Genomic DNA, 72,089 nt, shown 5'->3' on the forward strand with positions numbered 1-72,089 from the left:
TGAGAGTAAAACAGAATTTGAGGAAAATAGCTCTGTAAAATTTTGAGCTATTTGTGAAAATAGCTCAATATACAGTATGGACATTTCAGTTAATATACCTATGGATACCAAATAAAATTCTGGTTTTCACTCTGAAATTTATTTAAGTGCTGTTGATATAACATTTGGGAATATAGTCAACAAATTTCTATAGAAACATTTTGTTGGTATAGTTACAACAGTTATAGGCTGCAAAACTGTTTTCACTGAAATGGGAGACCATAAACTACTCTTTTGACAGTGATGTGCCACTGCAAATGTGTTATATCCTGGTCAATGGGAATGGAAGGGATTGCCTTACAAATAATTGGCAGGGACCTCTTAAAATAAAGCAATGCTTTTTTTGAGCTTTTTTGCCATTTTATTTCATTCCATCGTATGTGATAGAATAAAATTATAGCTTTCGCATTGATTTATTCCCAACAGACAGCTTATCTAAATTCAGCATGTTTAAAAACATTAAACAATGCAAATAAGCAAAGCTTTTCCCTCAAACTTCCCAGAATTAGCAAAAAAAGTGTTCATGATATCATAGAGTTTCTTCCCAACTCTGAATGAACTGAAATATGGGTGATATCACATATCCAGAATAGCATTAATTCCACTGCAGTTTAGAAATTTGCTGTGTATACTTTGACTTTCTGACACCCAACTTCATCTCCCTTCATACTCAAAGAAAACACTTTAGAACTTTATCCATTTAGCACATGAGTAAGTCCATTTCCAGACAAGATGCACAACACACAGAAATTATTTCTTGGTATGAGAAGCTCAGGGAATCTGTGCAGAAAAATGTGCTTTTCCTGAAAATGTTCAAATTGCTGTTAAATCTATAGCTACTGTATTAGTAAATTAAACTAGAAATTGCATGAGCAGTGAAATATCCACATCTAGACAGATAAATAATTTGAATAGTCTTTAACATGGATAGGATTGGGGCCAGTTGGCATTACCCAGTTTGTCCTTTTGCACAAAGTGGGAGCCAGCATGTGGCTTGATGGCAGAGGAAGACAACAAATCCAATATTTAATTTACAAGCATGCATGAGATTTACATCTACACTGCATCCCAGTATATGTATGCCAGTGAGTGAAAGGCATCCATTCTGCTCTCCAAAGGGATTTATTAGCTGGAGACAAGTGCAGATGTGGCAATGACAAGTGCACAGTACTGTCTCTAGAGTTAGAAATAAATTTTAGTATTTCTCTTTTAACACTCATGCTATCTTCCTCTTCTTAGGTAGGATTTCAATCTTTAAACGTATTTTTAATGAGCCCTGCTCTTGCAAGTAAATGTTTATTAGGCATACTAAGTGAAATGTCTTTGAGGCCAGTATGTCACCTATTGTATTGATAAGACTGTTATACGGCTTCCTGTGACAGATATTACTCAGATAGGTAGAAGTCCTAATGTTGCTTTCTTTTATTTCTCTGTGTGTGATAATCTGAGATTAGCAGTAATGGAACCAGGAATGTAAAACTCCTTCTAATGTGATTATGTTTCAAGTAAGTGGAGCCATAAGCGGGGAGTGCGTTTGATACATTTCATCTATCAAAACAAAAAGAGAACAAGGTAAAGAAAAGGAGTGAGGTGCATGCTAGAATTTTTAATATTTCAGCTATTTGAACAGTAACTTCCTAAATCTCATCTTGTATATTCTGTGAATACCATTAAGGATCCAGACAATACTGACAGTGGTGTTTCAGATATTTCAGACTGAAATATGCACACTAAATTTAGAACAGGCATCTAGGTAAAACCCAGTAACTACATATAGTTCCCCCTGTATGGCCATATATGCTGACATATCTGATCCATGGGAAAAGATGGAAAGAAGGTAGAGAATCAAGTGAGACAAAGACAAATCAGCCAGTGCTGGGCCAAGTTTTTGACTGAAAGGTAAGAACCAAGCAAAAAGTGGATTAGAAGAGTGATGATAGTAGAGACAGGGAAATGTGCTGTAATTATGAGTTCTGCAGCCACTAAGGTTATATTGCAAAGGTGATAACAGTAAGCAGTTTCCATTCAATTCTTCATATTCTTCCTTTCTAGCTGGATCACTATTATTTATCATCTATTGCAGTTTCATGTTCCTTACCCTTTCTGCCTCATATCCCCAACCCTTCCTTTTTTTATCTCTTCAATTTGCATCTTCATATTCTATCATATGTTCCTCTTCCTTCTGGATAATTCTTTTTTAATTTCTTGTAAACTGCCCTCTCAGTTCTCTTGTTGGTGCTTGTCAGTGTGGTCTACATTATGGATATGACCCTAATTCTAAGGGGAATTATGCAGAAAATAGGAAGAAGAATTAATCAGGGAGTTTTGGCTATTCATTTCCAAAGAAACTTTTGGAACTACTCTTCCTGTGCCGTTAACTTAAACATTAACTCTGCTGATATGGGTTTCTCTGGAGGAATCAGAATGGAATTGTTTTTGGAAGCCTAAAGTGCGATGAGGACTGATCCAATACATGGCTTTTGGCCTTGTTTTAATATCTCCAAGGGTGGATGTTCTTTTATTCTGGGCAGACTATAACAATATTTGATGACTTTAACCCGGCAAGCCTGAGAGCAGATTTTGACAATTAACACCAAGTAATTAAATTTAGTGTGTTTTAAGTAGGGGTGCAAAGCATTTTGCCAACACGCTGACAATACTTAGAACAAATTAGGTCTTTCACTAAGAGAATCTTGCAAAAATAGGGAGACATGGAAACATTTATGTTAATAAGTATTGTTCCATTAGAAGCAGAATTTGCTTGCCACTTATAACTTATGATTGTGAGTTAATTGATCCATAAGTTTTATTGTTATACGAAAGTTAAGCCTACAAGAAATGATATCGTTTGGTCCTCTATCTTAGATTAAAAACCTCCACAAAACAAAACCAAAAGAACCTCCAGCAAAATAAATTAAACAGAAATAAACAGAAAAAAAATGGTCAAAATGCCAATTGATTGATTGAACTATGAAGAGTAAACCAGTGAAATTTAATTCTACCTATTAAATACCTTCTGTTCCTTATAAAAAGCACTCAAAAGTTAAGGTCTGTGAAAGCAAAGGTCATTTCTATAATTTTAACAGCAAAAAGCTTTCAGTTAATGCATGTCATGGAAGTACTGACTACATAAATCTTTTAAAGTTAGAACATTTGTGAAATATATTAAATCAATACAATTTATTCAGAAAAAAATCTTAACTGTACAATCTTACAAAGGTGAAACATGTTCATGTCACCATTATTCTGTGATAACTCAGTTCTTAATGCATTCAACTGTGAACTGCCTACTGAATAGAAACAATGGCTCATAATAGCAAAATCCATTTTTCAGATAGAGTGAAGAAAAGACAATTTACATGTCACCTTTACTCCACTGCTTGGCATTGTCATTAAAGAAACACTCTCAATCAATACTGCGCATTTGCAAATTAAGTACATGAATATATAAAAAGCATTAACATTTGTCAAACTCTGGCCCTTTCAGTACATTTGGGGGTCTCACTTTGTTCTCAAGTATTCAAAACTTTTGTGAAAGCTTTCTGATTAAAAGCCTTTCTCTGCTTTCTCAAACTTACAGCTCCAAGACATAGTAGTAGAAAGGTCTTGGATACTACAGAAGACCTTGCTTCATCAACTGAAGCTAGTAAAAAATTAATTGCAGATCTACCATATTTGTGGAGTGACTCATATCCAAAATTCTCAGCAGCTAGATTGTGCTGTACAGGTATGGCAAGGCTGATCTTAGTTGAATTTTGGTGAAGCCCAGAATACGACTTAGAGCCTACTGGACTCCCAGACACAGTACCCAAAAGCCAGAGGGAGAATTTATTGAAAATATGTGCTATTTGAAAGGCAGATAATTCAGCAGCTTGAAATATCATAAAAATTATGTATGAGAGACTGCTGTAAATCCAGGGCTTTCATGGGAATGAAAAAAATCAGTCCTTCTAATTGTGTGAGTGAAAAGAGTGGTATTGTGATTTTATGCTGTTCTCCCTCTGCAAAACCCCTTCCAGCATGCATTAATGTGAGGGTAGGTCTGCAGTATTGCTTGTGTATTTAACTACCCCTATCCATTATCATTATTTAGACAGATAAGAGAAGCACTGCACCCCAGCTATAACCACCTTGGAAAGGAGGTTTTTGGTTTACTTGTTTGTTTGTTTTGTGGTGTGGTTTTAGTTTGCTTTCATTTTCTTCCCCCATCCAACTGACTACATACAGGACTAAATTTTCAGGGATTAATTTTCTGACTACAGGACTAATACTTACTGAATAAATGCTACTAAACTCTAAGATCAAAAATATAGGATGGTTGCATTCAATCTATGTGTTTACTAGTAAGTAAATCAACTGAAATAGGTCCCTCACCCCAGCTAAATTTTGAATGCCTCTGTATACTTGTTTGGAAGAGTGGTCTAGGCAAAAATATTGTCAAGAAACATGCAAATATTTTAACAGTAGATAACTAAGTTGCAGTAAGTGATCTGGAGTTCACTAACATAAACCCAAGGTTGGAGAGTGGGAAAGGATGCAAAGGTACAACCATTCCCAACACAACTCTTTGACTTCAATGAGTTAAAATACATAGGTTAAAAGATGAAGCACCCTAGCAATATTTTTAGTAATGAAGAATAATCTTAAACTCCCTTCCTCAGTCAGCAAACCCTAAAAAAGCTCAAGTATGTCTAATGCGTGGAAACACAATTTAGAAAAATCAAATCTGCTTGTCACAATAGGAATATTTTATAATGCTGGGATGTACTGAGAAAGTTTGAATTTTGCTTTTTTTTTCTTTTTGTTTGAAGAAATTTTATCCTTCAGGCAGTAGCTAAAATCTTATCCCTCTGTTTCAAAGAAGAGTACAATAGTCCCAGTGATTCCTTTTTCTATGGCCAAAAAAATTTTCCCAAAGAAATCTACTATAAATAGGGCATAATATAAAGTTTATTTATAACTTTATTTAACTTAATTTTAAATTATTCTAGAATTTATTTAAAAGAAAAATAAAAAGCAATCCTGAAGACTTCTGCTTGAGTATCTGCAAAATCCACTATTTTGTTCTAATACTACTGGGGTAGTATTACATAAATAATACTGATATAATAATCCAAGATGTCTTATTCTCAAGAAGAGGAGTCTATTCCTCTGCAACACTTGAATATTTAATAACAAGAGGCAGTCACCCTTAGAAATTCTGTGTTTCAAAAACAGTGCGTCATGACATGAGGTATCTTCTGCCAGAAAGGAAGCCCAGCTGTGGTTCTCCTGTATTTATTTGCCATAAACACTTCACTCAGGGATTCTGTGTGCCATTGGAATGTTTTGTGCTGTTTGCAGAATGTCTCTTTCATCATACGCCTTTTGGAGAGCCTGGATGTCTGACTGTATCCATTGATCCACCCTAGGGGCTAGTTTTAGATATCATGAAATCAAAAATGGAAGCCTGTTTGGATCTTGTTTCTATTCCCTGAAATAAATATTTAAATCTTTCCAACATCTCAATAAAAATAAAAATAATTAAAACACAGTTTAATTCCAATACATAAATGGTATCATAATTCTAACTCAGACATTATTTTCTCTCCTCTACAAGCCTCTATAGTCTGACTTTGAATCATTACTTTAATAGGGGTGTTTTTCAAAGCAGTTTAACATATTTCTTCTGTAAGAAAATGCAAGCTAAATTACTGATTGCAAAAAGTTCTAGTTTCCTTCTCATGTCATCTTCACTAATGACTGCAATGGCCTATCATTTCCTACATTTTTCATTTGCCTGCTCAGTTATGGTTGTGTGAATTCTCTTACTTTTTTGCCTCATCAGTCCCACAGACTGTGGTGTCTTTCTGGTAATCCCACAAAGCCTCGACTCCTTTGTTGCTGGAAGATGTAATTGTCCAGCACTATTTGGCATCTTTGTTGGTGACACAGACAAAGAGATCGAGGCCACCCTCAGCAAGTTTGCTGATGGCACCAAGCTGTGCAGTCAACATACTGGAGGGAAGAGATGTCATCCAGCAGGACCTGGACAGATGGGAAGTGGGACTGTGAGTGGCTTAGGAAGTAAAAATAGGCCAAGTGCAAGGTTCTGAACCTGCCTGGCTGCAGTCTGGGATGAGAATGGATTGAGAGCAGTCCTCAGGAAAAGGCCTTGAGTCTGTTGGTGGTTGAAGAGTTCGTAACCAAGCAATGTGTACTTGCAGACCAGAAAGCCAAACTTACCCTGGGCTGCATCCAAAGCTATGTGGTCAGCAGGGCAAGGAGGTGATTGTCACCTTCTTTTCTGCTCTTGTGAGACTCCACCTGGAGTGCTGCATCCAGCTCTGGGGCCTCCAAATTAGGAAGGACCTGTTGGAACAGGGGAAGGAGAAGGTTAGAGCACCTCTCCTATGAAGACAGGCTGAGAGAGTTGGGCTGTTCAGTTTAAAGAAGATTCAGGGATGACTTTAGAGCAGACTTCAGTAATTGAGAACACTACAGGAGAACTGGAGAGGGACTTGTTACAAGAGATTGTAGCGGCAGAAAAAGAGGGAATGGCTTTAATCTAAAAGGCTTGATTAGATATTGGGAAGACATTATTGACTGTAAGGGTGATGAGTCACTGGAATATGTTGCCCAGAGAGGTGGTGGATGTCCCATCCCTGGAAGCGTTCAAGGCCAGGTTGGATGAGGCTTTGAGCAACCTGGTGTCTTAGAAGGTGTCCCTGCCCATGGCAGAGGGATTGCAACTAAATTATCTTTAAGGTCTCTTCCAACCCAAGTCATTCTGTGATTGTGCCCTTATGTTATGTGCTCAAGTCCCCTGACAATCTTAAAGAACCTCGACAGGACTCACATCTATATTTTTTGTTTATTGTATTGGGGCATATCTGGGCACATTTGGATCTGACAGTATCCAAATGTCAACCCAAATTGTGAATAGAAAGGAAGAAAGAACCTCAACCTGCTGGCTTCACCTCTGCTAACACAGTCCTCTGTGCAGTTTGTCTTTGCTGAAAGGGAGCCCTTCATTCTAGTTCACCCTCTTTGGCAATACTCCCAGTTCCTTTACTGCAAAACTGAACAACCTTTCTGACCAGTTCTCTTCCATGGATTTACTTCATCACAGGTATAGTACTCTGCATTTGCCTTTGCTGAGACCATGAGGTTACTGAGAGTCAGTATTTGCCAGTTCAGTCAGTGTTTGTCTGAACAGCATTTGCCTGCCAGTGTATTGATCGCTTTCCACATCAGTTTTGTGTCCTCTGCAAACTGGGTCATGCATGAAGTTATTAAACTAGACCCTGCCCTTAGGGAGTCCTGTTAGTAATCAGCTGCAAGTTAGACTTCTTCCTGATGATCATGACACTTTGAACCCTGTGTTCAGTGAGTGTTCAATCCAAATCACTGGTTATCCATCCAGTCCAGCTCTCTCTAGTTTGTATACAAGGACACCCTGGTCAAAAGTATGTTCATGGATGCTGTGACTGTATCCAATATATTGCTGCAGTCAAAGCTAACAATGCAGGCAGAAGTCTGCTTTGCACCACATATCGTATCTCTTGGTGTGTGAGAAATAATGATTAGCTTATGTATTTTATCTATTCCAAAATGTCTGAAATCCTCTGAGAGCCTTGTTTATATATATACTTTGAAACTAGTATATAACCAACGAGTTGGTTCACTCCATAAGAGACTCACAGACAATTAAATGAATGGGTTTCTGTGACAGAGCAAGGGGACTAACTTCTTTGACAGTGTAAATGTACTTTTAGCTTAAAACCTGGACTACTTATTGTTTAGGATTTCTAGCACAGGAGGGCAGAGTGGAAAGCACAGGGATGCCTTGTGCAGCTCTTTATGTGTTTCAACATAAAAAGAGCTTCTAGGGCATGTATTTTCAGGAATGCTGCATGTCCACTGCTACAGAATGTTGTCTGAACCAAAGTTCTTTACAGCTAATCAAGAAAGATTTCAAACTTCTTTATAACATGGAGATATCTGGAAACCACTGACCCAAAGAAAAACAAACTCAGAAACATCAGAATCTGACCTAGGATTATAACATTTACATCATGCAACTTTTTAAACACTTCGATTTTTAATGGTTTGATCAAAAAGAATTCTTAAAAATTATAAACATGAACAAGATGCATAAAAACTGCAGAGTAGAGGAGGTGGAAAATCAAGTGTGAAATTGGCAAATTTTTAAGTTATGTGGGAAGTCACTGTGTGACTAGAACTGAATTGCTGAGGTTATACTATCTAAACAATAGCAATTTATTATGTTGAAGTAACAGTATCTTTAAGCCAGATTTTAAAAATGTGCAAAATTATGATTTAATTGAAATAAGCTAGACAAGGCATGACCAGCGAATGACTTAGACCTGTGTAATGGGAATTTTACTGGGAGGGAAGATGAAATGGAATGTATAATTTCCCAAGTAACCTATGGATTTCTTTCCTGCCATTTCTGCACACATCAAAGGAGACAGGGCTACAGAATATTGCAATGACAGTCAGGAAGATTAATTTATTCCTTTCACTTATGTTTACTCTGTTCTGTTGTGACAGTATTAACTAATAAGCAGCAAGACTAGATGATATCACATGTGGATGTAAAGTTTTGAATTAAAAAGTGGTTGTTGTTAACATATATCATCACTGAACAAAGAGATCTCTATAATGTGTGGTAAATTTATTAGAGGTACATTGTATTTTGTGCAGACACATTTCCAGCTGAGGAAAGACTTGTGGTAAATCGGTATGATTAGTTCTGACAAAATTGAAACAGTAATCAATATTGATAAAGTAGTTAATATTTGGAAATAATAAAACAGCTAAAAGTTGTAATGCCAAGAAAGAAAAAGAGAGGAGGAGATCCACCCCCCCTTGCTGCAGATGTTCAAGGACAGGAAAAAGCAAGAGATAACAGTTACTAAAAATTAACAGAAAGGAGGTGAAATCTGATTTGTTCCCAGGAAAATGCCAGCTATAAGTGATTTATTGCTTTGATGCTTAATGTAGTAATATGTTAGTTTCGGCTTACATTATACTGGCTTGATGCGCATGTATAACCCAAAGGTGAATTAAAGGACATCAAGGAAGAGGAGAGGCCTTCATCAAAAACGACCCCCAAAGACTTGTGCGACCACCAAACCAAGTGGTGGCGCATGTGCGGTGAATGTGGTGATGAGGGCGGAGGTAGAAGTGTGATAAATTGAAAATGGGAGGAGATGGCATTGACACATGGCATTTAAGGGGGGAATCTTCACTTGGCAAGCTCCTACTTGAGGTGTCAAGGGTGCAGAGCCCTGCACTCTGTACCCCATGGTTATCTTGGTTATCTTTTGCTTATGTGCTATTATTGGAACCAAATTATCCCTTATTTTTAATCAAATTGTATTGTCAATATAAATTTTCTAAACTATTCAATTAAAATTGCTGCTATCTCAAATATTGTTTGGTTTTTTATGATGGGATAATTGGACAAACATAACAGACTCATACCTGAATTATTGGAAAACCACAAAAAATAATGGAATAAAAAAATTCATTTTAGTTGACCATAGAGTCATAGAATGGTTTGAATTGAAAGGGACCCTAATGATTATCTTATTCCAATCTCCCTGCCATAGGCAGACACACATTCCACTAGACCAGGATACTCAGGGCTCCATCCAACCTGGCCTTGAACACTGCCAGGGATGGAGCATTTACAGGTGCCCTGGGCAGCCTGTTCCAGTGCCTCATCACTCTCGTTAATTACTATTAAATAACATCATCTGCCTTTTTAGATTTTTTTTGTCTGTTGTTGCTATTGCCATGTTTTACATCAGGAAGACCCTATTCAGAGCAATCATGACTTTGGTTTGCACATTTCAGAGGCAGTCATTGAGCAACCTTAACTCTTCTATAGTTTTGCTTATAAATCCAGAAACTATCATATCAGAACAACTTACATGACACCTTTGTAATGTTATGAACCTGATTATGCTTGAAAGCACAAAATTAGTGATAAGAATCAACTACAGATCCTAGAGTCTACATTTCTGACTCCAGCTGTGTCACAGTTGTAACCACAGAGTTGGTAAATTAATCATCAAATAAAGAAAACTAATAGCCAAAACATAAAAAATAGTGTTTTGTGTGACACTGCAATTTATTTTTAATTATTCTTTGCTTGAATGTCAAAAATGCTTGTTTACCTGGGGCAGGTTTGCCCCTTTTTACAGAAAGAAAGAACAAATAATAACTAAACAATGACACCACATAACAATAGCACACAAAAATATGGTTGGACACTTTTTCAGCAGAAGGATCAATGCAGGCTTCTGAAAGCATATCAGGCCAATGTGCCACACCCATCACTCTCTCCCTTAAGATTACAAGGTTATCAGTGAAGCTGTCAGTCACAGCAGCACAATTAATCTTCAGGAGCCAAAGCTGCATTCCAAAACTGTCCACAAACCAAAGAAACTGCCAGCAAAGAAAGGAAAATGACTGTGAGTCTAAATGCCATCAGGCTAAAGTGGCAGACCTTGATCCATGCTCACAGATATCTCTGGCAGACTTCCTACCTTCCCCAGAGAAAGCAGATTTTGTTCAAATTCCCGTCAATAAAAATTGTGGATAACGTTGTTGAAGTTATGAGTTTTTAGAAAATGAAATGCATAGATGATTTTTTTATAGCCTCAGTTATCTCTGTGATGAAAACCATTACAAATTGCACTTGGAATGGGAAATGTAAGATCGTACATCTTGCGCAATAGGGCCTTTAAAAGTGATTTCTACCTGTACTGCACTTTTCAGGTTGTTTTCAAGAAACAGGCTTTGTTTGAGAGGCTGGTTATTCATAAAAAAGACTTGTTAATTTATTGCTGATAAATGATTAGTTTCTGCAGTTTAGTTCCCTATCTATATCTAAAGAACTGGAAAGGCTTGATGAGGACTTAGATGTTACTTGAAGGAATTCAGTTATAGCACTAACTAAAATGTAAATGATAGTAAACTGTGAGTAAAAGGTGCTAAAGCCATGCTTGAAAAAGCTAGTTTTTCCTTTCCCTTTAGCTGTGACTGTTTTGGTTTTCACAATCTGTGACTGGTAACAACGTAGGAATACATTGTGCATCTACTTTGACTGTGGAGCTTTATTTTTTTAGTGGAAATCAATGGTTTTTGCCTTATAACACAGAAGGGAATCTCAACAACATTTATGGTAGCTTAAGCACGTAATTTCTGTTAATGTTAAGGGGAACTTCATAGCTAAGCTACCCTGCACAGCTCTAAAAAGTTTCTTCAGTACATACTCTCTTTTTTCTGGAGGTGCCATTTGTGATATTGCTTGTCACAGGGACTTGATACGCAATTTTACTTTTTTTGTCACAAGCAACAGCCATTGACATTTCTCTACCTAATTCATGTCACCATTATAAATAGTTACATTTGGAACTATTACGTGAATGTACTATTTATACAAGAGAAGATGGAGAATCAAAGCCAATATTTTCCTGTGAAGGATGCAAAACTAGAAGAAAATTTTCTCCTAAACAGATGGGATCAATCAGTATAGGTTAATGTGTATTTTCAGTAATGTCTGTCCTTATTTTACCCTGTGGAACCCTCATTTAGCTGATTTTAGCAACACAAGCTGCATTTTGAGGACACCTGAAAAGTAGACAGACACCCTTATAGAAGCCAGATATTCCTTGTTTCAGGTTATTAGGCATCCACAGATTTACAACTTCTCCTCACACAGGTCTTAATTTTCAAAGCCTGTAGTTAAAAATTTCTGCTCTTTCATTTCCATAATGACTTTTCACTGCAGTTTTACTGGTAGATCACCAATATAAAAATATCTTTGGCCATTCCTAACAGATTGTTCTTTCAATCTGATGAAGCAGTAAAATGATTTTCCAGCCTGACTTCGGTTTTGAGGAAATGAGCTGCAGTTCCCAAAGAATATGTTCAGTAAAAATCACCTGAATTGACACCATGGTATGTTGGCAGCCTTCCTTAGAGAGGCCAAGCACTATCTGACCTGAGTCAGATTCCTACCCTGAAAAGAATGTACTATGGGATGCTTCTAAAGCTCTCCTTTTTTTTCCTATAAATTCATTCACCTCCATTAAAAATTCATTACAATGCATACTAAGTGATTATTCCTTCAGAAAGAAAAAGCACTGGCTTTTCAGATGCAAGTATAGCTATTATAAGGGCAATAAACTGTTTTGTATTCAAAAGGTATTTGCAGTTACATACTGAGTTTAATCTAACTTGGCTACTTAGGTAGCTAAGCATTAGCTGTTACAGTTCAAACTAATTACCTTAGGCTCCTAAATATGTGTGTTGAATCATCCTTGGGAATTACTACTGACCAAAACAAATTTTTAGGTGCCCAAATTAGATAAGAAAAATCCCATGCAGTTTGTTTAGACTGTTAAGTGCTGATAGGTCAGTTCCCCAGTGTCCCAGCACTGGGACATAGGACAAACCAAGCACTGATACCATTTAGATAAATTTGCATGCACTGACATGACATGACTGGGCAGAGTGCTAATGCATTCTGTCTCTCAGGTGCCTTGCCAGCCTGTAGGCATATTCCTGCATTTCTAGCACATTTATTTTGGGACCAGAACTGGATTGCACTATCCTGGTTTGGGTTGGAGGTAGAGTTAGTTCTACTGAAAAAGTTGGATAATTTGATCCCCTCTGGGCAGGGAACTAGGTGTAAAGGCAGCTTCATTTGAGCATACAGCCAGTGATAAACACATCCAGCTTTTATGTGAACACACATGAGGACTTGTGGGAGCCCATCTAAGACTGCATTGAATGTTCTCATTACAATTTTCCTTTACTGCTTGGATCCAGATCTTTCTTTCAACTATTTCAGTGAAATCTTTCTATATTGTTGAAAGCATATTCTTGCCCATGTCAGAAGAGAGTTTGTCAGGAGATTAGGGATTGAGTTCTTGTATATCCAGCTTGAAAATAACTCTTGCAGCCAAGCATTTCAAATTGATTTGGCTGTTTCACTATTTCCATGTTTTTATATACTAATATTTGCATGCAATGAAAATAATACTTTTTATTTTTTTACTGTGCTTCTTTTTCTTCAGGACATGAAATATAATGTGTTTGTTTTGTTTTAAAAATCTCCCCCAAATCCCCCCAAGCCAGCAGAGAAGAACCAGAGCGTCAGTGTAATGAAAACACAGTTTTGCCCTTGTCCTGAAAATATCATCCAGGTCCCTGGCTGAACTTTATGTCATCTGTGTTGATGCATGGAGGTTATCAGACTGGCCATTCTGTCTGTGTAGAATATTAGTGGCAGGAAAGATGTTGGGGATACTCTTTTATTTTCTCCAAACATCTAGGTCCTCATAGGAAGGAATTCCAAACTGTGAGAGAGTTCTTTTAGATAATGCATAATTTTAAGGACCTTTAGGCACAGCTAGTATCTTTCCATTGTCATTATAGTGCAAGAGTTCTATTGTCATTACACTGCAAGGGTTCCATATTGCCAGAGTTTTGTGCCTCCTTGATGTTTCTTGCAGGCAGCTCCTCCAGGCACTGACTCTTCCTTGCCCTCACAGCAGCCACTGACTCCAGTTCCCCTCAGCCACCCAATCCACTCTTTTATAACACTCTGCTGACTGGCTGCAGCTGTGGCCTGTTAACATCAGGCCTGATCCTAACCCTTAGTAATTGGCTCACCTGCAACTCTTTAGGGGGTAAGATTACCTTCTATACTACCTTTATTTACTTATGTTCTATCCTCCTACATCTTTCCTCACTCCCCTGAATTTTTTGTTTTCCTCTTTTTTTTCCTGAACAAGACTTCTGACTGTTTCAATGCCCTTTTAGCTGTCCAAATCCCAAATAACTACTGCTCAAATCTAAAGTTTAGCTCCTCAGTCCTAAAATCTGTCCCATCTTCATTGCTTTCTTGCATTTTCAGGATCTATCTCATCAACTCCTGTTTTTCTTCTGTTCCCAAAGGTGCTCCTCAGCTTCAGGTCCCCCAAAGAACTGCTGGCCTCTCACTACAACCTCTTAACCTTGACTTCAGCTATTAGTGAAAATTGTTCACGTGCAGACTGAGTTTTTCTGTTCTTCCCTGACAGCCAGATGGGAGAGCAGAAGCAAATAATGCCTCAGCAGAATCAACATTTTGCCTTTCCATAAGAGGCTGTTCTCATCCTTTCTCCCTTCTTCACCATCTCTTCATCGTAGTTTGGTTTCTTCTCTTTGCTTTGCTGCACAGATGATTGGAGCATCATTTGCCATATGAGCTACAATAGCATCATCTGCAGATCTTAGCCAGGGTAGAACTGCAGTAATAGTCATCTTATGCAGGCACTAGAACTCAGTTGCTTACACTCCTTATTTGACTGTTGCAATAATCCCAACCCTGCTTTTCACTTTGGTGGACTAGCACTCTTGAAATTATTTCCCAGGTGTAGTACAGGGGCTTGCAGGGTAAGTTCACAGCTGAAATGCATCCAGATTGATGGGGAGGGGGCTAAGAGGCTTTCACAGAGTGGACATAACCAAGTTCTGATGGCTGGGGACAAAAGAAGAGGGCCTGATGTTATTTTCTTTACTGGTACAGAAATAGTAAACATTTTTACCTTTCCTGTTCCAGCTCTCTTATTAAATAATTCCAGCGATATCTTTGCACTTATATGTGCAGTGTCAAACTGTTCTGTGGATATACACCAATATAGTTCTGCTGATGTCCAGGGGGGCTTTGCCAGTGCCAAAGCTGTAAGCTACAGGACTGTGTGGAGCTATTCACTATTCACTGTTTTTCTGAAGCCTAGATTCATGTGACTGTGTCAGAATCTCAGGTTTTTTTAATAAGTTAATAGGTGGTCATAAAAAACTTGAAAATACAACTCTTGAGCTCTTAGAACACAATGACAATAGAAATAAAATAAAAAAAACCCGCATTTCCAATAATATTAAGAAGTGTTTCATAGGTAATTTTACTTTTTTTCATGATTGAAAATATTACTAAAGATTTGTAGCATCAAAATTGACTAGATTTCTGCCATGTGTTTTACCTTGCCATTCAAGCTCAAGTCCAAAGTACTGCTGACTCAACCAACATATTGGCATGTTTGTTCTTCTGGACTTAAGATTAGATTGTTTTCTGCACTTCAGCTGCCCAATATAGTAATTGGACCGATCTGCTCAATTGTGTTTATACTAAAACAATTTGTTCTGCTAAGAAATCTCACATTATCCACTGTTTCAGGTAACAGAGCTTTGGAATAGAACAATTTTTTCTGTGGGATGTGTTTTGATATTTACTCTGTTGCACTTTTTCACTTCTGTCCCTTTCAGAAGGTAAGCTGACATTTTGTTTTACATTTTAGTTTTTCTTCTCAAGTGTTTTTTGTTTGTTTGTTTGGGGGTTTTGTGTGGGTTTGTTTGTTTTTGTGACAATGACTGGCATTTCTGAGCTGAGATTTTTGACTATTTAGAATGATTTCAGGCATAGGAGGTCTCGACCTTGTCACCTTAGTCCTTCCTCTTTTTCCCTCCTTTTCCTCAATAAACAGCAGATTCTCAGGGGTGCATCTGGGTACGAAAACCAGGGTTTGCCAACAACAAGCTGTTGTGAAGTCAAAGGAAGCTTAATTCAGACAGGATCCAATCTACATCTGCTAGCATAGATGGCTTACAGCTTTGCCACTCATTCTGTTAGGAGAGTACCCCACTGTCTCATGTGTTTACATTTACAGAAAAAAATGTTTGCATTGCCTAAATTAATTTTAATATCACATGTTAGTAAGGACCATTTAATAAATAGCTGTAGAAATAAACCAAAAATGCTATAAGGGACTTCCCATTTGAGTGAAAATTGTTTCTCTTTAAGGAAGATACATAAGACTCAGGTTTTGCTTGCCTCACTTGTAAATACAAATGTAAATTACATCAGATAAATCAGATAATTTTCAGATAAATATGTAGGACAATACTGAATCTTTGCACACCTCTGAGGGATGTGCATGAGGGATAGAGAGCCCTATGGCCTTCATGTTTCTAAGAGGTGGGAATTGTTATGCTTTGGCTCTTTTTCCATCTATGGGAAACAGAATTTTCAGCCTAGTTATCTCTGAAAAAATTTTAAGACAATTTTTAAAACAGACATGAGGAGAGCTAAAATGTTGTCTAAGATGAGTAGGGGGAAGTGAACTTTGGACCTGCCTCAATCGAACAAGGTCTCAGTAATCTTCTAAATTCTTGCTATGCAAAGATTAGAAAAAGAGTTTACATGACTATTTAGACTTCATTTTTAGATGTCTTGTTTGGTGTCTCAACACATTCATCCTACGTCTCTCAGTTTCTTTGCAGAATATCCTGAGATTATGCGTGCTGTATCTGTCCGGGACTGACTCAAGCATCTACACAACTATTTTCAAAGCAATCTTATACTCCTTTTCCACAGATAGCAATGTAAAGAAATTGTGACAAGATTAAGAAAATAGTGTTGATTCTTCTTAGTTTGCACTTATTTCCCTTATGCAATATACTCCAGTTTTCTGGGATATTGCATCTTCGAAATGGGTCTCATGCTACTGACTGAGATCTCTCAGCCAAGCAAGACAGAAGGATGATTTCCCATGCTTTCCTGGGTGTTTCTAGAAAATGTGCATTCTACTCTTTGTTTAGCAGAACCAAAGCGTATTCACAATGATAACAGTCACAGTGAAATATGGGTCAGGACATCCCAAGTGCAGCACCATTGATTCACTGTCTCTCATTTGTTTACAAAGGAATAATGCCCTTCAGATATGATCAGCTTGGAAAGAGGTCAAAACAGTGTGGATGGTAGCAAAGGCAATAAACACTTTATGGTAATTGTACAATAATTTGTGTGTGCCTAAGAGAAGAATTTAAACCATCATTATCAGATTTTCTCACCAGATGGTTTAGAAAACCTACTTTCCCTGAAATGGAAAGAGTTAGGCCCAGAGAAATATATCAGAATGAACTTAGAATAGCTAGTGCTGGCATCTAGCACAGCTGGAAATAACTTATGCTTCCCAGGCAGCAGTGCAGAGCTAAGTTGAAACGAGCTAACTTTGCTCTTTGCAGCAGAGAAGCTCGTTTTCTGCGTTAAGAGGTGCTCCACATTGCCAAGGCCAGACAGCTTCCAGTATGTGACCTGGTTCTTTTGAAGCAAGCTCTCTGTTCTCACGAGGGGCATTCCTGGGAGAGCTGATCTGTGTCCAAGCAAGAGAATCCAGTGACATATTTGTTAACTACAAACATATGGATCAGAAGTACTTCCTTCTGTTGCCAAACAGTGCCTCAGTCAGAAGTGCTCAGATCTATTGGGAGAATATAAAACCCTTTGGCTGTGCAGCAGCTTGGCTTGTGCTCTCAGACTCCAGAAAATGTGATTCATGCTTCCCTGTGTCCATACATAAAAGACTATTCAGGCCTGTGTTTGGTACTTGATATCTGGTCTTCAGGGAAAACTCGGGTAGTACCCAGATTAGCCTTCTGGCATTCCACCTAGCATGGAATTTAGCATGGAATCTAAACCTGAATAGAAGCATTTCCAAATCTTGCTCTGTTCACATGAAAGACAGCCATATAATCAATATCTTTGTTTTTGCAAAGACAGCATGTCAAACTGCTTGAAAATAACCTCCTTGTCACCCATCCTTCCCTCCTGATTCCTGAAATAACAGTGAATAAATGTTCTTGAAAGCAGTACAATTTCACACCAACTGCATCCCTATTTTCTGAAAATGTTGTATGATAATTTTTGAATAACTTGTTACTTTAAAATGCTTTGTATACTTTTGTGTGAGTTTGATCCCTTCTACTTCTAAAAGGCTGTCAAGGAGACCTGACAGTGATCTAATGTAGGGTGAGAAAGGGGAGAAGGAATTGTTAGCGGTACAATATCCTTTGCTGTCTGTCTGGGATGAACACTCTCTAAGAGGTAAGATTGAACAAGAGCCCTACAAGGAGCTCAGTGTGGAATTTTACTCTTTGAAGGTAAGACAATCAGCAACTGCCACTTCCTTGAAATCCTGAAACACAGAGAGAAGCTACTAAAACTGTACATTTCTTGTAAAAGAACTAAACTTCAGCTTTTAAAATTACTGGGGGAATCGGTCCCATATAGATTATTTGCAATACTTTTAACTTCAAGCTGTAACCATGAAGCAAATGACAGAGTTTTCCTCACCAATGGCTTTCTAGAAAAGAAAAGCAATTACAAAAACAGAGAAAAGAAAGGGGGAAAGGTAAGTTTCTGTTTCTTCTAGGAAACAGAGATAGAAGTGTTTCCTGTTGTCCTTTACAGTCCCTACTAGCTTGATTTTACCTCTGACAGGTATACCAGAAGTCTATTAAATGATCTTGTTGTGATGATCATGCAACTTGTTTGAAAACAAAAGAGATTATGATTTTCTTGTGATTATGCTAACATATCAGATAGGCAAAATAGTTCTGAATAATTGCTACACAGTCTTTGAATATTAATTTTTTGTTTATTTATGTGCTCATACATTTACTACAATTCTTGCTAAGGTTTTTTTGTTTGTTTCCCTATAAGAAAATTATTTTACTTAGACTCAGGCCTTTGTTAGCAACACAGGATTCTTGTCTTCTTGCAATTTTTTGTCAATAAGTTCAGAAGAGAGCAATGAAAGGAATGATTGCTTGGCTGATTGTTGCGCTGCAGCTCACGTACATTGAAGCGTGAATAATTTAAACTGTGCTGGCTTGTCAGTATTGGATTTGTATGTGGTGTGAGGAGAGCACAGAGGGAGGTGTCAGATAAATCACACAGTAGAAAAGAAGCAAAAAAAAAAAAAAAAAGAAAAAAATTTCCCAAAAGATTGGATCAAAGGTGAAGAGAAAAGGGTTCTATTGTGCATACAGCGCAAAGAAAGACAGGAGGGTAAATCCCTTCCTTCTTGTCAAGGAACTGTTTTGGATACTCAGTAACTTTAAAACAAATTGAATCAGCCTACAGCACTGTTCAGATCTTCTGGGACAAAAATGCTTTCTGAATTCAGTGGGAGTGAAACAATTTTGAAGGGTGCCTTTCAAAGTCATTACTTTCTTTTCCTCTGAAATCATTGCTTTATATAGTAACTGTTTAATAGAACATGGGAAAAGAAAAAAAAAAAAACCCAAACAGCTGAGCATTAGGAAAATAACACATTCAAGGCTGAAGGTCAGTAATCTGTCCCTTGTTATGATTAAAGATTTAAAAGATAAAATAACTTTATGTGCCCATTTCTCACCTTCTCCATTTCAAAATAGCTGCAAAAAAAGCTGCAAAATCTTCTGTGCAGTAAAAGGATTTCTGTGTAAGTTCTTTATTGAGATTTTTATTTGTAGTCCAGTGAACCCATAACTAATGTTATTCTTGGAGTCAGCCAGCCAGCCATCCTCTGCCCCCCATGATGGGCAGCTTGCCTGTCTGAAAGCGCAGTGACTGAAACCAATGTGCACATCTTACTACTGGGCTCAGCGATCAGCAGTGTCCCACAGAGTCATTCTGAGGGTTTCTCTGTGTACTGCAGGTAGCACAACTGAAAATAATCCCCACCCCCCCAACAGCAGTCTTAAGTAGCCCAAGACGTTGATTTGCTCATCAAGAGTTTTAGCTGTTACACTTTACCTTGCTTACCCGTTTATTTATCTCTGTTTTGACAGAGCCTGACATGGCCTTTGCTCCATGCCTCAGACTCAAAATAGAGACCGCAACCCTGTCTTTGCCATTTTCTATCACAGGGTTTCAATGATTTCCAGTTCTCTTTATCTCACAGCATCTGATTAACCTCAATGAGGGGTCACAGATTTGCGGGTTTGGCTATGCACTGGACATGACATCTTTACCAAAAGAAAATACTGTGAGGTACGAAACGAAGGTCTGTCTAGCAATCACTGTAAATGCTCGCTTTTTCCTAGTGGAATAAACATTATCGTGCTGCTGTAAAACTGATAAAAAGATATTTGGGGATTAGGAAAAAAAAACCCCAACAAACAAAAACTCAAACATGTTCCCTCATGGCTGATACTGAGTTCTGCTTACTTAAAATAAAAATTTGTTGCTTAAATAAACATGAATGAGGAGGTTGGGTTCAGAATTTCAGAAATCTCAAGGTGTTATGAAAGATGGAAAAGACGCCATTACATTTTCAATGCAGCACCACAAAATAATGGTCCCAAGACCCCCTATTAAAAAGGTACAAAAAAAGCTTGTGATGAGGTAATTTTGAAATGAAAGTCTTTTCAGATAAATTTTCCCTCTTATCATCTGTGAGAGGCTGGAAGAAATTTTTACTGGCTCAAAACAACCAAAGTGTGTGTGTGTGTGTGTGTGTGTGTGGGAGTGAGCAGGGCAAGTTCCATGCTGGGGAGATGTGCACTGCCCCACATCCCACAGGAGGCCAGAGCAGATGAAAACCACTGCACAGACACTCAAGTGGTCACATCCCTGTTGTCCTTGGGTTTTGTGGTGGTGGACACCACCCTGGATCCGAAGCCAAGCTATATCTTGCTTTTCTCTCTCTTTTCCTCTCTTTCTCTCTTTTTCTACTTAGAATCACCTCTTGAAATCTGGGTAGTTTAAGGTTGGATGGGTTAGAGTTTGCTAAGTCAATACTTTGCAAAATTCTTTATCTTAATTGATGTTTGCTTGTCAGTAAAGTCTGGGCTCTTTTAACCTCATGAGAACTTTTGTTGAGTTTTCCTTTTCACTGACTCAAGGAAAGGTAGTACCTTAAGCACTTTTAAATAAACTCACCAAGCAAGGACTTGCATCATCTTATATCATATCAGGTATATTTGGGAAGAAGGGTAATTTCTGATTGCCTACAAATCATACCAATGCAGTTCTCAGCATTTTCAGAAATGGCTAAGACTTGCCTTTAGAATCAAGGTGCCACTGTACCAAGAATACACATTAATGATACTCTTTCCTTTTTCAGTTTTGAGAAGTACAGGAAAAAGGAGATATTAATACTTATTCATAGATATATTTACATGAATCAGAGCAGTGCCAGAGTTTTTCTCCAGTTCTGAGTCCAGCTGGCAGAATTTGACTACATCCACTCTTATGAAATTATCTTAGTCTGTAACCAGCATATTTCTGCTAACCTCTGAACCATGCCTAGAATCTTTTTTTTAGGAAGTAACTAGCCCAGGCCAAAAATCATACTAAGCAATTCTCTGAAAATTTATCATTAAAGGTATTTAAGTTTCATTCCACTAATCTTTTTCCAGTCTGACATTGATGAACATACTGATAACTGGTATGTCCAGTGCATAAAATTGTGCATAAGATTTATATTTCAGGTACTGTAGAGAGAGAGAGATCCCCCTTCTTCAGACTGTAGCAGTCAATAAAACTACACCACAGGACCTGTGCTACCTGTCACATATATCTAATTTATGATACGTTTTTGATTTGAAAACAAAAGGAAACATGTTAAAATTGTACAGTTTTAATTATGTTACTGTTAGGATAACACAGAGCTGTAGAACTAAGTACTGGTTAAATAGTTCTGGGCTAAATTTGATTTATATATATATATATATCTATATATATATATCTATATATATATCTCAAAGAACAATGTTATGACATAAAATTGAATTTAAAAATATTAATTTATTAATTGTTCCACTTCTCTAAACTATTACGAAAGAAAAGCCCAAAGTGACCATTTTGGTGACTGTCCTGGTTTAGGACAAATTAGGGGAAATCTCCAAAAGGGAGCCCCCCAAAACAAAACAAACCTCCAACCACCCCTCCCCCAACACCGGGTTCGGGAAGGAATTTCTCGGAGGAGCAAAGTGGAAAACAAAACCTATTTATTTACAAGTAACAAAAGAACACTCCCCAACAAAAGAAAAGAAAAGAAAACAAAAAAACAGACTGTGTGTTGAGAGGGCGCGGCGCTTCTTTGCAAGCTTCGGGTGTCCTGGACGTCTCAGGTCAGGTCCGGAGCCGGTCCAGTATCTTCAGGGGAGGGTAAGAAAGAGGGAACAAAAGAAAAGGAAAAAAAACAACACAAAAAAGCAGAAAGCAAGCAAGCAAAGCGGCTAGCCAAGCCAAGCAGCAAAAGCCAAAAGCAAAAAGGCCTGGTCAAACACTCCCCCCTCTCTTCCCCGCCCCGCCGCAGCAAGACAACCGGGGGGGGGGGGGGGGGGAAGAGAGAAAAGGCACAGCTGCCAGACACAACACACGATATTGGGATAAAGGCTGTCAACCCACGACAGTGACCATTTTGGAGAAAGATAATATCCTCTCAATTTTAGTAGGACTAAATACTTCCCATTTCTTCCCAATGTTGATGGTAACTATCTTTCCTGAAAGCTGCTAAAGTGGACTAATTTTGGTAAATGGGATATGAGAGATATTTGAAAGAAGCAATTGTTTCTGAATTTCTGCAAAATCAGTGGAAAAAATTTTATGTAGGATGCTAAATATTTATTTCATACCCTTTTCATTTACAAGAAATCTAACAAACTGAATCTAGACAGAAGAGGCAAGTAAGTATACAAATGTGTCTACATGGTTACACTGAAATAAGGCTGCTGGAAACAGATGTATGCTGTCAAGGTAATGGTAGGGGGAACCCAGGATATTTACCCACTTAACATACCCCTCCAATGAAAAAATAAATTTTAAACACATCTGGTTTAGCTGAAAAGCTCTATCTTTTCATGGCATCCTATGAAATATCAAGTAGGCAGAACATAAAATTACTATCTTACATCATTTTAATTACTTTTACAAGTTTAAATCTTATGGTTAATATGTTAATATACTAAACTGTATATGTGCAGTTAAACCCACAGGTTTCTGATTAAACTATGAAAGTTAAAATATTTTATACATTTATGGTTTAAAAAGGATTCTATCTTCTTTATGGTTTATGTTCAAGACCTATCTCTGTAACATCGCATTACTTTGGTGTTATGGTAGAATTTTTTTTCAGCCTTAACTTTTGCTTGCAAGTACAACTGTATCATAGTTATTTACATGGGATAATTTTCTTCACAGCAGATGAAGGCAAAGCTTGCACAAAGTAAATACAGAAGAAACTGGTTTCCTTGTCCTTAGATTCAGTGCTTAGTTACAGGGTTTAGTTATATCATCAGTCTGTATCTGAATTTAGCATGCCCTTAATGGTCTGGCTTTTTTCTCCATCAATACATGTGCTATTAAAATCTAGCTGCATTTATCATTAAGAAGAATGTGAAATACATTAGCATAAAGTAAAGAAAGAAAGAAAAAATTCTTTTGTGCCTAGGCAAATCAGGCTACCAGACAGCTTGGAGAAGGGGATACCAGAGAAAAACATATGCTGCAAGACTGAAAAATGGTCATTAACAACTAATTTTTCTCTTCTGTCTCTGATGCAGTGTTTCATAAATTTGGTACATGCTTTTAGCAAAATCATGTATTCAATACATATATTCAGACCCTGAGAGTCTTTTCACTGATCCTACTGAGATTTTGGTTTTTGCACAATGAGTGCAGCAAGAGATTGAACTAATTCTATATTAGATAAACCCCATTATTCCCCTGAAATAAATGGAATACTATGTACTTACATCAGTTTATAAAATATTTGGATTATTTTTTATGTATGGTCTTTGCATCTTCAGTGTCAGTATAATAATATTTCCATTAAGCCGATAATGGTAGAAAAGAGAAGAAATAAGAGAAAACTGCCCAATGAACTTTTTTGTCTAAAAATAGAAAAATGAGTATTTTTGCACTAAGAATAACTAAGAAATCAAAGCCACTTTTATTGCACCCATTTTACTGTACTGACCCTTCCCAAGGAGATGTGGATGCCTGCAGTCCTGTAATAATGCTTCTTTTTTCAATTTTTTACCCCTTCCTATACTCCAACAGCAGTAATTTCTCTGACTATCAAACCTTTTAAAAGGGAAAAGAGTCATGTTCTACTTTAGCAGGCATTTTCACTGCAGTTTCACCCCAAATCAGTTCTATGCAAGTTAAAACATTGAGGCATTGGGGTCAAAGCAATCCCCAGTGTGCCACATAAACAGAGGCACAAAGAGGTTATAGCTGGTAGAGAACAAGAGGAGCTTAAAAACATCTGATGTGAGGTGAGATTTATTTTTAGGAATATAAGTTTATATAAGTTGTATAAAATAGTAAGTTCTGTCTTTCACAGAAGACAGAAGTAAAAACAAGGAAGTAAAAATTTTGCAGTACATTAAAAAATAATAATAAAAAAAAGATTCACTGCACTGTCATTTTATTATTCTATTGGACATATGAGTTGGTATTGATTGGGGATTTGTGGGTGCAGCTCTAGTTCATGAGGTTGGACCATAAATGCACATGCCTAAAATCTTCAGACAAACTGAAAATTCAAACTGAATTTTCTTGTCTTTTTTTTTTTTTTTTTTCTTAATCTTTTCCTTGTAGCTTAAAATAAATCTCAGTTTTTCTTTTCTGTACTCTCTGGCTCAAGGGATTTTAAAACCACTCTGTACCTGAAGTACATTTTAACACTAAACAAATGTGGAGGCAGGAGAAAAAAAGTGCCAGTTTTCATCCTGTCTTGTGTGCCGTTTGCGATGTCAATAACAGTTTAATATCAGAGTTAGGATGGAAGCTGTGTGGGCTTTCTACCAGCAGTACTTAGGACTCATCAGTGAACTGATGTTAGCATCTATAATTCCAGAAACAGGTAAATAAGGTTACCTTGAACTTACTTGGCATACAGAAAAGTGGGTTTCACCATACTCCCAGTTTACTTGTATTGTTATCTTTATTTGTCTGCCACAACGTGTATTTTCTTCTTAAGTAGCCAGTTATCCTCCCTGCAATTAAGATATTAAAATATGTACTTTTAATAAATTATCTTAAGGTTAATATGATTTTACAATACATAACTTCTGTTTCCATATTAAAAAAATATTTTTACTCCATTACTGCTATGCTCATTTAACAATTTCCATTCAACTTTCAATGTACTTATTTTTTTGACATGCATGACGATAGCTTGTGGGCAATTGAGCATTTTCATTTTTAACTGAACCATATATTTTGCTTGCAAGCTTCATATAATTTTAGCCAAATTAGCAGCAGTTAAATTTTTGCTCGAACAATAACAATGAAAGTATCTGATCACAGATATTAGGACTGTATCTGTAAAATATTTTTAGGGGATTGTATAAGACTGCCAGTTTCAGGGGCTAAAATAATTGGTTAGCCTTAGTGTTTTAAAATATCTGAATTACTCAATAGAAATTGCAGGATAAATACTGCGCCTCATTAATAATCTTTGCCACTGTTCTCTCCTTTGGATGGCTGCAGAATTAACTTGCTGTGTTGGTTTTTCAGGGCTTAGGTTTTGGTAAGTGAGGAGAGAAAAATCCAGCCACAGAAGTGATTTTCAGTGAGCAGCTACTAGAAGCCTCCTCCATGCGTGGCAAAGCCAAACCCTGAGTAGCTCTGACAATAGACATGATGCTAAGCAGTTAGAGAAGTTGGTAATTCCTCTATGGTGACATATTTAAGAAAGAAATCAAAACCGTGGGCAACTTTTTTGAGGGATGGGAATGTGCCACGGCCATCCTAGCACTGTGAGCAGCCACATGGCCACCGCCGCCACACAGCCACTACCGCCACATGGCCACCGCCGCCACCACCGCCATGCAGCCGCTGAAATAAACAAGGGCAGGAGATTTTTCTCCTTTTTAATGCCTTTATTAAAAGTGATCAACTTGGGTGGAGAGGACCAACAGGTCCGCGCTCATGCTGCCGCTGCTTCCAAGAGTGACTCGGAGGAGGCGGAAAAGTGCAGCTTTGTTCACTGGTCTGGGGGCAGAGCTGGGGGTTGCATCCTCACAAGAGCATTGGGTAATTCCCTTGTTTATTGGTTCAACATTTGAGGTACTCTGTCTAGCCGACATCTTTTGAGGTTAGGGTGAGGGGTAAAAAGGGTCTTGCTGGCTACTAGATTCTGTTCCTTACATCTAGACATTGCTTTGATTCATCAATTGGCTCATTGTTTTAGGGGTTTTTGGCTAGGTTGTGTAAGGGGTCCCTCCCATTGCATGCTGGATCCGATGTCATTTGCATGCCAACTCGATGTCCCTTCCCCTTCACCGTCTGGGTGCCATCCTCCAGGAAGCAGCAGCGTGCCACTCGGCAAAAGGGGGAATTTTAACCATCAGGGACAGGTAGTTAACAAAAATGACAGGTGATTACAATAACAAACAGTTAGAACTCCACCCTGGCAGCAACTGGCCCAACCTGTTAACTCTGCAACTTTTTAAAAAAATGGGCAGCTTTTTCTCCTCATAACAGCCACCACCGCTGCCACACGGCCACCGCTGCTGTCGCAGCACAGCCATCGGTGGCTTTTGCCTGCCTGGCCGCTCCTAGCCTGTCACACCAGAGGCAGAAAGGCAGCAGCAGCGGCCATGGCTTCTCTTTCCCTGCGCTGTAGCACGGTCATGCAGGCGCCATGGCCATCTCAGCATGGTCCACAGTGAACTGTGACTGCTTGGCCACTTTCAGCCATCTGTGCTGCAGGCAGAAGGGCTGAGGTGGTGGCAGTGGTTTGCCCTTTCAAGTGCCACGGCAGCCAGCACTACCCGTGTGGTGGTGGCAAGGGGCATGACAAGCTATTCCCCAACACAGGACCTGGACAAAATCAACTTCTCAGTGCTGCCAAGTCCTGCAGAAATCTTTGAACTGGTGGAATTTGTTGGCAGTGGTACTTAGGAGCAGCAGTATTTTTCTCTTAGTTGGAGAAAGAGGAGAAAAGGAGGACATGTAGAGAAAGACAACATGGCAGCACAAAGGTCAGTGAAAGGAAGGATGGGGAGGAGGTGCTCCAAACATCAGAGCTGAGATTCTTCTGCAAGCCTTACTGTGGACTATAACGCAACAAACTTGGTAATTCATGAAGTGTATGGGGAGATGCAGACTCACAGCCCATGGCAAAGGGTGCTCTTGCTGAAACAGGGGCATGCTGAAAAGCTCTAATCTAGTGGGAGACTCGAACAGAGAGAGAAGGCCCTTGCTTAAAGAAATGGAGAAAGAGGACCCTTGCTTCCAAACTAGAGCAGCCTATCCTTAAAAGACTACACCCCATGAACTAATGACCCACACAAAACAGTTTTGGGAAGACTGTGGGAGGGACTCCCATTACAGCAGTGTGGGCAGGACTGCTACTCCTGAAAATTAGACTTCTCCACCCTGGAGAAGTTTCCCAGAGAACAGTGGGGATGGACCTTATGGCATAGGAGAAGAAACTCCTCTCCCTAAGCAAACTGAAGAAAGATTTTGAGTGAAAAACTGACCAAAACTCCCACTATGTCTCCCTGTGCTGTCGGTGGGAAGGAGGGAGGGGCTGGAGGGGAGAAAAAGGTGTTCTGAAAGTTTATTTTAGTTCTCATTATTCTCCTTTAATTATGTTCATAATTTTTTTTCTTTACACCTTTTAAATTGGAGCCTGTTTTGCCCCTAGAGTGTTTCCTCCTGGTCTTTATCTCAACTTTTTTTCCTCCTCGTCTCTGGCCAGCTGCAGCAGAAGAGAGTAAGCATATGATTTTCATGAGTACCTGCTGCTTAGCTAGTGTCAAACCATGACGCTTGCCCAGAAGGCTCTTGCTCACTATTACCTGGGCTAGATGAAAGTTGGAATTGGACAATTTCTTTTCTAATATTACCTGATTGCTTTTATCACTTCAGCATCATTTAAAAAAGGTACAGCACATTATAAAAAGGTGTAGACTGAGCATTAGTTACTAATTTAGTGTTAAATTTCTTATTGAAGGTGCAGAACTGTGAAATACCAATGACGAGAACTGTTTTCTTGTGGACTGCTGCTTTTTTATGTATTATATTTTATGATGATTACTAATGATACTAATTGTGACACTACTCAGGAAAGCTTTCATTTGCTTGGTAAAGAAACTGTCGTGGGCCAATTCACATGTTTTTAACCAGAGGCCCCAAAAAAAGTGAACATGTAGGGACTGTATCATCATGCTGCCAAAAAAGTGAGTGTAAAACAACAGAGTCAGGGTGTGAATTTAAGGCAAAGGATGTGTAGAGCTGCTTTCATAAACCAAGAATGTCACTTTTTATTCTATTTAAATAAGAGTGACACTGGTTACAACAGCACAAGGTAAGCGCTTATGAATTGTTCCTAATCTCTACCTTCATTCAATCTAATATTTTTCCTTTAGGCATCTTCCTGATACCCATACACCATGTTTACCCCCTTGTAATTTGAGTGAGCAACACTTTCTGAATTATCTTCACCTTCAAAGATATGACTCTGCAGGAACATGCCAAGACAGTCCAATTTTATAGTAGTTAAGTAAGAACAACAATTTATATTTGCCCCCTTTTAATTTTCTACTAGATACTAATGTTGGTCTTGTGCTGAGGTATTTAGGATCAAGCACTTTTTCATTCCATGCTGAGCGAACACACATCAGGTTTTTAATTACACAGTTGTGAAAAATGTTATAGATAATCCTTACTAATTTAATAGAAAATTACTTTCCCTTTCTGTAGGCACCTCACTGGGTCTCTGGAATATCAAAGTACACTATCAAAACTCCTTTAGTGCTGATTTTTAAAGAACATGAAAAAGAACAACTTGAGCTTACTAAAGGCTTACTTATGAAACAAATCTGCAAGGTGTGCAAAGAAAAGGCCTGTTAGCTTTTTCCCCTCCATTTTCTTGTGGACCTCAGTGAAAAGATTCTGCATCTTCCGTCTTTTCTAATTCCTGCAGCTCTTTATATGGTATTCAGTTTTCCTCGTAACTATGCTATTCTTTATTTTCCTGCTATAAAGTTAATGACTGCTTCATACCTTGCTTCCAGGAGGTGTAGTAAACAATCATTATTATCTCACTTTATGAATGCGAGGAAGAGGCAGGATGACATCAATGCATTCCTTTATGAAGATATTGAGACTTATAGTTCCAGTTGACTTTAAGTCCATGACATTGTACCTGCACTTAGCTATCAAATAAAATATGCTGAAGTGCCAGTATCAGTCTCCAGATCCTTTAATGTGTCCACAGTTGGTAACCCACATAAAGATTAGCTATTTAGGCAGGAGTAACAGCAAGTAAATGCAAAATATTTTTTTGCCGTATTAATCTTTTTATAGTCAAATTCACTGTTGAAATGCTGCAGATACCAAAATTGTAATTGAATTTTAAGAAGTGATTAAGCCAATTTACAGTGCCAAAGTTCTCAAAAGTTATTAAATTTAAAAAAGAAAAGGTGTTGCTCTCTACTTAAACTTCAATTTGTCAGAAATTTGGTACTTTTGAGTTTATTGCCCAATACTTGTGCTAGTCTTCTGCCACTTGACAGGCCACTGTCAAAAACCTCGTCCAGACTCTATAAATTTGTCTGATCAGGGATTTATGTTCTTATCTCCTCATGTACATTCATACCTGCAAAAGTAACACATTTAAATATGTTTTCTGTACTATGCTGCATGACATTTCTTTCCAAGACGTACAATTTTTGTTCTAAATATAACGGAGCTAATGAGATAATATTTCAAGAGTTTGAGTATTTATATAAATCTAAATTTTATATATATACACACACACATACATATAAATGTGAAGGATCTATATTGCTCTCAGTGTTGATAGATATACAAAACTCTTGCCAATCAATTTTTATAATCAAATGAGTTATAGTAGTTATAAAATATTCTCACTGAGTCATAAAAATATATGCTATGCATTTCAAATTGTTTATTGACACCATATTCAATGCTTCTGTATTGATTTTCTAGAGTGAAAAGCCTTGGATCAAGTAATGTTATTCAGCCTGTATTTTACCTATAAGACAAAAAAAGAAAAAGGCAAAATTACTCTTAAACATCGTAGGTACAAATTCCATATGCCTTTTGTATGCATGTGAATTATAAAGGGTTTAAATAAATATATCTGAGTAGATCTTCTAGTTCTTTCCTAAATGCTAAGGAAAAGTCAGGATATTGCTATACACATTAAATCTCAAATGAATATTTCTCCTCATGACATTTCAGTGTTAAAAGTATGGATATTTTCACTAAGAAACAAGATAAAAATTAATGTAACAGTTTGACCCAAAGGCAATTTAACAAAAACTTCTGTAGTAACATGTATCAGCTGAAATTTTTTTCAAAAGCAGTTTATAAAAAGTGACAGGAGAGTACACATATGTAGATTTTCCAGCTGTTTGCTAGTGTTTGCTGAAAAATAAGTTAAGATACACTCCTTAGAGCCAGAATTCTTAATTAAAATATTTTTAAAATAGTTTCTATAGCACAATATATAGTTAAGAGGCCACAGAAAGATATTTCTTATGTTTTTTTGTCTGGTGCCTAAGAATTCAAATTTTTTTTTTTTAAGAATGTGATGGAGTTTTCATTTTTATTTCTGTATCTTTCTAATATCCTCCCAGGGCCATGTCTTTTTTTTGCAAATGTTGAAGATCTGCAATCTGGATTAATTTTGGACCATGCCCCCTTATCAGAATGTGGTATTTCAGGGCTCTTATTTACCTCAAACACAATTTTCAAAGTTTATTTAGAGTCCTGGTTTAACTACCTGTATGTTATCTAAACAGGAATATTTTTAATGTCTCAGTAAGTGCCTTCTTATCGATTTTAGCTCATCATAGAAATGGTGTTGACTTCGAGCTTATTGAGAACTATTTTAAATTCACACATAAATAGATTTCAGATCTAAAAAACTGTATGTGTAACTGTTGCTATATGCAAATAAGCTCTGACTAGATAAAAAAATCTAAATCCAGATAGACTTCACAGTCACATCTGACTATGACTGTTTCTTCTGTTGTCAAAGGATTCAGTCATAAGCTAAATTTTTAACCCTGTTAAAGACGAATCATTTTCCCCAGTAAGTCCTCCACTTTTTGGAATAAGCATTTAAGAGTTATAAAAATGGCAATAACCTAGACCAAAATGATTCTGTAGTCAAATTTTGTCCAGAATGAATGTTAGCCCTAAGCAGAAGCATTAGAGAGAGAACTGAAAGTAGCCCTGCTTGGACAGTATTTCATAAAATATGGTTCTCATTCCTTTTTTGCAAATTAAAAAAATAAAATTAATGAAGGTTAGAAAAACTATTCTCATTCAGATTTTCACTCTCTCTTTTTCACCTCATTCCTTAAATAAAATAATGTGTATGTTTATTCTATTAATATATAGACATGAAGTGATTTTTTTCAGTGAACAATTGAATGAAAATATGAAGTTTAAGTCATGAAGGAGGAGAATTCTGTAATGGTAGCCATGAGTAAACACAATGGCAGGAATTTCAAAGTGTGAAGAAGTTTTCCTTGATTTGGTCATTTAAAACAGATGCAACAAGATAGGGACATTTGGTTCTTCATGTGTTGTAGTGAGTTCTCAGCTTTTTACTGCAGTATATTAACTTGTCTAGTTTTAGCCATTATCTCCTTACAAAAAGCCTTTGATGATGGGCACAAAGCAGGCTCACCTGTAGATCAGAGTGGCATTTCTGAGATAAAAACATGCTGGAACAAAATCCATAAAATACCAGTGAACTGTAGCTGTTTCCATAATTGAAGCGTGAGGTGAACATCTCCCTTATGCAATTTTCTTATTGATCAAACTCAGGGTTCTAGGAATTTATATGAAAGATTGCTTTGGAATGATAGATCATTAAAAATAATTGATTTTCACAGAAGAAATGGACTCTGTGCTTCCAGTTTATGCCATTTCTGATTCTTGGTATAATTGTTAATTTTTGCTTCTTGATCAGTAAATAAAGCTAGCAAAGGTTATAACACAGTTGGACGAAGAAGTTTTAGGCAGTGAGCAGTTCCCTTTTGAAAATTACCCATCCTCATCCCCTGTACAAGGGAGGATAGGAGAAGGGCAGGATTAATCTGATTATTTTTCTCTCTTGAAAGCCTTTAAAAGATAAATAATTAGATATGTAAAACTCCATTGTCAGTACTAGGAATGTGTAGGATAGGAGGCAGTGAGCCCAAATCCATAAAGCATTATGAGGCAAATATTGGACTGTCACTGGAGTTGATGTGGTGTTTAAAATGCTTTCATTTAATTGTGCATACACTTCATTGTGTTGGACATTAAAAATGGCCCAAATCCCATGAGCAGAGATGTTCAGCAATAAATAGATAAATTTAGAGTGGACAATCTCACGAGGAAGACAGAAAAGAAAAGCAGTCCACTAAGAATAAGCAATGGAGGATGAATGTGGGAGAACTAGAGAGAGAGTTAATCAAAGAATTGAAACATGACAGGAGAGCATATACAGTATGTACAGAAAAGAATGGAAAAAGTAAGAGAGCCCAACAGGCCATTTGAGCATCAATCAAAGCACATGGTAACACAGGAAGTGAACAGGAGCATTAGGAAAACCACAGTTTCATACTGGCTTAATGCACTGTTGACATTAAGCTGCTAAAAATGGTGAATAATGGAGTTGAAAATATGTTTCAGTCAGGACTGACAGAAATAACCACAGACATGTATAAATGAATGCGTTAAAAACAAGCAATACAAGAGGGAGAGTACTTCTGAACCACTGACATAAAAATATGAGGTGAGAAGTAAGATGTTAAAACAAATAGTGCATTAAAAGTATTAGCACTTTTTAGTGACTTGTAGGAGTAAAAAAACATATAGTGTTTTCTGTTTATGAAAAGTAGAAACTTATTTGTACAAAAGAAAGCATCCATTTCACCAGTTGTTTTCTGCCTTGTTGCATCTGTAAAAGTTTCTTTGAAAGCTCCCCACAAACAATCAAACACAAATAGAATCACAAAGAATGACACTAATTAAAGTTAATTTTGAAGGGAAGTAAGTTACATTCCTTATTCCTACTATAGAGCAGGATATTTTCACGCTACTCAGGAAACTTAGGTGAGAATTGGGAGTTTAGGCTTAGGCTAAAACCGTGAGTTGAACAAAAGGACTGTAATATGGGTGAAATAAGAAACTACACATGTTCTGGGCATCATTAGCAAACTCACTTTGCCTTAACAGATGCTTTACAGGGTCATGGTCTCTCCTGGTTGCACAAAAGAGTGTGGCCTAGAACTGTGTGGGTGTGACTTAATTGCTATTCTGTGCCACCCACATAATTGCTGGGGGCGTGGGCTCACGGGATGAAAAATGTGGCTCTAGTGCATAATTTTGTTCCCTTTTTTCCTCAGGAAAGTTGCCAGGACCAGCACTACATCTCTGCCCCTCTCCCACTGCTGCCCATTCCTTCCCAGCTCCCGGGAGAGCACAGCTGAGACTGGGCAGAGCTGAGTGCAGCTGAAAGGAGCCGAGCCCAGAGGAGCAGAGCAGTCTCAATGTAAATAATCTGTTTTTCTGGGGGGATTTTCTTAATTGTTTTCATTGTCTTGGGCTCTGGGAAGGGGAACAACAGAGGGTGCAGAGAGCACCCGCCATCTTGTCTTTCTCTGGGAGGGACTGTGTGTGGTTGCAGAGCTGCAGGATTAGCCGCTGCCTTGGTTTCTGTCTTGTTGGCCATGTGGAACTGAGTAAAGGTGGTGAACACCTTTTTGTCTGTAAATCATCTTCTCTTTTGTTATTAATATTGTTGCTGATGCTAGGCGTTTCTTATTCTGTTCCTGTTTGTTTTCAGTAAGTTATCATCTCAAGCCATGGTCTCTGCCTTTGTCCCTCTCTCACCAGATGGAGTGCATGGAGAAGGGGAGCAGCTTCTTCTGAGTTTAATTCCCAGCTGGTTTTAAACCACCTCATGGTCCAATTCTGGTGTTTACAGAAATCAGATTTTCTATTAATATCTCAATGTTATAGCTGTACTGCTAAAGTAAGATTAAGTTTCTTAGTTGACATATGACTAGCAAGTAAACACAGTCCTGTAAGCCTCTCTATTTCTTTGAGCAGGAAAATCTGCAGACAGTTGAAATTGTTGAGGCATTTGAAGTTTGTTAATAGAGAAGACCATAATTACAGAGAAGGTGTTAGGACTCACTACTGTCCTACATCCTCTGATGGATGCATTAGAAATTACTGAGCACTGCTGCAAACAAGTGCTGGCACATTTCATATCTGGTTGGGTGACAAAGCATTCTGTATTTTCACCCTTACCTTACAGCTGCAGTACTTGGAACAGTAATGTCAGCAGATCACACATGTTAAATAAACTTGCAATTTCCTGGCCGTTGCCTCATGGAGGACAGCTGCTGAGGATTTTTTCACTAAAATATTTTCCAACTATTTTCTCAGTATCTCTGGGGATTATTTGCTTCAGTTCTTTTCATGTGCAATATTGCTTTTGGTATCTGTCACGTTCTAAACCAGCCTGTGCAATCTCACAGAAACACTATAAGCAGAAGGGAATAGTACCTAGGGATAATAATGTCCTTTTTTGTTACTAACATTATTTTAGGTCATGTATTTAATGGTACCAGAAATCAAGTTTTGAACTCTTGAAGGAACTGGAAAAAGGGGGGGGGAAGAGTATGGAGATATGTAAATCACTTTTGCAAGTGTTCTTTCTGCTTTTCAGGGGCAAGGATACCTGTTTTCAGGAAAAATAGCAGCCTCAGTGCACAAGAATGGATTTAGATGGATCTTATGTAAAAATGCAGTGGATAGATGCCAGGCAGAATGATTACCTGACTTTGTACCTCTGCTCTATCAGAGAACTCTTTGTGCAGGAAGAGCAGAAGAGAATCATGGACACTGTGACTGGCAGATAAGACTTTATTTTCCAGTGTGTTGCTTCAACAAAATGTAATTGTCATTCTTCAGTGAATTCAAATGAGAATGAACATGTGAACCTTTATAGGTCCCAGTAAGCTGTACCCTGTTGTTGCTACTGCACTTTGAATCTTCTGTGAATATGCACAATATGGAAAGAACATTTTATAAACTTAGAAAAAATCTAGAGAGAAGGATTAAAGGCTGTGACATATGAGAAGAGATTAGGACAGTTTAATATACTATGCTGCTGCTTGAAGGAAAGACTATAAAGAGTGATATGACTGCATACAAATACCTTAGAGGTAAAGAATGAGAGTTACAGAGGTTATTATAACATTATTTACTGTAGTGTCTCTTCTACCATCAACATAGGCAATAAACCCTGGGAAATGTAAATTGAGTAGACAAAAACCAGAAAAAAATTTGGAAGTTGAATACACTGTAGAGGAATATTTAGGTAATATTTTAGGAAATAACTTTAAAGAGTAAGACTTTTAATGCTTCATCTTGCACCATTAATATCTTTGGGGATCTAAAAAGTGACTTGAATAAAAAATTAAGATAGGGCCCTTCAGGCTACAGTCTGAGCAAGCCAAAGAAGCAGTTAATATGTGAAATTCACTTGCATTAAAGATATTTTAAGAGCTGTGCATGAGGGAATATCAGAGAAAGGATTAGAAGGGGAAATCCTGATTTTTCTGTAGAGGTAGCTGACCTCAAAGGTTTCCAAACTGACTTTCATCAAGTATTTGAAAAGTACAAGGTAAGGGTTTCTCTCTTCTGGAGAGCAAGCAGATCAGTTACTCATTATATTCTATATGTTATGGGTGCTACAAGGTGTTGATGTTGTCTCCTGTCAGATGTACCACAGGTGAAGGAGGCTGCTTGTTACGACTTAAGTGCAGTTAGTGCACAACAAGAATAAAACTATTGATATATTAAATTCCACATGGCTGCAGAATGGCTTGTTTCTCTAAATATTACCATGTGACAGACCATTTTCCTGTAGGTTTTTTCACAGCCTTAGGTGTTCCTACAGCCTAAATGGCTGCTACAGAACAATAAAAATTCTGTACAAAGGTACAGTATCAAGAAAATATACACAATTTAAATGAGCTGTTTTCCTTGTGACAGCAATTTCATTTGAAACATTTGCTTATTTTGCATTCTATACTGTTCTCATAAACTGTCATAATTTCAGAGCACAGCCTATCATTTTATTTAAATAAATTTAGTTATAAGATTTATGGTGCAAAACTGGTTCGAATAATAGCCAAACTACAGTAAGACTGAGTTTTCCAAACATACTAAATGCTGACCCTTCTTGTGATTTAGTGGAAGTTTTTGGGTGGCATTAGCTGTTCTGGTAGTTTCTAATATAATGCACAGCTGTGGATATTGTTGTCTCTGGGTGCTGTGTTTGCTAAGAGCTTACACATTTCATAGGAAGATTGGAAAAATTAATGTCATAGAAATCTACTGTAGGTTATTACATACTGACAAACCATAGTGGAAGAGGAAATTTCTAAGCTGGACATTATTCAAAGCTGATATAGTCCTCAGTATAAGTGTCCTTGCCTTCATTTTACACTTGACTCCAGGCATTCATTTTGGTCGTTGTTTGAGAACAGATTTCATGCTAGGTGAAGTGAGTATGGCTGCTGTTCTGAAAGAAGAACTTTCATCAATAAAATCTACTCACTTTGGTCTTTGTGTATGCCTGCAGCTCTCAGGTGTTTGTCTCTGTGTACAATTCTATTTCAGTCCTTACATTATAAGGTATCTTAAGAGCTCTTATGTTAACAAGTGGGAGACTGATTTTATAGTGTATGCACAAACAGAACCTGATGGAGGACACTTTTGGTAGGGCAGGCTGTTGAAATGCACTGAATATTTTCCTTCTGTGATGAAAATAATTGAAAATAACTCTTATCTGCATTCAATTTTGATGGATGCTCAAATGCTTCCCTCTCGGCATCTGTACTGTAATTTTTCTTCATCTGTGGCTATAATGTGAACAGTGTTACATTGGAATCTTTGGAGAACACTAGTTAGCATTCAGGAAAAGGTTGGTGCCATGAAATCTAGCCAGTTGCCGCTCAGATTAAAAAAAAAAAAAAATGCACTTCCTGAAATTTACAAAGGAAAAAAAGAAGAAATATTGCTGCAAAAAAATACTGACAATAGTCCATGAACAGATTACATACCAATTAACTACAATGTAACTAGGGGTACAAGAAAAGGGCAACTGCTTCATCAGATTCTTTCCTTGGAAACAATTTGACTGCCAGCTGAATAGTGTTATCCCTTAGACATATCACATTATTTACACTTCTCTAGGAAGAATATACCCTCTCATTGACCTTCATACACTTATGTATCCATTAATGATTTCCTTTGGGCTTTGTCAAGGGACATGCTTCTGCATTTGAAATTAAATAGAAAAGGCACCATTTCCTATTTAATATTATTTCTTCATTTTTTAGGTATCCTTATGCATTTTTTCCCAAACACTTTCAGAATGAAAGTCACTTTCAAAGCAGATGTATGTTCTGCTGACTCTTCCTCAAAATGACATAACCATTCTTAAAATTCTTTGCAATCATATAAAACCAAATGTGAAAAGAGATTCCTAAGAATAGTTCCTTTAACTGCTAATTAAACCTTTCTAAAGCTGGTAACACAGTGAAAAGCTCTCTTGAACCTAGTTCTGTTATTCTTACACTGAGCAGCACCTTACTCTATGAGCAAATCCATATGATTTCTTTTCACCTTTGTGTTCTCTATTTCATATGTATTAAATTGACCAAATTCAGTCTGTAATGATGAAAGTATTTTATCAGAGCAAGGTTTGCTGTAGGTTCTTTGCAAGAGATAATTTCATTTGACCTGCAAAACCTGGAAAGGAATTAAAATATGTTTAGTAAGTTGTGTTACCTATTTAAATATAACTTGCATATATAAAGTTACAGTACTTAAATTGCATAGAATCACAGAATCATACGATGAGGAAAGACCTGTAGTATATTACCTAGTCTATCCTTAGGTCTAGTACCATATACTTCATGTATTTTATACTTTATGCATTAATAGATATCTGATTAGGCTTTTCTTTAAGATGCACATTTTCTGAGGTTCCCATGATGCCCTAAAGCAATCTACTGCTAACCTTACCATTTTTTATCTCTATATGAATTGTTATTCTATATATCAGTTTATTTCAGTTTATTAGTTTTTAAACTGTTGGAACACAAAGGCCTGAGGATACACTTTAAAACACTTCTAATGTGTATTTGAGGACTATTAATTCTCCACTACCATTCCCATTTTACAGGTCATACTCCCCAGTGAATTCTCTTTAAACTGAAAATAGAAATGCAAAACTTTCAGTCTTCCTCACTGCTCATGTTGTCCAGAATGCTGATCTTTTTTCTAAAGCCTATTCTCTTAATCTCAACCTTTAATGACATAGGAAGCCAAAACTATACAGAGGTTAATGCAGTGCTGAATTATGGAGAAGGATTACCTACAAGATACACTTGACTCAGACAGCCTGATGTGGAATTTCTGTGTTTCAGAAAATAGTGCTCTTTCAGCCTGTCATATTTTATAGATTTTGAGGAATATCATGAAATAATAAAGTCATTAGGTGAAAAGCACATGTCATTTTATGTGAAACTGCCTTAATTGTTGAGTTGGATGCGGAGGATATTCTGGCCAATTTATACTCTCAACCCCCTCCACTGTGCTCACACTCAATACTTAAGAGACTAATACAAGATTCAGAGTGATTATTTTGTCAATTATGGCACTTGAACACCACAGAGGTAATAAAATGCTGCACAGAGATCAATTTATGGACAAGAAATAGACAGGTTGAAGTTCAGCCCAACAAAAGGTGGGTTAAAAATCGAAAGTGAAGCATAATGCATGGTATTGCAGTACCATAGAGTTTGCATGATACTCTCTTTTAATAAGATATATAGCCATCACTACATTATTTAAGAATGTTATCATAATTTTCTCTGTTTTTTAAAAGTGGTTTTTATCTCATCTAATTTCAGACTTCTGTAAATTGGACATCCAATTTCAAATTATATACTTTGGGCTTCTTAATTAAGAATGGGAAGTTCAAAGCACCTGTGAGGATCAGTTCAATTATTCTACACCACCATCCTAAGGGAACCTAAACTGGTATCTGAAGGACCTGTTTCTCCACATAGACTAAAACCAAGGCAATTTCATACCACCTGTTTTGCCTTAGACACCATTCCTTGAGATACCTCTGTGAAATGAAGCCAATTCAAAATTTCAGTCCAATCAGATTAAGTGGTTTTAAACAGCCCATAGCCTCAACTATTGACAAGACTGAGGGCAGTTTTTATTTATAATGTTGACTTTAAGCAATTAAATTACATTTGGCATTTTGGTACATACACAGTCTTTTTGATACAGATACAGTCATATCAGATGATTAATAATATTAACATCCTAGTCTTGTAAATTTATATCAGCAAACTGAGACAGAGTAAACAATTTAACTCTTTTGTGTTAAGATATCAGTCTACCAAAATACCACATATATTTGTCATGCCACTTCAATGGCTTTTGGTGGATTTGAAGTACCAGAAGAATAAGATATTATTTGAGATGAGGCCATGCTTGAACTCCAGTAAATGAAACAGTTCTTTGAGTACCAATCTGCTGTTTGTAGATCACTGTGACAGAATGATTGGAAATGTGTCATCTTTGCTGCTTTGAAGTTTTAATGCCATCCTCTTTCATTTATGTCATTAAATATAGATATTGCAGGAGGTTAAAGCCCTTTGTGATATCTTATTTGAAAAAGTGTTTTGCAGCTGGGGAGCTGTTTATGAATATATTTGGACAATGCATTTACATTTTATTTCATGGTAAGTTTAGCAATGATACATAATTATACTAAACAGGCTAAAACCTAATAGTGAAGAAAAATAGGATCAAAAGATTGAAAGAAGCTATAACTCAAACTTTATCACAAGATTTTACAATTCCTTCTGTCTTTTGGGATATTAAAGGGTGTAACTTTTGTCATATTTTCAAACTAAATCTGGAAAGTACTAAGTAATCAGACCTCAAAGGAAATGTCTGATTTCAGTTTGTGAAAAAGGTTCTGGAAAAACACCCACAAATTAAACAACACACGTAAGTATATAAAATTTATGGAAAGAAAATCTGAAATTATTTAAAAATATTTCATTACATGGGATTTTCTTTTGTTTTAATATAAATTTTCCTCAGAATACAATGATAATTAAAACTTAAGACTGAAAACCAGTCAAAAATCCAAGATAAAAGGTAATAGGAAACAAGCTGGGAATAGCAATATGACTAAAGACTATAACAATGATGTGAAGAAAATAGGCTGTTCAATTTCTGCCAGGCAATTTTATTAGTGTAAGTTTTGCCTTTGGCTATGAAATTAGTAATGCATGATAATTTCAGCTATTGCCTTTAACTGGTAAATATGGTTCACTTATTCTTTGAGGAAGAAGAAGCCGCTGTCCTCTAATATTAATTGTTTTCAGTTATTCCATATCTGTGAAATACGGCCTAAGCCTTCCCACTCATAAATGAATCTCTCTATTCCTTTCACAGACAACCAATACCCTTGTAGTTTTATGTCTTTTCTTTCAGAGCAAAGAAATAAACCCTGGGCATCTGGTTTAGAATCCCTAAACTCTGTGATTTGTGTCCACTCACATTAAATTTTGTATTAAAATGTAATATAATAATAATCGTAATTTTGTATATTAAAAATAATAAATTTTATTCCAGTTATAATTAGTCCTATCCAACAATGATAATAAGCTCTCAAATGGAATAAAAAATCCAATAGAAAATAATATTTCATGTACTTAAGAATGCTGCTGCTCATTGCATTTAATCAACAATTTACAAAGTACTTTAATTTCATGGAAGTTACTGTCAGCCCAGAACTTTATTGAGTCACTTTTTATCTCTTTTAAGATGATTCTGACCGGGATCCATGGAACATACACTAGTATTTTGATTTCATAGATTTTGAATTAATAAAAGTTCCTGGCCATCCTCCTGAGAATTTCCTCTGGGTTGAAAATGTGAAGCTGGAAAATCTTTAAGAGTTTCCTGTGCAGGAAAGTGACATGACAGCCATGGGAAACTCACTCTTTAGGAGGGCAGATCCCATAATGAGACTTTGGTTTTAACCTACTTGTTTGAGTTCAGCACTTTTGGAAGCTTTTTTCCCCCCAGTTCTCAGCATTAAATATTCCCATTTTCCTCTCTCTTTTTTTGCCCACATAATAATTCACTTGCTCTCAAACCAAAGCCACTTGACAGAAAGATATTGAATAACTAATGCCATTGGGGGCACAGCCAGATTTTAGCAGCACCAGTGAGCATGATGGCTCTGTCTGTACCACTCTGAAATTGAGTACTCAAGCTGGGCTATCAGTTCTTGGCTCTGCTTCTTTTCTGTCTAAAGATATTTGCTTGATATCTGTGATGATATGATAGTGTATTATCTACCAGCAGGCCAGGCCCAAGCCCAGGGCTGACATCCCGCTGGCCTCAGTGTCCCCAGGCCTAGGGGGACACAAACATTCCTGATGCCCAAGGCTGGAATGTCCCCAGCTGCCCCTGGCTGCCCTGGAGCTGGCTGGCCTGCTGGGATGGGTCCCGGCTGCCAGAGCCTGCCCTGACATCCCGGGGAGATCCTGCTTCTCCTAGCCCCAAGGAGCTACTGGCCTGTGCTGCATGCTGAGATATTTTGCTGTTCTTTCATAAAATAAAAATTCAGTCAAGATCCTGTCTTGACCAGCGGTCTGACTCTGAGGTCAAAGATTAAAGATGCCTTGAAGACATTCGGAGCAGAGTGGGCAGCCTGCATAAGTCAGCCTGCATATTTACAGCATACACAGGGTGCACCAGAGATGGGGATGCACTCAGGAATGGCAATGAGGGCCATGCAGGCTGCTCCAACTGCAATTACACTCTTCAAACACACAGCCCTCTCTACTTGCTATTTTCATATTGCAAATGTATGAAGGTCTTCAGTGTAAACCTGCTTTAATTTCAAATACTTATTCCATTATCTACACAAAAGTAATATCCATTTTAAAAATTAAATAGATAACCTCCAAACATATGAGGTCTTAATCAGTTAGAAATAAATGTTCTTTTGCTTAAATTACTAGTCTTAATGTTTACAAGTTAAAAACAAGATGAAAAACTGCTAAATTATTCCAGCAACATCCGGTTTTGATCTGTGCAGGTTTGTGCAGATTTGATAAGTGTTGTTAAAAGGAACATAAATTTCACTCTTTTATTTCTGAAATTTTACTGCTTTTTCAAAGTCATGCTAAGCTTCAACTTTTTAGCATAAATATCAGCTTTCTAAGGAGAATTTCCAATAAATTCATATTAAGCTCCAAATTCTAAAACTTATGCAGGATTTTCAAAGAACAGAGACTAAACTCTGAAAAAATTTGCACTGCAGAATGAGATGCAGCATTGTCTTCCAGTATGTCAGAAAAAAGATCACAAATTCAAATAATGTTTTGAAAAGTTTCAGATGTATAAAGCTGCATGCCTTTTTTTATTAACAAAATTTGTCATTTGGTTTTACAACAAGGTATCAAATTGAAGTCATACTGCAGAAGCAAGCTGAGTGTTAACATAAGAGCTATTATGGAATAATACAGATTTTTTTTTTGTCTGCTTAATGCCACAGTTATTTCAGCATGGAGTCACAAAATGTAATTCAGTGTACAGCTGGTTTATTTGTTTTGTTCATTTCCTACCTCCTCAATATCTTTTGCTCTTCACTGGAAAAAAGAAGTGAAATCATGAACATATTTTCAGATATTTTCACAGCTACCTATGAAAAGAATTCTTTTCTTTCTAGCCCATTCTAATAGGATCATTCTACCCTGAGATAAAAAGGCAATGGTGCTTTTCTGATACTGGAAAAAATAGCAGACTGATTTTTCCTGTAAATATAAAAGAGATATCACTGTTAAAATCTGAACTGCAAATTAGGGATGATATTCCTTCATCATTTCACTGAATTTTGTTTGATAAATGATTATGTTATAGGACTTCTCACATGTGGCATCAAATAAACTTATTCTGAGTCTCAGGTCTCCCCTTCAACTGATGATAATAGGTGGAAACTTGTCTTTTCAGTCACCTAAACTGAAACTCAAGTTTTCCTATACTTATTACATGTACATTTCTTTCTCTACTTCATTCTAAAAATGTTGAACACTTTCCTGTATGTTGTCCAAAAGCAGCTTATGATTAAGCTCACTGTCTCAAAGAGACTGACCTGGCAGTTCTTGCCTGTGCAAACCTCTCCCTGAATAAAGACTTGCCCTGTAATGGTTTGGAAGTCCTTTTGCTGCTGCCATACACTCTCACTGACTCTTGCCCAAGCAGCAACATGAATCTTGCTTGTTCCTAGACACAACAGAAACTTTATACCCAAGTCTTCTTCCTTTTCTTTATATATTTCAGACTCTACAAGTATTCTATTATATAATCCTGTTGATTGCATCCTACAGGAGTTCACGATTGATGAAAAGGATCATCTCTTCCAATTATTTCACAAGCAGTAAAAAATGTCCTATCTTTCATTCTAATATGTTTTCTTTCACATTCATCACATACCAAGAAATGACCTTTTGGTTGGTGCTTGCCATTTGATTTCTCAATTGAAAAAAAGGGATTCTAACAGAATCAGATGTAATTTGTATTTGCTATTTATTGTCTTTTAACCTAGCTGAATTCTCCAGATTATTTGTATCACTAATAAGTATGACAGTCAAATGTTTTTGACCTCTGCTGTACTGTGACTGAAGGTGACCTGTAGCACAAGTCATATGAAAACTTCGCCTGTGGACAACTAGCATACAAATGAAATCTTTGCAGCAAATCTGCACACATATTTTTAAAACTGTGACTGTGCTCACAAGTTCTAGGTAAGCACTGTGCCTCCTTTGCCTACATCATTTATGCAATTCTGGCTGATCACAGCAAATTTAAAGTTCCACAGCTGAACAAACCAGAAGGCAACAACCCTACCTAAGCCTTCCTAATACCAAAAATATTTTGCGCTTTTTCCTTTGTCCTTCTTTCTAAAAATCCAGAGTATTTTGGTGCCAGAATCATAACCATTGTGTCTTATTTTTATCTGATCCTTTCTTAGAAAAAATTAGCAAAAATTAGAAAAAACTTCCCCCTGTGATGACCTACACTTGGGCGCTGATTTCTTTACATATACAATACTCATACAGAAACTTTGTGGTTAGATACTAAACTCCTGACTGTGTCTGAAGAAAAAAAAACCTTGTTTTTTATTTCTAAAACTTAAAACATAGGGAAAAACCCCACTCTTCTGCAGTTCTCAGCAATCAGCATTTCTTTGAAGTTTCAGCTTTAGTGTGTGACGTTGCAAAGATTTTCCTGTAAGATTGGCAGCAGATTAAATCACAGATTGGACAGCATCTTTCTTTGAAGTTTGCATGACTAGGTGATTTATTCATGAATGTCTAACAGGTAAGATTTTGGTAGGTTGATTATTATATCATGTGTCACCTGAACAGCTTCTGTAGTGACCAACTATTTATTGAGAAATTGAGAAAAGGCTTGGCAGAACATACCGGAGTGGAATGAATCACAGAAATCTGCTTACAAAATAACAATATGTATTCTGCTATCACCTGCCTACAGACTCGCCTGAAGTTAAAGATTATGGTGGGTATTCATGCAAGAGATACATCACAGAGTTCACAAGCTCTCTGGTGTCATCCTCCTGTACCTTACTGTTCTTAGTATTCAGTCTGAAACCTTTATGCACTTAGTAAAACATACTGGTAAAAAGACAAGCAATATGGAACAAAGATATCTTGTATTTGCAGAGGATTTTTGGTTTCTGTTAAACACACTGTACTGGAAAAAAAAGTGGGTTTGACTGTGAGAGAGCTTTACTCTGGCAAAGGAGGAGTGTATCCAGTTTGTTTCAGCAAGCTGCTCTATGATGGATGTAGCAGAAAATATAACAGTATAATGGCTTCTCTTGTAAATTCATGTCTGCAATTTGATCATAGCACTTCTAAGGCTTAAAATAATACATGCTATTGACTTTATTATAGTGCTGTTGGTCTATGTTATAGTTTCTTCCCTAGGGTACAGAAATAAAAAACAAATATTGAATTTTAAATACAAGACAAATACCATATAAATTAATTCTAAACAAATAATAAATGACAGTTGTATGGAAGTTTTTTCTTAGAGGTTCTCAGAGCAGACAAGAACTCTAACAATTATTTAATTAACTTAGAAAGAAACTAGGAAAGAAAACTTCATTCTGCTCTGAAATGGAACAGCTTCTCAAAATAATGAAAAATTTTCATTACACAACTGCCAGTTTCAAAAAGAGCTGAAAGGAAATCTGAAGGATTTTCAGACTGCAGCTTTATGTAAATGCACATAAGTAAGTAAATAAATCTATAAATAAATACGATTATGCCAGTGCATTTCAAGTTTCAAAAATTAAAACTATTTTTTTGCATCATTGGAACATCAGGTTTATGCAGCATTTCATTCTTTTGTAAGAAATACATCTGTAAATGTTGTTACCGCTGCTTGGAAAATACATCTGGAATTGTTATTTCAGGCTGGTGGGATGGATGAGAGTAATTCAGAGCAAGGTGTGCCACTGATGAATTACCACAGCCACAATGTGTATTTTGATCTTCAGAGGCAATTCAAGTATGGCTCAGCTTGAATGGAAGTATCTCACTGAATCACAGTGCATAGTGGAAAAAGTTAGACAAAAGACTCTTTATTCATTAGAGTGCTGATAATAGTAGTAAAAATAGATGATTTTATATGATCTTAGGAATTTCTAATAGGTATACACTGGAGTGAAAGGTGTACATAGGAGTGAAAGACACTCTAAGAAGCAGGCAGATAATGATAAGAGAATTCAAAGGATGTTATACTTGAGCTTTCTTCCTTCTGTGCTGAGACAAATTCTTACCCCATGCTAGGCATTGGATTCATAACGAATATGGTTCCTGTAGGCCGTGCCATTGCTATTATTTCTAAACAGCTGACAGTAGTTAGGTGTTTGATCATTAAAATAATGCTGCAATCCTTATATTGATGTGTTAACAAGTTTATTTTTTTAAGAGATGTCAGTGCTTTCTTTTAGTTGTCTTACAGCAAAAAGCTTTTCGGCATCTTCATCATGTTTACTTTCTATCTGCAAAGGTAAAATATAAAATACATTTCCTAAAAAATTATCTGTCAATTTTTTTTCTTCACATACCCAATCAATTAAGGCCAAGAAAACAGAATTAAAAAAATCTAACATTCCAACTGAAATATACCTCATTAGAGGTTAAATTTATGCTAAGACATATAAATATCAACTACATATTAAAAGATATGAATAATTAGATGGTATTTAAAGAGCATTTAAAATAGTGGACATGAATATTTAAAATTATTTCTGAGATTTGGAGGTGGAAAACAGCATTGAAAACTAGAATAGTATTTGAAGTCATGAGTATGCATCTTGTCTTCAAAAGAGGGCTTGATTAGGATGTTATAATAAAACATGGAACCACATAGCTAACAATGAAAAGAGACAAAATCTTGAACAGCTGTTCCAAATGATCATCAGCAAACCTACGCATTGAATGAGTCAGGGGTCTTGAGAAATAGAATCACATTTTGATTATATCGTTAAACTTCAGTACACATAAGAAAAACTGAAAACTTTCAATTTTTTTCCAATTTCTGACTTGGACTTTTTATCTTCAGTAAGACACAACCTAGATAAGTTTTAGGGTATCTTACTGTGATTTATATTTCTTCTATCAAATACCCTGGCATTATTGCTAGCATATAGAACCACCCACCTGCTACATTCTACTTCTACAGAGCCTTGTGGGACTGTCAATGTTTATTTTCTCATTGTATGCTGAACTGATAAATATTAAGTTTGAGGAAAATTTTCTGGATCATCAAAATATTTTTTTTAAATTTAATTCTTCTGGTATATTTACCACCATTTTGTGTTTGCTTTCCTCAGACAGCCATCTGACTGACCTTAGTTGCAGGGTTTTTAGTCAGGATTTCGAGCCTTAGGTCAGATACCACAATCAACCACTTATGGATATAAACTAACATGATTGCAGCCAACTAAACTGAAGAATACAACTTGAAAGAATAAGCCACTGAGTCAAATATATTTGTAAAGACAGTAAAATGGCTGAATAAACCCTAATATTTGAGGTAATCAATGCATCTACAGATATGTGAAGGAAAGATGCACAGGCAATTTTTAATGTCTCCACAGAGGTCTGGTTTTGCAAGTTTATAAGACCATAGAATCATAGAATGGTTTGGGTTGGAAAGGATCTTAAATATCATCTAGTTCCAAACCCCCTTCCATGGGCAGGGACACATTCCACTAGGCTAGGCTGCCCAGAGCCCCATCCAGCCTGGTCTTGAAGCCTTGTAGAAAGCACACTATAGCAGAAAGATTAAAAAAAAAACCATTGTATATCTCAAATGAAATTAATATGGCTTTGTTTATACATCTGAATTTTAATTTTTTTAAAATACTGGTGGCTTTTTTTTTTTTGTGCTAGGCTCTAGTCATTATTATGGCAAAGTCAGAAGAACTTCTGACAGAAAAGACTTGCAAAATTCTCAGCATTTTTAAAAAGCCATCTGTTTCCATTTTCCTGTATGTGGTATCTTCATTGTCTTGGAAACAACATGTGGGCTTGTACAGTTTTCTATATGGATTCAAAATCTGAGCTGCTCTCTTGAAGCTGTGTTACAGGAGTCATTCAACTGAAAGATACTTGAAATTAGAGTTTTTTTTAATTGATTTTTTGCTCCCAAAGCTTCATCCCTTTTTACATAGTTACTTATTTATGCACTTGTGCCAACCCACGCATATTGTCAGCCAAAGGACTTTTACAACACATGCCTGTACATGTTTTCAAATTAAACTATCATTCTCATAGGGAAGCCAATGACAACAAAGGAATTAGCAGATAATGAGCAATATTTTGATAATCTATCATTTGTTTATCTGTTTTCTGAAAAATCTGTGCCTATTTGCGCTCAGGCAAACACATTTTAAAAAGCTTCATGTGTACATATAGTTATATAACAACTATGCTTCCTGGTATTATACCTCAGGCTACAGATGTCCCTCTGAATTTTAAAGCTATATGTCAACATAGATTTACTCTGTATTAATTATAAACCTCCCTCCTCTCACTCAAAGGTTTAGTCTCTTTAGGAACTTGAAAATGTGGTGTCTAATTTCAGAAAGAAATTAAGATAATAAAAAAAGCTCTCCAGACAGTTGAACTTTAACTAGCAAAACAAAAAAAAAAGCGTCAGCTTCAGCAATATCCACTGCTTCAACAGTGAGGTGATGCAAGGGCATTAGTAATACTCCAAGGATTTTTCTTGGATTTGTTTTATTCATCACATTTTGCATAATCCTTCTTCATCTAATAACTGGATAACTGGTAAAGAGGAGAAAAAACATTTCTTTTCGAAAATGTTTTCCCAACTTATACTTTAGTATATGACTTTCCTTGGAAATCCTTACTTTTTACATATTAATACATTCCCATAACTTCAGTGGCTTGTCCTGTCTGGCTTTTTTGCACCAATGTTTCTGTAAATAAAGATATGTATATTAAGCTGTAAGTGGAAATCTTATATAGTTATATAAGTATATACTTTTTATACTGCATAAATAATTTCCACTTATATTTGTGCCTATTGTACATATACATTTTTATGTATATTGTACATATTATATTTATTGTATTTTGAACAACATAGAATTGAAAAACGTTCCTTGGGGTTTTTGAGGTCTGGCTTATATGTCTTGTTCTTTCACCTGAGTTGGCAGAGGTAGACATATTTGCTTATTAACTGAATGCAGTTTTGCAGGGATTATCTGCAGTTTTAGTCTCTCACAAATAGGTGGCACTAATGAATTCTTTATTTGCAGTAATTTCTGTGTTCCCAGCGAGGAAAGCAAAAGTGCTTTGTGTCCTCTGACACATTACATATGGACCTTTGCAACCAATAGCACATTTGAACTTAGTTATGAGGGCTAAAACAGACAAGGAGAATCCTGTTTTTCACTTCCATGAGATAAATAACTTCTACTGAGTGTAACAGGAGTTACTCACTCACAAGATTAGGAGAAGGCTGCCAACGTGCTGCATTAAAATAAGAAAAACACATTGCTCTTTAATATAAATACACATCTAGAGTGACATAATGTATTGACAGTGCCTGTGAAAGACCTGAATAAACTAGCTGGACCTGAAATATTACCTGGCATGCTAGAAATGTCAAATAAAAATTATCTTGAAATGTGAATTTGAGTCACATTCCCTGCAGGTTTACACTGGGGTAGCCTTCCTAGTGTAAATGTAATTAGGGGTGTTTTTCAAATTCAGCTATCACAAACTATGGTTTATTAGCATTTTCTGAATAAGATGCTTCCACAGATACTGTTAGGTCCCCAAGCAGAGTTGATCTGTTTATCAAAAACTCTTTGGTGCTTCCAGACAGGGAATCTGACCTCTCTCCATGCTTTGCATGTGCACACCTGTAGGCAGGTGGGTATGTGTGCACATGCACAATACATTTACATGTATGTCGCAGACATTTTTTCACAGAAATCCTTTCTTTGGGATTTGTGCATCTTCTGGGAAACCGAGGCCCCAGAGAGAGAATGTAAGCAATTGTTATCAGCTGCTGTGAAATGCAATAGGATGCACCTGTGATTGGCTCATGTTCCATGTGTACAGTTAAGGGCCAATCACAGGAGCAGCTTGGGGAAAGATTCCCTGGACACAGAACTTTGTTATTCATTCTTTTCTATTCTATTCTTAGCTTAGCAGCTCTGCAACTTTTCACCCTATTCTTTTTAGTATAGTTATAATGTATTATATATCAAATATCAATAAATCCAGCCTTCTGATCAAGAAACAAGATTCTCGTCCTTCTCTCACCCCAGCGACCTCCTCAGGTCGCTGTAATACATGTATTTGTAGATACTGAATGAAGTTATATCTGCAGAAATCTTGTTTTGTTTTATTTAATTTTATCATGTGATTATAATGAAATTGCCTTGTTTGCATAATAGTAGGACTAGACCCTCAGAGACAAAGAAACAATCAGAATTTAAAGATTCTCATGAATCCAATCCTGTATTTTATAAGTTTTGATATTTTGAAGGGTATGGCAGAAAATACTTTTAATCAAATCAGTAAATTTTTACCCTAAGGAAAATACTGTTGAGTCACATTGCAACAAACTTTTTTTAGGAACAAGTGTAAGCCCTAGTAAAAATAGCACAGAGTATGGTATTTCAATACCATTCAAAATTTTAAAAATTATTTTAGCAATTAACCTTATGTTTGATAGATTAGGAATTTTAAACCAAGACAAACTTCCAGAGATACAATTTTATGAAAAACAAAAAGCAAAAAGAGTTGAGAAAGACATTAGAATTAGAATAAGGAACCAAGCCATACTTGGTGTGTCCATACAGCCCACATTGATGTGAGCACCTTATGCACTGCAGCTGAAGGAGCACAAAGAAAAAACATCCATAAGAAAAATAATTCTGTGTGAGCCTTCCGTTCTATAATAAGGTGGGAGAAATACACATTATTCTCTCTTGTGATGATCTGAGGTTCTAAAGATGTCAATATTAACAATCAAGCCCTTTTTGTGTCACTTTGGATTTGTAGATAGCAAACAAGCACTGTTCATGTCTATAAGATAGATATCCATAGATAGATGCGCTTACCTTCTAAATAAGATGACAGATTTCAAAGTATCCATGGAAAATTAATAATTTGTGTGGTAGTTGACTTTGTCTGGATACCAGGTGGCCACCAAACCATGCTATCACTCCCCTCTCAAGTGTGCAGGAAAGAGAAAATATGATGGAACATTCATAGGTTGAGATAAGAGCAGGGAGAGATTGCTTAACAATTACTATCACAAAAAAACCCCAGATTAGAATTGAGGAAATTAATTCAATTTATTGCCATCAGTCAGAGTGGGATAAAGAGAAACCAGATCAAATCTTAAAACTTTTCCCCCTGCCCCTCCTTTCTTCACTGCTCATTTTCTTTGCTTTCCCTCCACCCCCAGTAATGATGGGGGATGTGGGCTCCAGCATGGGGTCCTCCATGTGCCACAGCTGGATCCCTCCATGTGCCACAGCTGGATCCCTCCATGTGCTACAGCTGGATCCCTCCATGTGCCACATCTGGATCCCTCCATGTGCTACTGCTGGATCCCAGCTTCACTGTGGCCCCTGTGCAGGGGCACAGCTGCCTCACCATGGCTGCATCATGGGCTGCCAAGGAGTAAATCTCTGCTTCAGCACCTGGAGCGCATCTTCCTTCTCCATCTTTACTGACCATGAGGTCTGAAGGGTTGTATTTCTCTAACATATTCTCACTCCTCTCTACTTCCGCTGTTCTGCAGCAGATTTTCCCCCTTAACTATGTCATCCTAGAGGTGTTGCTACCCTTACTTAGAGCCCCTGGGACTGGCTCTGTCAAACATGGGGGAAGCTTCTGGGAGCTTCTCACAGTAGCCCCCCCTGTATTCCTTCACCACCAAAACCTTGCTATGCAAAGCCAGTCCAAAATTGCTTGTAATATCTCCAGGAACATGCAAATGTAGTCCATGGAAACATGGTTGCTGGCCCTGGCCAAAAATGTGCCAAAACCACTTGCAAGAGATGACAAAATTATGGTGCTTGGCCTCTGATAGTGTTAAAATTAATTCAGTTCTCACATTACTGTCTAAAACAGTGCAGCCCATGCATGGTTATGGAAAGGTTGCAGCATTATTTCAGTTACTACTTATGACAAGATAAGTATGACTAAAATTATAGAAAGAAAAGAAAAAATATTTTCAATATTTAAAGTGTTCTCAATGCTGTGTTTCAAATTTACACAAGAGTAAGAGATTTTAAAATGAATGCAATAATTTGGAAGTCAAAATAAATATGTCTGATAGGCATGACTGTGTCTTTATTGTTATATAAAAAGAAACATTGATGAAGATGCAGCAACAGGTTATTGGGAGAATGTAATTAGAAAAAAACTTGTGAAGAAAGCTGAGGAAAGGTAAGTGCTGTGCAAACAGATGATGATGGAAAGGGAGGGAGGGAGGGAGGGAGGAAGGAAGGAAGGAAGTGGCGGAAGGAAGTGGCGGAAGGAAGTGGCGGAAGGAAGTGGCGGAAGGAAGGAAGTGGCGGAAGGAAGGAAGTGGCGGAAGGAAGTGGCGGAAGGAAGTGGCGGAAGGAAGTGGCGGAAGGAAGTGGCGGAAGGAAGTGGCGGAAGGAAGGAAGGAAGGAAGGAAGGAAGGAAGGAAGGAAGGAAGGAAGGAAGGAAGGAAGGAAGGAAGGAAGGAAGGAAGGAAGGAAGGAAGTGGCGGAAGGAAGTGGCGGAAGGAAGGAAGGAAGTGGCGGAAGGAAGGAAGTGGCGGAAGGAAGGAAGGAAGTGGCGGAAGGAAGGAAGGAAGGAAGGAAGGAAGGAAGGAAGGAAGGAAGGAAGGAAGGAAGGAAGGAAGGAAGGAAGTGGCGGAAGGAAGGAAGGAAGTGGCGGAAGGAAGGAAGTGGCGGAAGGAAGGAAGGAAGGAAGGAAGGAAGGAAGGAAGGAAGGAAGGAAGGAAGGAAGGAAGGAAGGAAGGAAGGAAGGAAGGAAGGAAGTGGCGGAAGGAAGTGGCGGAAGGAAGTGGCGGAAGGAAGTGGCGGAAGGAAGGAAGGAAGGAAGGAAGGAAGGAAGGAAGGAAGGAAGGAAGGAAGGAAGGAAGGAAGGAAGGAAGGAAGTGGCGGAAGGAAGTGGCGGAAGGAAGGAAGTGGCGGAAGGAAGTGGCGGAAGGAAGTGGCGGAAGGAAGTGGCGGAAGGAAGGAAGGAAGTGGCGGAAGGAAGGAAGGAAGGAAGGAAGGAAGGAAGGAAGGAAGGAAGGAAGGAAGGAAGTGGCGGAAGGAAGGAAGGAAGTGGCGGAAGGAAGGAAGGAAGTGGCGGAAGGAAGGAAGGAAGGAAGGAAGGAAGGAAGGAAGGAAGGAAGGAAGGAAGGAAGGAAGTGGCGGAAGGAAGTGGCGGAAGGAAGTGGCGGAAGGAAGGAAGGAAGGAAGTGGCGGAAGGAAGTGGCGGAAGGAAGTGGCGGAAGGAAGGAAGTGGCGGAAGGAAGGAAGGAAGGAAGGAAGGAAGTGGCGGAAGGAAGGAAGGAAGGAAGGAAGGAAGTGGCGGAAGGAAGGAAGGAAGGAAGGAAGGAAGGAAGGAAGGAAGGAAGGAAGGAGAGTGAAAGAGTGTTTATACATAAAGTAGCTTATACAAAAATCATGCAGTGGAACAGGCTACTCTGAGTGTTAAGGCCTGTCCCATCTTTAGAAATTTTTGAAATCCAATTAGACTGAGCATTAAGCAGCCTCAGAGCTGTCTCTTCTTTGAGTGTAAGGTTGAGCCAGAAGCCTCCTGAGGTTCCTTCCAACCTGAATTATATTACAGTGCCGGATCCCAGCATTAACAAGAATAGCTTGGACACAAATGTACAATGGCTTCAGTTCCACTGATACAGAAGTCAATTATAAATAGTGTATCCTTTATGGAAATAGCTATGCCTGCCCTAATCATCGTCTGATAAATATAACTTCATCCATGCCCACACTGGGACAGCTACTCATTCTTTCCAGGGCAGTTACTACAGTCCATGTTTCCAATGCAAAGATACCCTATATAGCTGAGGAAAAAAAACCCCCAACACTATCACTCTCCTGTAAAGAAGCAATTTACTAAAATACTATCATCATCCATCAGCTACTAATCTTTAAATAGCAATAATTATTAAATGTTCTTGTACCTACTAAACTAGACAAAGACAGGATATAAACACATTGGTAAATCACTTAAGCAATAAATTACAATGTGTGCCTTGCAGCTTGAGTAAATACTGTTGACTTGGAGTTCACAGTGACAACACAGAGTTGCACAAAGTTACATTACCTGAAGGAGGACAGCAGGTCTCTCATTTAAAGCATACTTTTTCAGGGAGAGAAATCTCTGTTTATAGATTTCTTTGAACATTCTTCAGGAACATAAACAGAGACACATGATTAAAATACAGGCTATGTCTGGAAAATTTGTAAAAAGAATATTTAGACTTGGGGATTAATGAGTGAAACTGCTCCATCCACCATCAAAATCTAATGTTATACCACTAGTTTCAGTGTTTGGATTTAATCCATCAACCACTACTCTTGTAGCCCAAACATCTGACCATTTTTTCATGCATCTTGTCATTGACTCATCTGGGCTAGAGGGCTATGACAATATTTTGGAAGACAGTGTTAAAGGCATACCTTTAGATTGCTCTAAAAGTTGAAAGACAAACAATGTATAAAGATATGAAAGTTGATTTATCAAAACATGAAGTCAATGAAAATTGAAAAAGATAGTTCCAGTACTATTGTATGCAACCGTTTCAAAATAAAACATAAGACATTTTTGTTTATGTACTCGCTCATGCCTTTTATTTTAGTTATATTTGTATTTGCTTCATGCTACATATTATAAAAGGAAAAGTGCTGTCTGTGTGCTGCATGTAGCATACACACCAAAGGGTTATTTTACCTGCAAGAAACAGTGTCACAGAGAAAGAGGCACCGGCCACACTTTCAGCCTCTCTGGTTTTTACAGCAACAAATTCTTTTTTAGGCTTTTGGGGAACATTGCCGCTTATTTCTCATTCAAATATTTCTGAAAAATTATAATTCTATCATATTTTACCATGTCACTTTTATGAATCCCACAGTCTGCTTCTCATTGCAGAATCAACTGCATTTAGTCTCTAAAATAATTTTTTGTTTGTTTTGTTTGTTTTTCTTTTTCTTTACAAATATCTACACTGTGTTCTTTGATGAACTATTATGTCACAGTCGTCAAACCACTATGCTGCAACAATGGGAACACTGTACAGACAAACAGGCACCAAAAATAAATTTTAAATTTAAAAAAGCTTAGAAAAAATAGGCATCTGCCAGTAGGAAAGCTTTAAAAATTTAGTACATACTAGATGAGTCAGATGTACTTAAATACTCAACGATCCTCAAAGTGTTATTTAGTTTAACTATGGCTTTTTATTTTGCATTTCAGCAGATTCTGCCTGTCAACTAATAAGTATTAGAACTTTACAGGTTTTTAATCCAAGGTACTTCTAAGCATTGTTTTGGTTACACATGCCATGAGCTTGGACTTCTCAAAACCAGGTACTGGCTGAGGGCATCCTGGGTTAACTGCTTGAAGATGCATGAGAAAATGAAGGCAAATCTGAGTTTCTTTGACTCTAAGACAGTCAGCATGTGAACTAGCTTCAGTTTAGGAGAAACATTAGCATCTTCAGGTCAAACTGGGCAACTCAGTTTGCCCAGAGAAGTTTTAGAGAAGCTGTGGGTACCTCATCCCTGCAAGACTTCAAGGCCACTGGATGGGGCTTTGAGCCACCTGGTAGTGGAAGGTGCCCCTTCGCATGGTAAGGGGTTGGAACTAGATGATCTTAAATTTCCTTCCAGCCCAAACAATTCTATGGCTCTATGATTGGAACAATCTTAAAAAATCAGTCTATGTGATCTCAAAATCAATGTCTGTGAGGTTGTCTAGAGACTAAGATGTGGCTGGCCAGCCCTGGACTCAGAATACACGCTTGCTGCCTGTTTTGCAGTCTGTAGGCAGGGCAAAATCTCATGAACACACAACAACGTGGCCCTGCTGTTGCACAACCCATTATAGAAAATCTATGAGTGAATCCTAGTCCTGGACATAAGAAACATACCAGCTTAAGGATTTTATAAGCTTTATTTTGACCTGTGCTTTCCTCCTTCTTTAGCTATAATCCCTGAATGAGCAGAGGTGGCAGCACCATCTGTTTCCCAGGAAGGGCAGAAAGTGGTGGCTGCATCATGGGGAGTATTTAATTTTCCCTGAACCCATCAAAAAATGGATAACATTATTATCATAGTGTAACAGACACATAATTATCTTTAACACCAAAGGAAAAAAAAAAAAAAGAAAGAGAAAGAGGCAACAACCATGAAAACACAATAACCAAACCCCCCCCAAACCCAAACCCCACCACCATTCTCATGTGAACAGGAGGTGAACAGGAGGCTCTGGTCTAAACAGTGTCCTGGTCTGGGCCCAGAACTGGATCATTCATGGAGGTGAAGGTCCTTACTTCATTTTGGCCTGGTTTCAACTAGGACTGTCCCAGTATCCTAGCCCAGCAATCACTTTCAATAAAGAGCCTGGGTATGGCCACCTTGTTCTGGATATAAAGGATTTTAATGACATGGAACAGTCAGCTCTCTGCCAGGGAACACTCCCTGCCCTCTTTTATTTACAGGTACAGCTGTGAATTCAATGAGCTAGTAATGAGTAATGGTGTAATTTTGTGCTGGGAAGAGAAACAAAAGGAAATATTGGATGATGGTAAAAAGAAAACGCAATGTTGAAAGCCATGGGAACTGGATGGGGAGTAGCAAATGAATTATTTCTTTATTTAGACCACAAAATTTTTGAAGCATGATCTGAAAAATAAATAACAATGAACGTTTTAAAGGAAAATCTTTAAAAAAGAAATCAAGAAAAACTGTTTTAAAGGCACAGGGTTTTCCATGTAAACAGTGATTCTTAGGACAGCAGCAGCAGAACCAGAAGCAATACAAACTCATTTCTGAAAGCCAGACATAAATGTAGGACTTGCATTGTCTCAGTCTGTTGCCTGGATTTGAGACAAAAAGGCTTCTCACAGTTGGGAATATGCCCAGTAGTTTACTGCGTCCAGGGTCATGTCTCCATATCTCAATACTGCTAAAATTTCTTCTCAGGCAAATTCTCTACAAAGTTTGCTATCCCAAAATCAAGGAAATGCATTGTTCCAAATAGTAGGAACTGGTTTGTATTCTTTAAGGCATTAAATAGGAAAATAAACAAAACAGTAGATTGGAAATGAAAGCTTCATGAGTGACAGACAGCACTGATGATTATCTGGTATATTGCTTCTGTGTTTCACAGAGTTTTATAGCATTATTCAGCCATCTTCTGAGAAGTGTGCCTCCAGTTACCAGCATCTCCCCCTCACTTTGCTCCCTTCTTTGAAACAAATGCTATTGATCAGTAGAAGCCTTTTCTGAAATTGGCAGAAAGGTATGAACCTGTTAAAACTATCTTATTAAGGTTGAATATGACTGGAAAGGAGAATTGATTCACACTAGATTTATATCCGTTAGCTTTTTGCTGCAATTCCCTATTTGTAACATTTCATTACACACTTTCAGAAGCTATTTTTTCTTCTATTTATTTTATCCTGTGGATTTTGCTTTTGATATCCTGAAAGAATGATCATTATTTTTCCTATTTCTTTTATAAATATTATCTTGTACATATGAATTTGTAACCAACTAAATCTTGCAAATTTTTTTTTTCCCCAGAGGAACTGAAGTCAACTGTGTCCAGATTGGCTTGTTAGCTATGTTTAAAATTACTGCAGAACATTTAATTTTGTGAGTGTATTCATATCAACATATAAATCTTCAGTCAGGTCAATTTTTTTTAATATAACAATGGGAGTCTTTGCTTAAAAGACTAAAAGAAAAGAAAGTTGTAATGAGAATGCTTTGAAAATAATTTCCAGATGAGTGCCACAGTTAAAGGGAACAAGTTGAAATAAATCAGACTTACCGTGTTCCTTAGCAGTTGCCATTTAAGAGCCCAAACAATGGTTCAGTGCACGAGAAAAGAGAATGTTTTGAGCCTGAAGCCAAGTGTTCAAGAAACTCAGCCCACTTCAGTACCACACCTTTTTGTCAGCTAAGAAAAGTCAACTGGCATATATATTTAAGTTTCTATTTTTAAAGGGGGATTTCTAAAATTCCACCTTGAAAAGAGTCGATTCCAAATTTTCTGTTGCCTTTAATGAGAATAGAGAAAGACTTCAACTATATCAGACCAGTCAGGTCCTTTAGAATAAATCTTCACTGTAACCATTCATATATATTTGGGTGTTTCTCTAACACAGCAGAATGAGTTACTAATGTTGTCTATATTTCTTGCATTGTCTTCAGCTCGATTTGAACCCTGAGGGCTCAGCCTTGTGTCTGAACAAATATTTTACAATGACTTTTTTTTTAAAACAAACGTATCTTTGAGTTGCCTGAAGTTAATATTGAATTTAAGCTGAGTTAGAAGAACGAACAGTGTTTGGAAATGTGAAACAAACCAACTCGGGCTACAGTCATGAGGCAGATCAGGCATGATTTGTAAAAGGTAAGGAAAGTATAGCCTGCTTCTGAACATCTCTGGAAGATTTCTTAACCAATGGGCTGTATATTACCTTTGTGGTGAAAGAAATAATGAACTTACAAGTTTTGGTCATACAAACCTAGAATTTTCCTCCTTTTTCCTGATTGGGAAAAAAAAGTAAATCTAGAAAAATGTCTAAAAATGAAAGAGTTTTGTTTTGTTTCACTTCTTAGTTCATCTGTGAAATTAAACCATCTATAAAATTCAACAAACAAATAAAACACTTGTGGACTGTTGTTTATCTTTGAATGCAATGAAATGTAAGCATTCTCACAATGTAATTTCCTGAATATCTGATTTGGACTAAGCATATAGCCATTGCTGAGACAGAGTCTATTTAAAGCAGTTCTGATTTTAAAAAATGTGTTTCAAGCACTTTATTTCAAAAGTAAAATTAAGTAATACTTTGTAATTGTGGGGATTGGAGCTGGTATTTGTTTAGTTTAGTTTAATATTTTTTTTTAATTTTTCTGACTCCTGGCCTCAACCCCAATTATAAAACAGTTTATCAAAAAGGTATTTAGTTCATCATGCATAATGAAACATAGATCTTTCCAGTGCAAATTTTGAGTTTCTGAATCTGTACTATTTTTTCTTCTAACATTTTTTCTCCTTTAAATTGCTATTTTACATTACAATACGATCAAGTTCTTAGACCTTTCTTCTTATTTTCATCAAAATGCCAATGAGCTTGGTTTGTTCACCTTTTAAAGAAAATTGAACTGCATCTTGAGGAACAGTTTAATGATGGATATAGATTTCACAGCCTTTTAAAGCTCAGTGTAATTCCTCTAAAAATATGTTAAAGCAAACAATGTAGAATTTTCTTAGCCTGAAGTAATAATAATAATAATAATAATAATAATAATAATAATAATAATAATAATAATAATAATAATGAATGCAATAACATTTAATTTGATGACTATGGTTAAATGTGAATATTTAACTGGAGAAGGTTCAGAGGCACACCAGAAGAGCAAGCTTGCTCCTTTGCAGGTTTATGTTCCTATGGAGAGTTTAATAAATATCCTTCCATGAATCACACAATTTTTGAGATTACAAAAGAGAAAAGAAAGAAAAGAACAATTAAAATAAGAATTATCAAAAAACACATGCATGGCTGAAATAATTATTTAACCTTAAATTATTTTACATTCAGATTGTTTTTATTCCATAATTTTTAGCAGGAATGCAATGCTATCCCTTACTGAGCTCTGGGTTCTTAAAGGCGATTGCTATGCTCAAATGTTTAAACCTTGGTCCTGAGCTTGTACTTGGGTCTTCCAAGGCAAGTACAGAAAACTGAAGAATCCATAGACAACCTCATGCTGGTGGACACTGGTTACAGGTGACCAGTCAGACTATAATCAGGCAGAATATCATCTCTAAAAATGGTCAACTGATCTGACTGAAGAAGACTCAGTTATTGTTCCATGACCCATAAACAGAAGATCCTATAACTGCAGTTGAAAAATGTTACATGTTGCAGCCTTCTCATGCAGACAAAACTGTGGTGAATGCATGCATGCATGCATTAAAACAAAACCAGACTAGTGCTGGAGTAGTAATAGTTAGCAGTGAGTACAGTAAACATCTGACATTAAAGTGAATGTGTAGGTTCACTGCCATCCAGTAACACTGTGGTTACCTGTAAATCTTTTTCTATGCTTTTCTAAAGTAACCCTAAGTTCTATAAATTATACAGATGAATAAGGATATGTAGGATATGTCCCACTGATCTACTTAAGATGACCAATCTGCCATGACATAAAGCATCACATGCAGTGTAACAGTACCTTCTGCAGGTAGTCAGGACTGATCCCAGCACCCATCCCTCAGCTACCTCCTGGGTTGTTTTGTAGGTGCCTCAACCCTGAAGGTCCTGTGTGCCTTTGGAGGGACACATGTGACAGCAGCCAGCCTTGGTCTCAGGAAGGACCTCAGCAATTTGCCCTTGAGGCATGCTCAGCAGTCAGCCTCAGAGACAGGTCTCTAGAAGTTGATACTGGTGTATATATATATATATATATATTTAATACTATTTTTATTTTAGATATTCTTAAGCAATAAATTTAATTTAGAATATTGCTTCAAATAAAACTGGAGGTTCTGTTTGATGCACACATTTTCTTTTCATTTCACCAAATATTCAGTTGTTTTTGATGTTTGACTTGTTGCAAATATACTTTGGGGTTCTGTTGTTCTTTAGGGTATTTTATTTAGGGCAGTTTGTTATTATGTAAATTGCTTCTTACTGCTTGACAGCTAATGATACGTTGCAATGTAAAAACAAGATTTATTGCCATTCTGAACAAAATCTTTATTTTCTGTCTAATATAACAGTGGGTGTTCCCATTATCCATGTAAATGGTTAGTTGTTTTAAAGCTTACCAAGCTCTTGAACTCAGTAGCATATTAAGGCAATGACTTTCACCAGTTAAACAGATTTCCACTGTGAAAAACAGATGTCTTGTCATGAGTTGCAAACCTGTTCCCACAAATTTACTTTAATTTCACGTTGAAAGGTATAAAGTCTTTGAATTAACTCTTTATTTAACATTCATACAGTTTTATGTAAATCTCTCTGAGAATGTATTAATATCTTGTAATTCTTTCTTTCTTTGTAGTAAAAAATGATGCTTAAAAAAAAAGGGGTTATTAAAGCAGGTTAGTCACAAGTAAACTTTGGGATGAAACCAGAGGCAAAATTTCCATGGGAGTTTTCATATTTCTAGGAATTATCAAGGACGAGGGCTCAGGTAGCGATAAAGGGTTGGAAATCATAATTAGTCAGGATTCAGGTAAGTTGGAAGAAAAGGAGAAAATATCAAGAATTTAGATAAATCCTCTGCCATTTGCTAGACCTTGATGGTAAGGCCCTCTGTGGTTCACTTCATAAGAAAGATAAGACTTTTTTCATTTTCCAGTGAGTCTGACTGCATGTGTGAGGCATTAAAGTGCACAGGTTGAAAGCTTCAAGAGCAGATCAATCTCTAGAACCACCACTGTGTCAAAGTGGTTGAACTGAATTTGCTTATAGCCTGGTGTATTGGGTTTATTGGGTTCCTGACCTCTTTTAGTTTCACATCCAATGTCAAGCCTGCACAACACTTCTGCTGGTTATTTTCTTGATATACCTCAATAACATGAGTCACTTCAAAGGACTTTTAAAAGGACAAATTATATTACCTATGACGAAAGAATTTGCAACTACAGCAATATCTAATTGTTGGTATTCAAACAGAACTCCCCTTTTTTGAGACATGACATTAATGACTAAGAGCCAGGGGGAAGAAAATAGTTTTGTCCAGTTTTATGGCTAAAAAAGTATTTCCAGAATTAGTAAATGAGGAAATCCTTCCCATTTTATTCTCATAAGTACTCAGTATATTATTAAACAGGTTTATGTAAATATGCCTATAATAGTAACATAAACAGTGTGAGAGTCCATTTTGTTTCTCTGAAGCTTACCTTTAATCTGTCTCTATGCCTATGAATTACTTGGGAGACTTCACCAGAGGCAGGAACAGTAAAGGATTGCTCTGACAGTGCGTCCCCTCTTATGCTGCTTAATCTGCTGTTACCTGCATAGAGCACAGGGACACTGGTGCAAGCATCTGTAAGCAATTCATTGACCTGTGTGTGGCACTCCTTCCAGGCTAACATACCTGTGCAGACATCGTGCTGGTAGAGCTGGATTGCCCTTCTTGGTCCAGGCCTATTAATGCTATTTCAATCCCTCCCTAACAAAAGGGCTAGGAAGGAAGGAGGATAGGAAGGGTACTTCCCTTGTCAATGCTAGGTTAAACCATAAACCATGGTCGAAATTGTTCTGTCTTTCTTTGCACTTGAGAGATGCTGGCGTTTAGATCACAGCTGGGTGTTTTAGGATGCTATGGTGCTGCAGCAGGCTGGCTGATTTTCAAAAAGAAGGCCAACTAAATACTTTCTAGTTTGACCTTAAAAAACACTTTTTGCATGAATCATAGAATCATATAGGTTGAAAGAGAGCTCTAACATCATTGAGTCCTACTACTAACCAAGCAAATCTGTGTAACTTGAGTGTGATATAGAAGCAACTAATTTCTGAGTCTGGGGTGTACCTAACAATTTCTGAAATAATTCATCATAGTCAGCAGGAAGTAATCATCCTGGTGGAAGACCATAATGTTTTGTGAACATGGATGGGATTTAAAATCAACTTAGTTTTCCAATTGTGACATAAAGATAAGAAAAAATTATCACATTTTGCTGATAAAATAATTGGTTCTGTCACATAATTACTGTTAGCTCTATGTGCTGATCCTGCCATAAAGTGTTTGCCCTCCTCTCAAGGTGCTAAAACCTAATATACTGAGAAATTATCTCAGTATATCATCTGTTTGAGGGCCCCACTATGACTTTTGAAGACAGACTGAGGACATACATATGCCTTCATTCATTATAAATGTCTCTAAAACCTCAACAGAGGACAACCAACCATACTTCCAAAGAAAAATGGCACTGCTGTGCAACCAACAGTGGTTGCAGCTCATAAGTATATTTATTTCCACAACTGTAGTTAAATCACCAGAGTAATAGCAACAACACAAACATCAAAATCCTACCTTAAGAAAGCTGAAAGAAGCAATAGGATTTAAGATCAATATTAATAGTCTTTGTCTAATGTTGTGTCTTATATGCTGAAATTCTATACTATTTATAGCTCATTCTGTGAGAGGTGAAGCAATATATTCCTTTGACAGACCTGTACTTCAAGTATATTTATGAACTGGGTTTATGTTAATATGAGAAGTCAGATAGAAGTGTCTGCATTTCACAAGAGGTGGAACCGAGATGAAACCGAGACGAAAAAGGGGCTAACAAACCCCTGGATTTTAGGAGTACATCTTGAATCACCCTCCCCCACCTGCTGATGGAACACCATGAGGTTCTCAGGGCGTGTTGAAGCACATTCATCTCTGTAGAAGAGAGCTGAAAAGTCCTCAAGAACCAGAGTGACCATGCTAATGACCATGTGTCCTGAATAAGTTAACTTTCCTAAAGACAAGCTAAAAAATTAGTTTTCAGCTTTATACTTAATATCTCAAATTATATGATGAATTATATCCTTAATTTAGTGGCCTTTATGTCACCAAACAACATTATGGAATTTCTGCTAAATGACAATGTTTTCCTCAATTTCTGTAATAAATTGGCCAATCCACATAGAGTCATGCTTTCCCCTCTCCCAGTTCTTTCTGAGACAACCATCCATTCTGGATGGTAAACTGGATGGTGAAAGGATCCTTCATTACTAAAATAATTAAATGCTGTAAAATTGTATTCATGAAAGAAATTAGACTAATAAAGATACTGCTTTTTTTATCTGTGGCTCTAAACATCCATCTAAAATCTGATAAGTGGAAAATATTTCCCTTTTAAAAGTACACCTGCACCAGGACTTTATTTTAAGATGAACATTTCTCATCCTGGGTATGTTACACAAGTTGTATCACAATAAAATCTAGTTTTATAGTACAAATAGCCAGGCTTGTAAATATTTTCTTATTTATTTGTTCACTGAAAAGCAACCAAATATATGAAATGAGTACTTTCATTGATTTCATATATTCATATATACTGTCATGTGGATCTTGCAGTAGGATATATATTGATAGGAAAATATGCAGTGAGGAAAGAGGAAAGCTGTTTCAGGAGAATTGTTATGTGGGCAAACTGACCTCAGAGGTACAGCACAACACAATTTCTGTCTATAATGTTATAAACAAATAATCCTTACCACGTTGTTTATTTTTTTTAAATGTGCTGGAGTACCTGAAGGTCCCAGCCAGGCATGGCTCCCAATATTGTGAGCAGCACACAAATTGACAGGGTAACCCTGTGCCCCAGAGGGTTTGCACTCTGGTATTCAAGGTACTTAACTACAAGAGGGATGGGTAAATGGCATGTGAAAGAACCTCTGGTAGGATAATGTACTTCAGATGGAAGCTGGTATAAACTTCACAATGGACTTTTGCAGAGCAGTCTTTAAAACTCTCTTTTATTTCTGAGCTTCCTATCTCTGTCTCTGATGGATATTTCTTTTTGTCTGCTGGCAGCTTTGCCCAATAATAAATATAGAAAGATAGTGTCCAAGTCACCCTCTGAGATTTTGTGAAACTGGTTTTGAAACTACTTGAGTAGCAGCAATAAGAAATAAAACTGTGTGTTAACTTTTGAAAGAGAGACTGGCTGCCATTTTGATATAAGAAATGTGATGTCTGCTTAGACATGAAAATTTACTCAAACTTAACAAATTTAAAAACATTTAAAATACTTTATTTTGAAAATATATGACTGAGAAATTCTGCTAGAAACTTCTGAGATGTAATTTCATTCATTACTAAAAGTAATTGAAGAAGAAAAATCTGAATTTAGTTTTTTTTATCTAAGTCAGTTATAAATAGCAAATAATAATCTTCAGCCGTTTAATGAAATGTTTTGTTGCTTTAATATTATTTTAGCATAGATTAGTTCTCCTGTTAATGGCAATGTTTTCTAGATAGATATAACTACTTATATTTTTCTGAACATCATAATCAATACATATATCTTTTAAGTATAACACTAAACCTTACTTTTTACTGCAAAACTAGCTGTTGAGATCTAAAATTCAGAATGAGCAAATGTTCATCCACAATAAGCATTTAAAATGTATTGTGCATAATTATTAGAGTCTTTTTCCATTTGCCCTTCTGCTTCCTGTCTTCTCTGTTGCCCACCAGAGAGTTGTACATTTAAGAGGAGGAAAGACATCTGCTGACTGCAGAGTTGAATTCAGTTAATGTGCCTCACTCTAGCAGGACAATGCATGGAACACAGCAGGCCTAATTTGCTGTCCATCTCTAGCTATGAATATTGCCACCAAATCTCTGCAGTCAAGGGGTTTTCATTACACTCAGATTCTGTGGTGTGGAATTCTCTGCAAAAATTTAATGACCTAAGTTCTTATTTGAAAAAGTACTCTTTTACAATGGCATTCTACTTGAGTGCCATGAACAAGTGAAGTATATAAAAAAGTAGATCCACTGAAAAAAATGAAAATTTGAAACAGAGTGTAACCAATAAAACACTTTTCTAAAAGAGCAGTAAAGGAGCAACTTGGTAGCTTTTATATATAAATATATCAATTCCCTGAGAATGGGTTCTTCTAATTGATTGCCAAGTCTATGAGAACACTTCAGTGCATTACTTTCTGGAAGCAGAAAGCATGGCTGTGGCTTTGAGAGGTGAATTCTGCTGAATGTGTGAGGTCATTGTTATGTTTGAACTCAAAAGACAAATTCGGCAGGGGAACATTTTTCTTAAAATATTTGCCACAGTAATAAGAGTTTTATGGTTGGTTTATCAAAGGTGCTGCACACAAAAAAAAACTCTGCTCTATTCAATATCTTGTTCTCATTATTCTTATTGCTAGTGGCACTAATCATTCCCCTATTTTCAAATTGGTCATTGACATTGTGAATTCACTATTGAGAAGAGAAAGGAGGAAAAAAAAGATTGGCACTTTTACATTGGCATAGAAATTTTGGGATAATTTATTAAGAAATCAAAGTTGCAGCACATCCATGAACACTTGTAATTTTCCTAATTATCTATAAAACTCTTCAAGTTGAAGCTGTTTCCTGTGATCAGTTCCTTTGCCGCTTTAGTAAGAGCTGGGAAGAGGAGGATGTGTTATGGTCCATGCTGCAATTTACAGTGCACAACAAAGTAGGTGCTGTTTTGGCTTGAAGAGAGGTACTCACAGAGTAGGTAGTTGAGGCTTATAGAGGGTCTTGGATAATAACTCAACCTTCCTTAAAACATGTGGGTGTAGAAGCAGAAAACAGACAATTATTTTTTAGAGGATAGTTAGACTCTCAACATTTTAGAGAATATCATTATATGATGTGCTGTTGATATTACTACGTTGCAAGTAAATCAGTAACAAGTTTCTATGTCTGAAAGGGTAGAAAAACACTTTACCAGACTTTTGTGTTTCTGCTAGAAAAGAGCTATAGCTTTAAGGGTAAGCTGAAGGGTTCCTGGACATTCGGCCTTCTTAAAGAGGTGCCTAAACCTTTGGAAGTGCCAGCATTTAAATCACAAGCTGGAAGAATTACCTGACCTGTCAACACCTGACCCTTGGATGAAGCTATTATATAAAGTGCCAAAATCATAATAAACACCTACAAGGGAGTCCAGTTCCCAGAGTTGCACCCGCGCCCTGGCATTGCTCCAGCTACCAGTGAAGTTGTAGCCTGGTTATTCTTGGGAAGAAAACTTCAGTTCTCTGAGAAGAAAACTTAAAGATCTCCAGGGAAGGAAAAAGACTATTTGGAAGAAAGTAGCTTACTCCAAAACCTCTCAAAATATACACAGCAATTTCAAATGTGTTCTGATGCAAGCATCTGTAATCCTGCACTTTAAATTCAGCAAGCAACTGGACTGGAAACACAAAGTAAAATGTCAATAAGAGATTTCAACAAATTTTGAGATGTTGCTATTATACACAAACTGGAAGCATATCTAATCCTTTCTAAATTCAATCAATTCAAATGGAAAGCAATGCATGTGATGATAGAAAAGAAAGATCACTTTAAGGACACTGTTTTTTACAAAAGTGTTAACTAACATCTGCAAGCCATAATTTATGGTTATGAAAATGACAAAGAAGAAGATGATGATGGTGTTGATGAAGAAGAAAGTAATGATAAAAGAACACTTCATTATGTAGGAAGCTGTACCCCAGGCATAATGCCAACATCAATAAATAGTGAAATAATTTATTGTAGTGAAATAATTTATTGTAGTGAAATAACTACAATAAATTTAAAAAAACCCCTCAGATTTGACTGACTTCTAGTTTTTTGTCAGCGAAGCATTGACCAAGAAAATTCCTTTTACTCCTCATTTGGATGTCATGACCTATGAAAAATGCGGCATTTAACAAAACCATTTGAAGTACTGCAATCTAAGGATGGTGCCCCTAATGGTACCAGCACTGTGAACAATATCATTAAAAACTGTTTACCTCCCATGGTCATTGTTCCCACAGTTAAGGGCCCCATTAAGCCTGAGGTCAAATTTAAACTAAGAAATTGGAGAAAAACTTCCTGAGTTAAAACATAATCAAATTGCCTTGGGATTATTCCAAAGAGAGAAACGGAGACACATTTTACCTTTTACTTTTGTCATTACAGGAAGAGTAAATACCCTGTAAGGAAAAGAAAGAAGGAGGGGGGGAAATAGGCTGATGATAGGGAATGATTTAACAGCTCCTTGTATTAAATGCTGACAGTGTAGTCATACAAGTAATAAACCAAGGCCAATATTATTGCTACCTGCATTTTTAACTCTAGTGGCTGAATTAGACTGTATGATTACTAACTAATAGAAGACATGAATCTGGCAGCTGCTACTCAATTTTACCTGACAGCATTCAGTATCAAATAACATGCTTTTATCTATGTTTTTAATATAATCAGAAAATGAAAGAACTTGCTGTTAGCAAATAATAGAAAAGGAATGGGAAAGAACTTTTTCTCCCCAGTTTCTCAGTTCAGTATGCAGCAAAAGATAATTTGGGAAAAAAAAAGGAAAATTAGTCATGGTTCTTTTAAAACCTGTAAGAAAAAAATCAAATGAAGACAAAATTCAGCAATTTATGGATAGCTTTGCTTACATATCAAGGTTGTTATAGCTCTAAAGAAAAAACAATCCCTACAGGGATTAAAGTGACAAAACTTCCCCTTCTTAAATGAAGTATTGTTTATATTACACATAATTCAGAAAGTAAAACTCAGCCTCACAGGAAAACACATTCATTGTTTCAAACTCACATTCATTAAGTCAATGTTACTTAGAGGCTGAGTTTATCTTTAAAAGATGTGGTGAACCAATCAAAGACAAGTAATTCATAAATTTATTTTTTCCATAGATTTGAAAGCTTTTACAAAATTAGATGGGTTTTTTTTCTTTCCTTTTTTTTCAGGGTAGAAATGAATATTTGAATAACTGTTTCCCGATACAGTTTTGGGCCCTTGTGGGACCAAAATTTTCTAATTAAGATTATGCAGCCCTTAGACAAATTACTACAGTATCCTTTTTACTATTTTCTATTCAGAAATGCAGGCCAGCCAGCATTACCCAAAGTTCTGTCTCAAATAAAACACACTGCATTCCACTTCTGACAGCAATGTGTGTACTCCATTAATAGGGTTTCTTGCTTGCTTAAGCAACTCTGTATTAAGTAGTAGTACAGTTACATCTAACAGCAATCTATATTGTTAAAATGAAGTTGTTAATTCTACAAATGCGCTGAGGGATATTTCAAATTAAAAAAATCACACCAGATGTAGCTGCTGGCATGATTCTAAGACAGGATTCTAGATCTTATTAGACCAGTTCTGACTCTTCTCAAAACAGTTTGGAAAAGGCAATTACTTCATATGGACTGCATTAAGATAGTTCTAATGTTTTCATAGAAATAATTGAAAAGAAAAAAATGTAGGTGAAAGCTGTCATGTAATTAATGTGCAGTGGAATAGTTAGTCACAACTTCAGTTGCTACCAGTAGCAAAACTACCCTTATCCAGATTTGTGCTACGCATTGTAAAAATGAGTGGGAGAAAAAGCTTTTCTTGGGGCACATCCCTAGGGCAAAGAAGGGAATCTCAGCTCCATAAACACACTCAGCTGTTCGTAGGTGGGTGTTGCTCCTGCTCCCTTCCTGGATGCTGGACACACAGTACTGAGTCATTCAAACAATACTTGTAAGCCACCTCTAGGCAGTGGATGATGTTTTAATCTTTCTCTTGATTTTTTTTAACAGAATGGCTACTACTACTCTTTCCTGCTTTTTTATAGGGAGCATGCTCTTTCCTGTACCACCATTCTCCTGAGCTTCAGCCTCTGCATCTTTCCAGCTTAACCACCCTCAGTGTCCATTCAATGATATGCCCATCGTCATCTACAGAATCTCCTGTTAGCTCCCACACCATGTGGATCTCCAATCCCATGCTCAGAACATCCCCCTCTACTCTGCACAGATCTGTGCTCACTGCCAGGGCAGCTGTGTGTTCACTAGCACAGCTCTGCCAGCATTTGGGGACCAGCAGGCACCAGAATCCTCACACTGTCTCACCACTGTAGTGTCTCACTGATTGTGGAATCACAGCAGCTGTAGCAGAGAAGGTTCAAGAGGTTGCATCAGGACTGGGAGGAATAATATTTAGTGGGTAAAACATTCTCTTAATTCACAATAAAGCAGTGAAAATGAGAATTTCCCCAGAATCTTTATTTTACAAAGATATATTAAAAGCACTGTGGGTATTTAGGTTAACTGTGCAAGAGTCAGGGGCTGCCTGTATCCTGCATAGATAGTGCTTAGTCTCAGGAAGATATTCTGGCTGGGTAAATTCCAGAAAGCTAAGTATGTTTTGCGCAAAAATAGAAACGTGCCCATTTAGAGGTTTGAAATGACTAATTATGAGAATTCTGAAGCGTTATTTTCTCTTTCTGGGTGAACTAGAGAGATTAGAAATTCCTGATTTGCATAAGGCATTTGTCAAAATGAGTAGAGAGAACACAGAGAGAAACAGGTAGAATATATGTAGATAGGGCTGATAAATACAGGAACGTAAACTTACTCTTATAAGCAAAATTTATTTTATTTTATTTTATTTTATTTTAATTACAGAGCAGTAGTGGGGCCGTTGGAAAAAACGAAACAAAATATTTAACACCTGACCTGTAGTTCATGACCCAAAACCTGAGGATGCAAGTAAACCTTTAGGTCACAAGGCTGTCTCTGTAAGTCCTTACCAGCTGTTGCCACAGTAATACCAGTGAATAGTAGGAGACAATACCAGTGAATAGTAGGAGACAATACCTGTGAATAGTAGGAGACAAGGTGGAAGGGTGTTGGTAACACACTGGTGTTTTGGTGTTTTGGCATTTTGGTGTTTTGGGCACTGCTGAGCAGCACTGGCACAGCAGCAGCACTGTCTCCCCAACATTCCTCCCCCATGAAGGGGCTGGGGGTGGGCAGGATCCTGGGGGGACACAACCAGTCCAGATGATCCAAATAGGGATATTCCCTACCATACAACATCAGCTTAGATATAAAAGTTAAGGAAAGTAGGAGAAAGTGGGGGCATTTGTTATTTTAGTGTTTGCCTTCCATAGCAACCAGTCTGCGTGCTGAAGCTCTGCTTTCTGGGAATTGGCTGAACATCCCTCACTGATTGGAGGTACAGATTAAACTTTATTTTCTCCTTGCTTATTATGCATGTGCTAACTTTCACTTTTTTTGCTTTAGTAAACTGCCTTATCTCAACCTGTGAGATATTTTCCATCTCATTTTCTCTACCCTCTCCCTCTGGGAAGGGAGCTGATAGATTGGCTTGGGGGGCTGCTGGCATCCAACCAAGGTCAACCTGCTGCACTGCCTTTGCATATCTTTATTGTTGTTGCTTTTTTTTGAACGACATAGATATAGTGTGTATATAAATATATATATAAAATAAGCGTATGTATGGCTATACTACACAGACAATTAATAACAGACAATTCTAGAATAATCAACATATTAAAGCTACAAAAGTGTTTAACAGCATGCTAGTCCAAACCTTCTATCTTAGTAATTGGGAGCAAGTAGAATGACAATAAGCTCTTAGAATTCAAATCTCAGACTATGCAAGGCTATAAAAATCATCATTAATATTCTGAATTGTATCTGAAAGCACATTCAAAGGCAGAAAGGAATTTAGTGCAGGTGTCAGCAGGATTGACAAAATTTTTGTTCTGCATCCAGTTAGAGTAAAAACAACATGAGAGATTATGATCTTAACTTATTCCAGAATATTGAAAAGGAGATGTCTTTGAAAATTAAGACTCTCTCTAATTGTGAATACCTTGGCAAGTAAAGACAACTATTTTATGAAAGAGATTTACAATATTTTTATTACAGCTTTCCTGCAATATTTATATTTCTTCTGTTTTTCAGACCTGAAGATCTATTTTGATTCTTCCCAGAAGCCATAAAAGGAATACTCCATCAGGTTTAACTTCAGTAGGTAGTGGCTATTATTATCAAAGGTTTATGCCACATTACTCACAATATTTAAATCAAGCTGAAGATCCTAATTTTTAGGCATTGCAATAAAAAAGCCATTTCTAGACCAGAAAGTGAGTTTGATATTGACTGTCTTCAAAGCTCTACTCCAAATAATATGTCCCTAATCTGACAATAAAATGGCAGCAGATAGAAACTAAGATTAACATCCTATTTATTTTCTACCCTAGAGTAACAAAGTCTTATTAGATTCTTGTTTGCCATTGAATTCTGACAAAAAGCATCTGAAATTAAGAATACTTGTGTTTTCAGTGCATACAATTCAATAAAACAGAAGGAATAAGATAAAATAATAATGTTATTTATTTTTCGTGATGTTGTTTCATTGAAGCAAAACCTGTGAGCTACCCGATATTTCAAGTTTGCAGCAAATTATGTCCCCAGATATTTTCAGTGACTGAATTGCCATCATTTTCCAGTTGTATATTGAAAAATCTATCATATTAGCTGTCACTTTCTATTATTAATTAAGATACGAAGATGAGCTCTGACAGGAGTATTTCTTCTCCCTAAACTTGACAATGAATGCAGGCCAAGTTTCCATACTGAGATTTCATTCCTTCAATGGGGTATGTAGACTGGTGAGAAGATTTATACTAAATTAAAAACAATATGCACATGGTCTCATGCTGCTGTTCTAGGTTTTAATTTTCAC

The sequence above is a fragment of the Ammospiza caudacuta genome, chromosome 3 (assembly GCF_027887145.1).
Source record: "Ammospiza caudacuta isolate bAmmCau1 chromosome 3, bAmmCau1.pri, whole genome shotgun sequence".
Lineage (NCBI taxonomy): Eukaryota > Metazoa > Chordata > Aves > Passeriformes > Passerellidae > Ammospiza > Ammospiza caudacuta.